This window comes from Uloborus diversus, chromosome 3 (assembly GCF_026930045.1).
Source record: "Uloborus diversus isolate 005 chromosome 3, Udiv.v.3.1, whole genome shotgun sequence".
Lineage (NCBI taxonomy): Eukaryota > Metazoa > Arthropoda > Arachnida > Araneae > Uloboridae > Uloborus > Uloborus diversus.
This window is the reverse complement of record NC_072733.1, coordinates 180,068,878-180,140,966: the sequence shown is the minus strand read 5'-3', so window position 1 is coordinate 180,140,966 and position 72,089 is coordinate 180,068,878. Positions and strand designations below refer to the sequence as shown.

The 72,089-nt window shown below is 32.4% G+C and overlaps 1 protein-coding gene across 1 annotated transcript; it reads right to left on the bottom strand.

The window, feature by feature from the left end:
• Positions 1-32,813: 32,813 nt before the first annotated feature.
• LOC129219316 (intracellular coagulation inhibitor 1-like) lies at positions 32,814-60,173 on the bottom strand. Its single transcript, XM_054853664.1, has 2 exons — positions 60,120-60,173; positions 32,814-34,543 (listed from the first exon to the last, which is right to left on the bottom strand). Exon 2 carries the CDS (start codon positions 34,535-34,537, stop codon positions 33,323-33,325), a length of 1,215 nt encoding a protein of 404 aa, XP_054709639.1. The 5' UTR covers positions 34,538-34,543; positions 60,120-60,173; the 3' UTR covers positions 32,814-33,322.
• Between the last annotated feature and the right edge of the window lie 11,916 nt (positions 60,174-72,089).

The following is a 72,089-nucleotide window of genomic DNA, read 5'->3' as shown; positions in this document are numbered from 1 at the left end:
ATATTTTAAACACCAAACCTTTGCTAACAAAAATATAGCAAAAGGCAACATTTTTACAGAGAATAATTATGTAGAAGCCAAATTCTTTTTCTTTAAAAGGAGAAAGCGAAGTTAATGATGTGAAGGTAATTTTAAAGTGAACAATACTGTAAAGAAGTGTATTTAGACGTATGTCCATAAAAAAAACTGTCAAAAAGTTTCAACTTTTCTTAATCTCAGCGAAATCGGCAAAATTTTATTTTAAAATTATTTTACAAAACACAAAATTCTCTTCACAAAAAGGAGGACGTAAAAACCAATGATGTGAAAGTAACTTTGAATTTAAATGCATAATTCGACCGCTTATTTAACTTGGTTACAAATGTGCCCATCAAATTTTAAGAACTTTGAAAACTTTGAGCTATTTCGGATTTCGAATTGCGCAAAGTTTCATAAAGAATGACGACACAAAACTCGAGTTGTGACACACTAACATTGCAGATTCATACATAGACATTCGCGTTTTGCCTTTTATGTGCCACTTGAGAGCCCATAAATGATAAAAGGGAATATTTTTGGTTAAAAAGCTTTTTAGCACGCGCAGATTTGGCTTAAGTGGAGAAAATGATTGCCGGAAAGATTATGCTTAGTTTGCGTTCCAAGAATTTCTTTTTCAAGATTAAAGGATCGTCTGCTCTGAAATTATACTCAGAGGAAATAATGGTATACCATTGCGTTGCCAAGAATTTCCTGACGTCTGTTTAAAAGTCTACTTTTGTACCCGATACTCTTAAATGTACAAAATAATGCTGGTATAAATGGTTAAAATGAAGTGTCCATTAATTACAAGTTTTGTAAGGTACTGAATTTGAAGGATCATTTATTTTGATGTAATTTACATATTGTTTTTTTTATACAAATTAATGCTGGTATAAATGGTTAAAATGAAGTGTCCACTAATTATAAGGTTTGTAAGGTGCTAAATTTAAAATATAATTTATTTTAATGTAATTTACATATTTTTTTTATTTAAAATATTTGAAATTTAGCACCAGTGTTTAACTGTAAGCACGTGCAAATTGCGTGGTCTTGAGTGATCGATAAAGAGCTCAAGGCGAATAGTCGCCTTGAGCTCTTTAAGAATAGGCGAATGATTCAGTGTCAGTCAGGTGCTCGAATAGGCAATTAATTCAGTTTGAATGAGATTCAGTACGAGATAGAACAGTCTGCCTGAACTTGAGGTTTGTGGATATGATAACAAAAGTTGCTACGTTTTCGAATATTGTAAGTAAATGATAGGAGTTTGGTCAAATAGAGGCTCATACAGAATGAACTTCATTTCCCCTGTATCTGTTGTTTTTATTGTTCACTGTTGATCTTTTTTTTTTTTTTTTTGCTTAGAGAATCTAAGATTCTGTGAGGCTTATTGATAGAATTAAGGAACAATTCACGAAAAAAGTTCCTTCATAGAATTGTAAAGAAAGGAAATTTTACAGGCGGAGTAAATATTGCTGATGAATAACTACTAATACAAGTACAGAAAATATTTGATAAATTTGAAAATCATACATACAGAACTCACGCATAAAAAGTTCGGTCTAGCGCCCCTGGCGAACTTAAGAAATTGCGCTCCCCCCCCCCTCTAGGGTTGCCCACATGGGAAGTCACCGGAGGTCATTGTGACCTCCCCATTTTTTATTTATTTATTTTTATTTTTATTTTTTGGGGGGGGGGGAGGAGACGTTTTGATCAATTGATTCGACAAACAGGAGACAACATTGTACATTTTTTTCTTATTTTCATTTTTAGAATTGTTTTTAATGATGCCCAAAGTTACTTCTCAGTAGATGTTATGTATGTATAATTGTGCATGCTCGAATTTTATCATTCGGTAAAATGGGGATTTCATTCTGCAAATTTAGAATTTTCCCCTTCCCATAAATTTTAGTTCTCCCCACACCATTTCACATAAATTCAATAAAACCAATAACATTTGCAATTTGTTAATAAATATAAATATATAGAGATGCACCGAGAGAGAGAGAGAGAGAGAACATTCGTTTGGTGTTTGGTATACTCTATATTAGGCAGGAGAACCTAATATTTGGTTCAGTCGAATACGTTAATATTCGGCAACCGAATAATAAACTTATTCGCATATTTGATAATTAGTAAACAAACGCATTTTTTTTTCAATGAATGAAAGTTGTAGTGTAGTACCATAGTACAAAATGAATTCAAATTGTTACTTACTAATATTGTCACATTCAAAGTACTAATTTTAATTTTAAAGAGAACAATTGGATGTTAAATCATCAGTTACTATTGTTCAGTTACTAAGGGAATAAAATAGCAGAAAATCACTTGAATAAATTGTCAAGCCATTTTAAGTACATAGGGTTTTCATAAATACAATATGTTTTATTTATAACATACCATGTTATCATGATTATATCATAAATTATCAAATCATAGGTCGAGAAAGAAAGAAATTAAAGTTGTGTAGAATTGCTGATAAACTAACCAAATAAGTCGTGTATTATAACAATTTGCTTTTGCATTAGAAATGATATATATGTATATATATATATATATATATATATATATATATATATATATATATATATATATATATATATACAGTTGGCTCTCTGTTTAACGACGCTCTATTTAACGACGGCGTTTTACGGTCCCAGATGGTCCACTGTAGTGTTAAAAGCATTCTATTTAAGGACGATTTTTCGTGGTCCCTTGAAAGTCGTTAAACAGAGAGCCAACTGTGTATATATATATATATATATATATATATATATATATATATATATATATATATATATAGATAGATAGATATCTTCTCTGGGGTTTTTTTTAACTTTTTAAGCATTTTTCAAATTCTAAGGCTAAAAACAAAACAAAAAAAAAAGAAAAAACTGTTAAAACTTTTTTTAATTAGTCGAAATGCCGCCATTCTGGCTGCTGCGCTCCTAGCGAGAGCCACTCCTGCCAACCTGTAGTTAGGCTACTGTATAAATATGGATCATTCTTCAAAAAGTGTAACTTTTCTGTCAAAGGCTTTTTTTAATAAAAATTGTAAGGAACGATTCATTTAACAATGATTTTTAATTTCATCAAAAGTATATCTATTTAAACCTGCCAACAATTTTTTAATAATTTTTATTTTAGTATATTTTTGGTTCACAACAAGTGAATTCTCACCTCCGTGGCATGTCACATACCTTGTGTGACTGTTTATGTTGCTTAATAACTTGTTTAATTAAAAGTATATACTTGTTTATTCATTATTCCTTTCACAAGTGTCTCAAATACTAATTGTTTAAGTATATTTAATTTTTAATGTTGTATTTTAGTTCATTTTAGAAGGACAAGGAGTCATGTCACACAATAAATTCTCACCTATGTTACCTAAACGCAAAATGCCATTCCTCATTGACACGTGGCTGTAATGACATCAAATTTTATTTTCCATGATACAAGAGAACCCCCTTGTTTATTTTCAGCCATAGTTGAAGCTGTGAGATCTTTGTCGAAAAACAAGAAGATAGATTTTACTTCAAAAACTGACTTCTCACCTCCGTGAACTGGAATTTTAGGGATATAAATTAATGTAAAAAAAGAAGTAAACATGTTTTCATATGCTTAACGTGTGCAGCTGTAGCGACGAAGAAAAAAAATTTCCCTGAAAAATGTATCTATTAAGCCTATATCAATGGAAAGATCCTCACATCCGTGAATCTCATCTCCGTGACAAACCTTATCAATGTCATTATTTCTAAGGTGAAAATAAATGATGGAGAGGAACATTTTGAAACTACTAAGTAAGCCGTACTTTAATTAAGAGATAAATATTATGTTCCCACTAATAATTAAAATAGCTGATTGTTTGCACAATTAACAAGATTACTACTTTAAAAATTGGCCTCGATTTTTAAATATTAAAAGTTATTTTCTTTTTTTTTTATTTCCGTGAACAAGGCATTTTTTTACTTTATTCATGAATAAAATAATTGGAACTTAGCTGGGCTATTGTTTATGGTAACTTCTAGTTGGTAACACTTTTATGTGCGAATAAAAAAAAATAAAAGCAAAAAATTTCGAAATTGAAAAATATTTGCGTTCAAAAATTACATTTTTTAGAGAACGACCCATATATATTCAATGCATGCAGGTTAAAAATGTACCGCTAAGTAGAAATGAAATTGTCTATAAACTTTATATATAAGATGATATTCAGATGTAGATGAAGAATGTTCACATCCAAAAAAATGTTACTTTTGCCGAATGAGATCATGCATTTATCTATTACTACTTTTCCTGCTAATCTTGGTGTATTAGTGTGTGAATGAAAAACTTTCATGTTAATGCCTTTCAACTTCATACACTAATGCTGAGGAATAAGAGGTTGGGATGAAAAATTACTATTTCTCTTTTTACTGTTTTTTTGTTTCATGTATTTTTTGGTGATTATATTATTTTTAATAACTGCATTGAAAATATCCTTTTGGTGAGGGGGAGGAGGAATAGGGAGAGGAACTGATCCTAACATTATTCAGATATCAGTGCGGTTGAGAAGCCCATTTTCTTATATTATTTAAGTATTAGATAACATATCTGTTTGAATAAATTTATAGAGAATTTAATAATATCCGTGCCTGTAACGTTTTATTACTAATGTGTTTAAGATGATGATTGTCGCTTACTCGATGCTTAATTTTTCATGAAAAATTAAAATTCAGATCCGAAAGAGAAATAAAATGTTACTCAAAAAGTATCTTTACGTTAGTTTTGAACTTCAACTGGGTTTTTAATTCGGTATTAAGAAGAAGAACTGAACAGAAGTAGCATTGTTACTTCAAAATTGTAAGATTCTTCATCGTAAATTTTTCTTTATTTTCTATATTTCATTCAAAACAATCATCTTAAGTAAATTTTTGCAGTTGACAAGTTAAATTTGGAAAAGCATGCCACTCAATGTAGTGCTTTTTCTTTCTAAAATCTTTAAGAAAGTTTGATTTCCTTCTCTCGTTTCCCTTTTTTTCCCCATACATCTGGAATTCATTCATTTCATCGAAATATGATTTCATTAACATAAAATGCTAACAAAGAGAAATAAAAAGCATAAGTTATAAATTTCCTTCGAGCAGCATTTTTTAAGTTTTTAAAATTTAATTTTAAGTTTACTTTATTTAAAGATGCGTTGTCTATTCATTGTTGCAACTGATAAGTTTCTGGGTGGAAGAAAGTAAAATTTAAAAATAAGATTTCAAAAGCCGGCTTCCATTTATTAAAAAAAAAATGTAGTAAAATTGAAAAAAAAATATTTCAAAGGTGATTATCAGCGGTTACCTCATAAGTCTTCTCCTCGATATGCCTAAACTGAAGAATATTTTAGTAGTACTTGATGCAATTCTCAGCCAACTTTTCTCTAGCAAAACAAACGCATGATTTACAAAACAGCTAAAATAAACATATTTTTGTGTGAATACTGACGATGTGTTGTGAACAAATTTTATCGAATACTTAGATCAAAGTTCTCCCGCTTTGTCAAAAAAAGTAAAGGATTCGACTCTCTTTTTGAAATTATTTTTGCAGTAATTCGAGTAACTTCAACATAAATATTTTGTATTCAAATTCTGTCATGAATAAAAAATATTCATTTTGTCATCACAGAATTCAGGATTTGTAAATTTTGATTCGATTAAAAATTCTGAATATTAGAAAGCACCGAACTTCAGTAGTCGTAAATTATTCATGGTCCATGGCAAAGTTGCTTAGTGGAAAAACGCATCATGGGAAAACCCTATTTTTATCTCCATTTTAAGAATGATAACGTAACAATCACATTGTGGCGCCATCTATTGTTGACTTTTGATTGTTTATTAAAACCGCATCGAAAAGTGTTTAATAGTTGATGTTTTTATAATTGCAAGTAGCTGCAAGAAAGAAATTTACTAACATTTAAATGACATAAACTTGTTTTTCATTTTAGCAAAAATTTCAATCAAGTATTTGCTACGCATTTGATATTTGAGCTTTGAGCTAATACAGCAGATGCATGAGTTTAGTAATATTAATTATCTAACGGTTACGAAATCTAATGGTAAAATACTTTTTGCTAAGGATTAACTACAATTACAATTTGCAAAGGATATTTTCCCAAGGATGATTTTAAGAAACAAAAGGGACGTCTTTCAATGTTTTTTTTTTAGGAGGAAGGGGTGAATTTTTTATCTTTTAATATTTTTTTTTATTTTAAAGCATTGGATAATAATTTATTATAATATTTTCTAATGTTACACTTCAACTTGACAACTGTGCAGGAACAGAATTTTTGAAAAGGCAGTTGAATAAAAGTTAAAATAAAATTTAAAAATTGAAGAAAGAAAGCAAAATATACGTACGCCCCATGTTGTGTTTTTGTATGCCTTTTCATTCGTTGCGTGTTCTATGTTTCGTCTTGCTTTTATTAGACTATCGTTAAAAGTGTTTTTGAACACATTCATGAGTTGTTTTTTTAATGTGCATATATTTGTTCATATATGTATATGCATGTATTCTAGTTTCTTTCATTTCTCTCTGTGCGTTCTTGATTTATGTAACGCATACTATGTAAAAAAACAAGCACCCTATGTATTTCATTTTGAATAAAATACCGTCAGCACCAAATTTATTCCGAGTTGGGAGATTAATTACTGTTACAAAAGTTTGAAATAAATTATTATCACTTTATCACCAAATTCGTTCAGAGTTAAAATAATAGTTTCAAATTACTGATACTGATACAAAAGTTGAAAATAACTTTTTTTTAAATCACATATAATAAAACGAATTTATTACAAACTGTTTTAAATACCGAAAATCTGGATTTCTTTTTTTTTTTTTTAATTCCCTGCCTCTTCTCTTAAATTTATTTGTTTGATCAGGCCCTGACAGTGCTGGCTTAAGCCCGTCAAGGACGCAAGGATCCCTCCCTTGAAGCTAAAAATTTAAACTTCTATAATGAAAATTAAAATTACTTTTTACTGTTTTTGCTGCTTAAAAGATGTTTTTCATTGTATAATCAATTTTGTACTGCTATGACTGTCTAGTGTCTATGAAAAATTGATATAAAAGTGCTTCTATTTGCAATCTCAAGCAATGTATGTTGTTTTTCTCAGCCTGGACGCCCCCCCCCCCCCATGAGAAATTTATTGCTTCTCCCCTGGGTTTTGAGCTCAAACTCCTGACACAAGTCCTGATACACTCCCCTTCCCATTCCCCAGACAATTAACTACTCTTTAGAGTTAGTAGACAAATGTTATTATTATTATATTCGAATAGAAAACAGTTGGCTGTTCGAAAAAAAATATATTTTAATAAACTTCATATTTCATTGAATTGAGAAATGTTTGCAAAAGTGCCTCAATTTCTCTAAACTATTTAAAAACTTTATATCATAGCCACAGACTACCAATTCAACTCCTAGAAATGTAGCAAATTTAAAGGAGATTGTTCTATGGCCGTTATGTTCAAGAAATTAACATAATCTTTTGACTCGATTTAAAAATATTTAATCAGCGAAAAATCACACTCTAATGCAACACCGCCACGCGTCAAAAATTGTCGATTTTGTGTTTTTTACATATCCTGGTGCATTTTTATTAGTACTATTAAAATGCAAGCCACACAAACGAAAAAAAAAATTAACCAAATTTTTGAGATGTGTCAGTGTGTTAGTATAAAAATTTAAGCTAAGGCACATTACAATGAAATTGATTTTTCTCGAAAAGTAGTTTTTGCAGATGTGGCAGTGTTGTACAAGATATGCACAAAATAACGTTCAATATATAGTCATATCCATCTTTCTGACAACGAAAAAAGAAAAAAAAAGATGGGTTAAACGTCGCTAGCATATTTATTTTTGGATATCGTATTTCCGGTGGACGCGGTATGAACTGCGAAGCATGTTGATATCATAGGAGTTTCGATTATCTTCATATTAAACTCTCACTGCGATTACAGTTTATGTTAAGAAAATTATTTTTTGATCAAGGAAAATAAAAAAAACATGTTTAAATATGTTTTCAGAGGATATCTTTTATTAAACACAAGAAAAGGAACGTGTAATAATAGCAGCAATAACAACAGTGATATAAATAACTAATATTTGAAAATATATATAAACGGAAAATGTTCAGAAATCTTGCTTTTTATCATGAACGGTTCATTCATGACTGATTTTTGACTCCCTGACACTTCATCAGTTTTTGTTCCATTAGTTGCTGCTCAGTAACCCTTTTTACTACCATGTTTTGCGGAACTTTCCTATGTTTTCCAGGATAATTTCGGATAACATCAAAAATCCGAGGGTCAAAACTCCGAACTCTTAAGTATCCGAACGCACTCCCATGAACTTAAAGTTTTAATAACCTCGAAAGATTTTTTACAATTCTCTCAGCGAAAAATCAATGACTTTTTTAATGAGTTTAAGTCAGTTTTTCCTTACAGAAATTAGTTCAAATTTCTTTGTGTGAAGTCTGTGTATTTCTCACGAGTTCTGTAAATATTTTTCACTTTTCCTTTATGTTCAGTAAACAATGAGATTTAACTTTTGTTGAAAAATGTAATAACGCATTGTAGGATGGTGTAGTATATTGTATATTTTAACCTCGTTTATCCGGACTAACTGGGATCAAAGGCGATCCGGATGATCAAAAAATCGGATAATCCAGGGAGTACGAAATAAGCAAAGCAAGTCCTTAAATCAGCAGACCTACAGTTCATTACGACAAAAAAAAGCATATTTTGTCACAAAATTGCATCGAATCGTTTACAAAACATTAAAAAATATCAAACCTATTTTTCACATAATTTGTTAATGTTAACAAAGAATTGGTGTACTATCTTCTGGCTCTAACACGTGTGCTGTTTGAATGAAGCACGATCATTCAAGCGCTTTAATAGTTCAGCTGCAGTGGTGTTTGTTAGACTTTTATAATTTATTGTACGATTTATATGGGAGCTAAACATTTAATCAAAAAATATTAAATTAATTTTCGTCTATTGTGAATCAAAATTATCTATGAGAGTATAAAAAATTTTAAAGCTATAAATTTGATCCGGATAATTCGGAGATGCGAATGAACGAAGGTCGGATAAACGAGGTACTACTGTATTGTACTCGTATAACAATTTCATTTGATTAAATGGCATACTATTTTACTACTATATTAAACTGTATTTTCTAGGGGTTTATTTTTTCTTGAAAATCCGAATAATTTGAAAACCCGAACTGCCTATGTTTCCAATTAGTTCGGATTTTTAACGTTTTCTGTATTGAGATTTTCCAACACCTCATTATATGTGATGTTCTATGTTACTCAGACACGAGATAATGCACTGTAGTTTGTACGCGCTGTAGTTGTAGTCTTTTAGTGTTTCTTCCATCGTTATCGCAACACTTGCTCCTTTGTCTAATAACTTATTTATTTGTTTGTTTATTTATTGCAATTTGTTGCATATCTAGCTTAAACATCTAGTTCAATCATGTAGAATTGTACGAGGAAAAAGAACTGTAGACCAAGTGTTCAACGACGCCTATTTTATCGTACAAATGCACTGAAATGCATTAGAAATAATCGAGGGGAGCTGATTATTTAATTATATTCAGCCTTAAAACAATGCAATGTTTTATTCAAAAAGTTCATTAACACTTCATTTTCAATGGTGAAAATAAGCGCAAATAAACGCTTCTTTTGCTCCAAAGCCTAAGACTTTCTCCAAGTATAAAAGGATTTCTTATGAACCCCAAAATCCATCTCCACAATTTTTTTGGTTTTTTTTTTTTTTTTGCATTTATTAAGTTCATTTTCTGATTTATTATTCCTGGACTCCGACCCGGAGATAACATTTTACTTATTTTGTTTTTAATTCAAAAATGAACGAATAATCTAAGGGGGAAATTATACAGAAAAATAAAGCAACAAATTAAACGGAACGCACTTTTTTCTCGCTGCTACTAAAATGTTCAGCTTTTTGTGACAAAAAGAAAATAAGAAGTAGTCTTATTTATATAGCTCGTGTTGTTTACTTAAAACATTCTCATATTTCTCCGCGATGAAAAGAGATTTGTAAATCCTGCGCGCAAGTGAATGTTGCAATTCTGAGTGCGGATAATAAGCTTTTGAACTTTTTATCGTACGGAAAAGAAAAAGTATGCAGTGATTTATTGCAGCAAATGCCTTATCTTAATGAAAGAAAAATAAATTGTTTGCGAGAATAGCATAAAGGAACCGCAAAACTATTTTGCTACTTTTATTTAATTTTAACATGTTGTAAGAGTTTTTTTTTTTTTTTCTTTCTTTCTTTTTCTTTTTTTTTCTGTGCACTTATTTATGTTGCTATGATATTTTGGTAAGAGATAAACGGATGGACATAACCTTTTATTGAATTTTTTACAGTATCAAAAATTCAATATATATGAGAAAAATAGAATGAAACTACTTAGTTCAGTATGTTAAATAACCGAAGGAACAAGCACGCATAACAGTATCAAACTTACACGTAGTGAAGAAACTTCAGCAAATAAAATATACATAGGATTTGCTATAAAAAGTGACATGTTTTAGAGGGAGAAATGCAGTGGCTGGTCCAATTTTAAACTTACGAAAGTAAATCTGCTAAATACGAACTAAACTCAACACTCGACCAGCAAAGGGGTAGGGGGAGGGAGTTTTAATCCCTCCCATGTAGAAATAAAAATTATAATAGCACAATGCTATTCAAAAACTTTTTTCACAGAAACGCAATTTCTGTGTGTGTCTTCCGATCTACCTGAACATTTATTTATCAGTGTATCTGTGTCAAGCTATACCACTCTCTATATCTATCTATCTATCTCTATCTATCTATATCTATATCTATCTATATATCTCTATCTATATCTACGTATATACACCTATCTATCTCTATCTATCCATCTATCTCTACACCTATTTATCCTTATTTTAATCTACTATACATTTATCAATTTATATTTATCTGTTTCTACATCTCTCAGTGTATCAGTCTATATGTTTACGTATGTATCAATCTCTGTCTATCTATGTATCTATCTCTATTGCACAGTACTACTTTGTCTATGCTAATACAGCAATCCTCATATATATAATAGCGAATGATCGAGTAACGCTCCTGACGTCATCAACAATGAAACTCGCGCCACGGCATGATAATTTGATAATATTTTTTGGTAATGTTTGACATGCAGGGAAATGCTTCATTTTGACAAGGCTGAACTGGATCCGGTAACTTAACTGTTTTACTGGTAAGACTCATTTTAGGAGAATGAAGAAACCAAAAAAAGGTCAATAATAAACCTCCCTTCCAGAGCTTAGGGTTAATCCACTGGAGTTAAGGTTAAAATTTCAACCATAAAAAATATTACCAAACAGGCAAATGCTTCGTTTCAAATGTAGAAGTAATTTTTACCCGTCATATCTTGACGGGCGATTTTCTAGTTAAAAATATGCATTTTTTATACAGAAAAACGCAGTCAAAGAAAACGCGTACTCGCTCGTTTTAATGGATGTCCCTCGCTTTTTATACCAAATACATTTATACCAAAACAAGTAAAAGTAAATGAATAAATTATTGAACAAGTAACCTTTGTCATCATCATCTACAAATCGACTTGAAGCTTTTTCTAGGGCTAAAAACTGTGCACATTGTGCTAAAACATACAGTAAAATATCATCTAGCAGCAAACTGAAATACAATGTTACAAAGCTGATTGAATGAAAGCAGGTCTGGGAACAAACTCGTAAAGGTAGGAAGGAAAAAATCTGAAACAAAAAGTTTTTACTCGATGCTCTTGAAAAGGAAATGCAATGCACGATTTTAGAAAACTTTATGTTCTGTTTGTTTTCTGTACACTAACAGGTAAGATTAGTACAATTTTGATGTTAGGACGCTGCTCGTATATAAAGGTGCGTACTTTACATTTTGATATTCATATAGTTCTCTAAATTCTGGAAATTCTGAAAAACTACAACTATAGGTGGGGTATTTTAAAATTACTTTATTTTTGAAAACACATTAATAAACAAGTTATTCTTTTCTCATTAAATTTCAAATCCTTTCATCAGTTTATGTGAAGTACATCAAGAATGGTTCTTTTTTTTTCCATTACTAACCAATGCTAGAGGTGAATTCCAGGAAAAAGGCGATATGACACTTGAATTTTAAAACTTAATATTCTGTCACTTGCCACATACCATTCTCTTCAGAAATAGCATAACTTCAGAACTTCTTGAATCTTAAACTTTTTTTCCCAAATAGTTTGATGACTTCTAGAAAACTAAGGGCAAAATCAAGTTTTCTCTTTGTATTTTTACAGTGCAAAAAATCTCTTTTTTGTTACACACAGTAATTTCAATAAACTTGTTATCAGCACATAATAATTATGTTAACTTTTATCTTTCGACTGTCTAGTTAAACTTTTTGGTAAGTAATTTATTTTGTTTTTTTCAATTATGAAATAGGTCCATTTCTAAAGAGACAATTTGACGTCCTTCCGTTACCAAAATACTACATCTCATTTAGTTCACCAAGTTCACCAAAAACCTATTGGGTATAGAAACGAATGTTTTTTTTTTTTTTATGCAAAGCAGAATTATGCCCCTCGTCAAAGAGGCATAGTTGTAATTTTTATGGATATGAAATGTATATGGTTTTTAATGGTAACGGAATTGCAAAAAACTAAGGTAACAGAAGGACATTTAACTATAAGCTGATACAGGGTAAAAATTTTTAATGCTAGTATATAACAAGCCATTGTTTAAAGTTAGTAGTCACATTTAAAACACATATAAGCAATATTTGTACAAAAATTATGTGTGCTTTATTTATTTATTTATTTATTTTTTTTTTTTTTTTAATGTTTCGTGTTTTAATTTCTTCTATTGTATGTGATGAAAATCAGGAAAAATACACTTAAAAACTCCTAAGCATATGAAAATCATTTTGGTATGAAATGTTTGTGATATGACAAGAAAATTTAAGCAGAAACATAAGCTTAAAAACCTGAAATTTATATTGGAACAATACAATATTGAAACTGCTTTCAGATTTGTTGCCACAAGTCACAGGAAAGGACTGTTGAGAGCATTGATTTAACCGTTAAACGTAATGCGAAGAGATCAGTCAATTCATAAATCAACTTTCAAAAAGATGGAGAAAAAAGAATCCAAAAAGATCCATTCTTAACCTGACACACAAAATATGCGCTACTTGAATCCTGTAACAAGTTATTTTATTGAATATAGAAAGTACTACCGAAGTCAACAGACTCTCAGTTATAAATAATTTTAAAAATGAAGATACTGCTGAATCAAAAACACCAAATTATAAGAATATGCCTAAGGATTCATTAACGTTTGGACAAGTTTTGTTAGCTGGATGGAAGGGAAAGAAATTAACAAAGAGCAATGTTGGACAAGTACTTCATATAGAAGATGAAGGAATAGAAATAACTTGTTTAAGAATGCATAATAATGTGGATATGATCTTCGTGTTTGCTGAGAAAGAAGATACATGCATGTTCTATGGATTATGATAAAAATATTGAATATTTAAAGAATTCAGAATTGTAACAGATGGCTCAGGCATTAGATATCATTGTTTCAGACTGCTGTATTAGTTAAATAAATGTTTGTAAGCTGAAAATTTCCAAGTTTAATTGTTTTGGACTTGTCCTTCCGTTACCCTTAACAAATACATAGTTTATATGCTTAAAATAATTATTTTTTAAAACTAGTGACGGAATTGTAATGACTGAACACTCCCGTATGTGCTCTAATTTTTATAGAATTTTCACTTTTATAGTTTAGCTGAACTTTTGGGGAGAACATGATAGCGTGAAAATCATGTCGCAAAAATGTCCTTCCGTTACCGTTTTTTAGATTTGAGTTTTTAAAAAAAAGTTACGAACAAAAATTCTCGGCTTTGGATTTTTTAGCAACTTACTACGATGTGTATAAAAGTTTACGCATCAGTTTTTGAAAAAATATGCATTTTGATATGCTCACACACAGAAATGCATTGATTTTTTTTTTTTGTAAAACTGTCCTTCCGTTACTGGAATTCACCTAGAGATTTTTTTCAAGAAAACTTAGTCGGTTTTAACTATCGTGAAACCAACCAAAAGAGTAAACCAAACAGATTCAAATATTAATTTAACAACATACATTAAAATAAAACTGAAAAGGGAATACTCCCGTCTATTAATGAAACTATCGTTAATTTATCTTGATTAAATCAATACATTATGAATAGTTCTTCTTTAGAACTGCTTAACTTTCATCCAAGAATTTAATTAATTATCTGCACATCGTAGAATGTTGATAAAACAGTATATAAACTTTTATTATTTTCTGTAATATTTTTATTTTACAAAGCGCTATTTATGTATCATTCTAAAAACGTTTTCAATGTGGATCTTTTATTAATTGCTTTATTTATTCATGAATTGTAATTACACAATAGTTTGGGTTAGAAATTTTTACGTCTACTTCTTCAAAAAAAAAAAATATGTTCTTACATAAATAAATGAAATTCGTAAATACGCAATGAAGATATGTTTTATCATCAAAACAAACGTACCATATTACTTTTAATAACATTCATTCAGTTAAAATGCTCATCACATTTGTCGATTTGCGAAAAAGTATTGAATGTAAGAGATAAACTATTTTGAGGGATAACTATTTAAAAAATAAACTTCTTGGTGAACTTCTTGTTTCAACTTTTGTTTATAAATTGATTTTTTTTTTTAAGATTTTAACTGCTGCACTTAAAACGTCACATTTTGAGCAGTTAATATGAAATTTCTACTTATATATTTGAATTAATATTTTTATTTTAGCTGCTACTCAATGAAAATTTTGATTCATGTAACGTTTCAAAAAGTACGTATCTTGTAGAAATATAATTTTGATGCGTCAATAGTGAATTTATCTCGTTTACTTCACTTCAAAATTCAAACGACCTTAGTTTGATAAACCGAATAGTACTCATTTGCAAAATTTAGTGCCATTACATTATTTTGACTCGTACTTTACGACCTGTGCTTCACTGGTTATGATGATTTGTATTTCACGATCTCTGTACCACTGGATTAAGTTAGAGTGCTTTTCACGATCTCTGTCTCAGTGGATAATGTATGGTTTGTTCATCACTTGGTTAGGTTGGTTTGAACATCACAGTAACTTTCTCTCTCACCAATTCATAAAGTACCATTTAATTCTTTCTCTACAGAGAGGATTTATTTTAAACTATTTTAGTTGGGTTACATACCCAAATATGAGGTACCCTTGACTCTTGATTTTAAATATCCATGAAACCTTTTGAATTTTTCTTTATGCTACGTTTTAAACATGCTATGCATAAACCAATATATATTTACTATTGTCGATGGTAAGTTTCAGCAACTAAAGCTTCACATAAATAGTTCCAAATTGTAATGCAGAACTGAGCGTTGACCATTAGTGTTTTACAAAAATAAACAAATAATTCAAGTGAAATAAAGCAAATTAAAATAGTTTAAATTATTTATAAAATATCTTCAGAAAGAGCCACCTTGCACCAGTTTATAAACCCCTTATAAATATTTTCTACAATGCATGTCAAAATGTAAAAACGTTATTTTAAATATGCATTAATGAATGAAATATAAAACGGTTTTTTCTCTATATTAATGTTTTTTCTTTCGTTAATTGTTATAAAATATTTCTTAAATTTCTAACCAGTCATGAGTTCGCATGCTGTCACTCAATATGCTCTTTTAAGGTGTCCATTGAATTACGTACAATTACGTAAAATACTTCATCTACATCTTCTTCTACTACATCATTCTTTCATTTAGTTTCCCTTTTAATGAAGACAATTAAATTCACTAACTAACCACTTAATTGTTTGTCACATGCGCCGTGCATGTGTCGCAAATAAGGAAAATTTTCGATTCGCTCTTAATCCGTTCGGGCAATTTATTTTCTTACACCGATCCACTAATTTTTAAGACTTTTTATTAGAAATTACAGTATTTCTAATAGGTGTCTATAATATGTAGTAACTAACAAAAATGCCTATTTTTGGTCACAATGTGGCAAGAAAATAAAACAGTTAAGTGGTTACTCATTTCTGCCTGTTTTCATTTATGCTTTCTGTGCACTTCAAACTGAACTTTATGCATGATTAAAAATAAATTTTATTTCATAATTTCAACTGTAATTGTAGCATCTACCGCTGATACGTTTTGGACGGAATTAGTTGTTAATCCCATCAACAGCGAACTTTGGATTAATACTACCAGTAAGAATTCTTGCTTCTATATTTTACTTTTTTTAGGTATTGAAAAATTTGCTCCTAACGAGATAGTTGCTGACTTGTTTTTGCTTTACGATAATGTATTCTCCAGGGAATAAAAGAAGAAAAGAAATGAAACACTCTCTCTCATTTAAATATACATAAAGGAAAAATGTTTATTTGTAAGGAATAATGTGCAGAGATAAGTTATCTGAAAGATTAATATGAGTTTCAACCTTAAAATTTCAGATAGCAGCCTCCTTTCTTTTGTCAGAAATTTAAAATGATCAATAAAATGTAACCTTGTGTGCCAATTTTAATACCTTTTGATTCTTCGTAGCTTTAAAAACTAAGTTGAGAAAAATCCACCTCTCACGACGAAAAAAGTTTCATGTTTTTACTAATGATAACTAAAACACTGGTTCTGGTAGTTTTATTATTATTTTTTCTAGTTTTGGAAAACAATGAACTAACCCAAAAATGAAAGTTTTAAGTCGTTGAAAATTTTAACTTAATAGGTACTATGAACTATGTTATTTTTTTAAACACCTTAATATATCTTTTCCCTGTTCTATGAGCATCCATTTGTAAACTAGCATGTCAACAATAAAACTTTTGTCACTTTTGTATTCTGTTCTGTTGATCAGAATGCAATCAAGTGGGGTATTTAGACTAATTTGATTTCTTTGCATTCATTATCTTGCGAAAAATTGAGCATTCCCTTCAGAATTTAAAAGTTAGTGTGTGATTTAATATGAGTAAGGCCACTTATCAAAATTTTGCTTTAAAAATTTAAAAGGATTAAATATGTGTCTATTGCTATCTTACTTAATTTCCTCGTACCTATAATGGTTGTGTTATTAGGAGCATTCCCCACCCCTTTTTTTTTACCAGGAATGTACCTAATTCAATGGACACTCGCTATACCATGTACAAAAATTGAGTTATCCCAATTTTCTACATGTGATTGGAGGAGATTTACATGGAATCTTATTATTTCTTCCCTGTAGTAGTAATGCTTTGTTTATGTTGCAGCATGCAAGCGGAAAGAAGACCAGCAACAGACCAAACAGCCGAACACGCCCAAAAAACCTCGACTCGTCTTCACTGACCTCCAGAGGCGGACCTTACAGGCAATCTTCAAAGAGACAAAGCGTCCGTCTAAAGAAATGCAAATCACTATCTCCCAGCAGTTGGGACTAGAGCTCAGTACGGTGGGCAATTTTTTCATGAACGCCCGACGACGATCTCAGGACAAATGGCAAGAAGAAGTCGACAAGTGTGGTAACACGACGGGGACGGCAGCTGCGACAAAGAATAGCTCAACTACCAATAACGGCAGCGATGCCAACAGCTCTGACCTCGTCAGTACACCGACGACGACCATACTAACCACCATTGTGACCACGTCGTAACCTTGAGCGACGTGCCATCTCATTTCTCTGGGCTTTGTCAGGTTACAGGATGGACAAGATGGCAAATAGAGTTACAGTTTTATAAGTGAAATCGAAGGTAAATGTAAAATGATATAGAGGTGTCACAAAAATAGTAATTGACTCCAAAGACCTGAGCGTTTATTTAAATATACTATTTCTCGACTGGGAATCGATCCAAGAAAGGGCGCGAAAAGGGCTCCAAAGCTCATTTCAGAAAGAAAGAGTAGTATTTTTTTTTATACAATGTCGGGTTTTTTTCTTTAAAAAAAATACAGTAACAATTTTTTTCATTGAAATCCATTAAAAAAAATCTTTATAATTTACAATAGAAAAAAAGCAAGAATATATCTGCACCTTGGAACAACAACAACCAATGTCAGATTTTGAACTAATTATATTTTCGACAGAAATCTATCCAATGAGCAGCAAATGTTTTTGTACAACAAAAACGTGATGCAAAGCCCTAGAGTTTTAATAATCACATTTACCTAAGTCTTTTAATACTTAATTTTTCAACTTTTTTTTTTTTTTTTTGAGCAAAAACAACCAATATCCCTTGTTATTCAAGTACAATTTAAATAATTCAAAGTTAGCCGTGCAATTATAATATAGCATGAGACAATAATCTCTTGAAGTTTTCCAAATTTCGCTGGACTCGATTGTGAAAGTCAGATAGAGCTAGAAAATAATTAAGAAACTTTACGATTACTATTGTAAAAGTGATATTTTTGACATTGGGTGTTTGTTATACCTAAGTACAGATATGTGTACAATGCATTAGCTTACCTTTCTTAAATTTGGTAATAATTATTTTTATTGATATAATTACAGTATTTACGTAATGTATATTAACAAAAGACATTGCTAATTTCAAAGAAGTTTTATGTTGGTCTTGATTTATTTTTCAGCCATAAAAGATTATAAATTTTGAGAAAGTAAGGGCATAAGCATCGTTACTAAATGTAATTTTTTTTCTTATTCATAAGTTCATCAGTTACCTTGTATTATCGGTGGTTTCACAAAATTCTTACATTCGGAGCTTTATGGAGCACTTTTCCGCACTGAACGTTGAGATTTAAACGCAAAAAGTGTCTCATGTTAAATTACGAGGCTTTGAAGTTATTTGTCGAGTCGAAGAACTCATACTCACACCTGTCCAAGCACAAGATAGACTCTAATAGGGTCTCCGTAGAATTATTCATATATGTATATGTGGCTAAGTTCACTTTGTTGCTAAGCCTGTATTTATCATTGCTCATCTCTGTCTATCAAAGTGAACAAGGTCTTACTTTTAAGCACCATACAACTGAATTGTGATTAAACTACCTTAAGAACTGTACTTAATACCTTGTTTGAGAGGAAAAATATATTTTTGAGCTCATTGTGTAAACCTCCAAACATATGCGATGCTTTGAACCAATCTTCCTAAAAACCTCAGTTTAATATTATCATGGAAGATGTTGTGATGACCTACTTCAACACATGCTCCTTCAATTAATATACAAAAAATTACATAACTGAATCGGAAATTCAAAATACATTGCTTCATATTTATATATATATAGTTCAACGATTCTCAAGTTCCCTGTAACAAAGTAAAATAACGTTATATTCATCATAAATCTGAAAATTAATGCATTTGTAAATCCAGGCACAATTTATTCATTTCAACATTCCTCTTAATACCAAAATGTCTTCTAGGATTATAGGCCTCGGACCATCCAGGGTGTTTAGGACTAACGTTCTGGATTCTTCAGGGCAAAATCTATTTCAAAGGAAAAGATGTGCCCTGAAAATAACTGGTCAGACGAAAACGTTAGCCAGAAACATCAGGGATGGGATTCAGCCTGTGAGCCCAGTAAATGATTCTGTTATTGATGTCGGCTTTGAAAGCCTTAGGTCGTGCATTCCTCTTAAAGTCAAATGCAAAGAAAATGACCAATTGAAAGGAATAGATCTGTACATTCCTGTCGGGAAACTTTAAATTGCTTTTAATTGCATTGATATAAGCATTCATTTATTTATTAGAAACCAAAATCAATAAACTGTTGGAGTTAATGAGGAAATTAATTTAAATTTCTTTACTGGTATGCATTCCTTTATTGATTTGACTGCTTTCCGTAATACTAGATTCAATTAACAAGATACTTTATATACTGGAAAGATGAATAACTAAAATAGTACTTAATACCAGTGTGATTTCTTCTATATATTTCAGCTCTCCCTCCAATGTCAGATGCCTAGGAGAAATTGCCATATATTCAAAGTAGAAAGATTTTATAACTCCTACATATGCATATATTTTCTGCCGCCGTTTCATTTTTACCTCCTAATACTAAATGATAATAAAAATTGTCAACTATTCAAAGTAAAAAGAAAAATTAATGACATTTCACACTCCAGTGTATTTACTTCTACTGATTTACAGTGCTCCCCTAAACTTTGAATGCTTAATTAAAATTGCTAAATATTCAAAACTAATGAGAAATAATGACGCACGTATATATCAAAGAATATTTCCCTGCATTGACATTAATTCGCGCAAGGGGCTATATTAAAAACCTTGTTCACTTTAACCACCATAAAAATAGAAAAAATGCTCCCAGAGCGGATATATTTATGCAAAGTCTTTGTATTTACTTGAGGAGGCGCTAGAGGTAAGTAAATACATTATAACTGACAAATAAAACTGAATAAAAAAATATTTCAGCGCCTTCAACTGTGTGATAGGTATTTTAGACAGTGTAGACGTCCTAATATGGGCCTAAAATACATCGCTGTGCTGTTCCATAGGTCGGTGGAGATCTGTGTCTAATAGAAGCAGCCTACAATACTCAAACTAGATACAATAGAAAATTAATATTACAGTTTTTCCTTAAGTTTTCACAATTGTATTTGAAGTTAAAATGGACTAATTTTGCTATATTTATTTATAAAATTCTCGAAAGATTTTGCAATATCTTCATCGGCTAAAAATGAAAAATAGTTTTTTTTTTTTTAGTTTTATTTAAGGCTTTATTGTTAGAATCATATTCTCAAAACTTACAGATTTTTATTGGACGTCTTTAAGTCACGTGTACTGTTAAAAATTAGTTTTGTTTTAACACTATAAAATATTTATTTTAGTTTCAGATTCTGAATTTTCACGAAAAAATAATTATTTTGTTTTATAAAGAAAGAATAGTTTCGTTGTTGCAAAATGAATTCAGCGTGAAACATTCGTCCAAACTTTAATTCATTTAGAGAGCTTAATTATAGTATTTTTTTCCAATGCTTCCAAGATACAGAGTATGCTATTAAAAACAGATCATTAAACAAGTATTTCGACTTAAAATGAAAATATATCATCTCATGAGAATAAGTAGAATAGATAGAAAATATTTCATCCCTTCATGAGGATCTTTCATTTCAAAGAAAAGTTCAGGATTGATAACAAAGGAAATTTTCTAAAGCAATCTCAAATTTTCGAGCTCTTTGTTAAAGAAAAATAACACTAAATCAAAATGAATAATTTACAAACGAATAAATAAATGCCTAAACAAAAACAGAAATTTCTGGTTATTTTCGCGAAAAATATTAATGCATAAAAAGATATTATTCACATTAATTTTTATTAAAGTACTATAACCGTTAATGTTAGATTAAAATACAAAAATAATTTTCTCCGAAAAAGGATATTTTAGTTTGCAAGAAATAAAGTAGTGCCTGAAATGTACCTGTAAGAGATTAGGAACATTTCTATACTTTTCTAACAAAATAAGATATTAAATATCAATGCAATCAGTTAGTTATTGAGTACATCAAAGTAATCTTCATGACATAAAACATTACCCTTGTTGTACTTTAGAGAAAAGATGCCGTTTAAATTTAAGAACTGCATGATCATCAGACGTTAACTCAGACCTGAATACATTTTGCAACATTTACAACAAATATTGTATTTAATTTTTTTTAATGCCCTACAAAGCAATCCTTATTGATACACCCCCAATACATAAAAAACATAGACATTACAATATTTAAAGCTATTTGTGACTGTGTTCTAAACACACTTCCTTTTCTAGCACTTTAACGTGTCAAGTGTTTTATTATATTACACTCTGTAAATCTGAAAAGGGGGTGGGTAAGTCTGATATTTTTATATGTCTCTAACGCGTCTTGTAAATTTATCGAAACCCTTTTTATCGGTCCCATCTGAAAATAATAATTTGAAGCTCCATTTGGCAGTGTAATCTTTTACTCATAGCTTTCTCATCAAATGTTTTTCAAAATGATATTCCTTCGTTGATGCTAATTGTTGAAATTATTATTCCTTCATATTTTGAATGATGTAATAACTCTTGCACTCTGGAATACTCCAGAATCCGAAGTTATTCAAGTCAAACATTCAAGTGATTTAGTTTTAACGAATCCTGCATGATGAAGCATAAAACAATTTCTTTTAATTCTTTGTCATGTCAAAAACAGTGAAACAGACTGGATTCATTATTTCTTCTCCAGGAATTAAACTACGTTTTGTGAGTTGAGGGAAGCATGAGTAAAAGATTAAGCTTTTCTGTATATCTTCTGATTGTCTTAAAAATACTACAGCTGAAAAAATGAGCACTTTGGCAACTGATACCAACTCACTCAAGAGCAATATCTTTGTATAGTTGGGAGTCAAATAAGATTTAGCGCATCCCCGAAGTACACTTTCAATGTCAAATTAGATGTGAAATTTGTGCACATTGCGCTAAAGGCTTTGTCTATATCATGCTAGAGTTTTTTTATGCTTCTAGTTTTTACAGAAATAAATGCATAATGTAAATATTTGTGTTCATACATATGTACATGTGAAAAAGTTTCGTTTTTCTAGTTTTCTTCACGACAGGCCTTTGACAATCTACTTACTTTTGTAAACACTAAATTTTAATTTTTTGTTACAACTATGAAATAGTAAATAAAGGTGTGTTGAGAGATCATATGAAACAGTATTGAAAGGTGTTGCATGCCGAACTCATGTCTCCCTATTATTATTTATGTGTTTATAATTCGCTAAACTAGCGGGGCTTTTATTATTTTAACGAGTTTTTGCAAGATATCATTCATTGAATGTGTCCAGACTTGATATTTTTTGAGATAAAAACCAAATCCCAGTGAAAAGTGAGCATTGTTTCATACATTCTCTCTCTGTTTTCTGTGATAGCCGGATTCATTCTAACATAGCAAAGCAAGTGTTCGATTCGATTTGAAATATAAGTCCAGTAATAATTATGCTTTTTGACTGGTTTATGTAATATGTAGTTATTGATACTGAAATAGTTTTATCTTTTGGGTATATTGCCTACGCTATCCTTACACCGTTTTTCAAACAATTTGTCTTTGGTATGTCAAAAATTTCTCTTAGTTTGAGCATGGTATTCAAAATGCTGCACTCGACTTTTAGTCTCCATCTTACCGTTTTTTTATTAATCAAAAGAGCTGCGGAGTATTGATGTATCAAAAGAGAAGGAGCTGTCCTTATTCGAAACATAAATAGACCTCATCTCGAATCTATTGAATTGCTAGAAAGAATGTAACCTAACTCTTAGCACTAAGTTTTGTAACCTTCAACTGCTACTGAGACTTTTTGCACGAAGTGCAATGAAGTAAAGCTTCATTCATAACTTCTGTCATAACAAAACTCAGTTAATTTTCACTTGAAAAGAAGCACAACACATTTAAGTTTCAAAAACTAAATATTTCTCTGAAATTTTCAAGCCTGGGTAACGACGCAAGCAGAGTAATGATAGTTGATACTCAGTTTCTTCTGCATGAACCGAGACATTTGTTCTGCCAATGAATCACTTACTATTTTAATTTAAGTACAAAAATATATTTATTTTTCAGTAACTACATTTAAACTCACAGTTAAACCATTTGCTGGCAAGGAGCTGTACATAATTTTACGATGGTGTTGCTTTCGGAAGCATTGTTTAGTTAAGTTAAATGTCACTTTCATTAAACTATTTGAAATCAATTTCATAAAATCATTTCATACTACGTACTTGCAAAACTCGTAAAATGGAATTTTAGAAATTACTTGCATTTGTGACTTCAGTGCAATGACATTAAGTTTGAAAAAAATACTAGCATCTGCACTTCGGATAAGGAAAGCTCAATGTAAAGAAATTCACGGAGTTTCTTTCCATGTGATTTTAGAAGTAAAACTATTCAGCAGCTTGGGTACTAGCGAGTGCTGCTTCTGAGTACTAATTCAGATAAAGCCCACTAGGCAAAAATCTCCAGACATAAAATATATTTTCAAAAATTCTTCTGGATTATTGTCTATTAAATGGCTTTATGATCTGTCTATCACGCGTGTGATCTTTGTTGAAAATACACGGCCTGTCCAACAATAAGGCTGAGATATGCTTGTGAGGGATTGCTGGTCGCAGCATTTCGAATGAAGCTTGATGCTAGAATTTCAGTTTCATAGAGAACTTTTGGGTTTTCACGTTCTACTCATATTGAATCCGAATCATTTTCGTGGAGTACGAGTATTTTGTAGAATTTCGCTCAACTGTATGAAGAGAGGGTCACATTTTTACTTATTTTTTGTATGTAAATAACGTCAATGTGTCTGTTCTGACCAAACAGTCGGTCAGCCAAATTGTGGTAAACATGAATTTACTATACCGTCAGTACAAGACAAAAATTATGTATCTCAGATCCACGTGATTTTATTCAAATTATTTTCTTCAAAAACGTTCCGTTTTCTAAAAAAGGAACTAATTAACATTCATGACCAGGTGGTCCTATTTATTATCTATTTATTGCATATTTGTTCTAAAAACCTAGACCATGTTTTGAAGGAAACCAAAGATTTTTGCGTTTATATACTGTGTTTCAAATGCATATTATATTTTAATGTCTTAAATTACTTTGCAGATTTGTTAGGTGTTTATCTCTATCTGAAAGTGTTAGATATTTCCATCAAACGTCCCATTTGTTTAGTTCGATAATAAATTATATTACGTACTCTTAAGTTGTTATATGACTCAAAAAAAAAAAAAAAACTCTAAAAGATTTAAGTTAGCAAAACTAAAGAGTAAGTGCAGTTATTCGTCATAACTCCAAGAGCGAAAATAAGCCTTAAACTGTTTTTCGGACATTAAATGAAAAAATCTTTAATACAAGTTTAAAACTTGATTATGTGTTTAATTACTTTTTCAGCTAGGTTCAGTATTAAAAATTTGTATTAAGTATTCAAATAAACAAAAATTAGTAAATTGAACTATTTTGTAATTTTTTGAAATGTTTCAATTTAGAGAGAGGGCATGCCTCTTTTACAGATTTTACAATTTTATCTACTGTGTAGAACGGGAAACGTACAGAGGTATGCCTTTTTTTTCCTTCTCTAAAATTTTAGTGATTCTTTTTTGAGATACTGGATATTATCCCATATGATAGAAATCATACGATTACAAAAAAATAAAAAAGAGATATCCCCAAAATTCATGACACAGTATTCAATTAATTAATACACCATTGGTTTTGAAATCCCTAGTGTCAAAAGTGATGGCCTTTGTTTTAAACAGTTGAAGAAACTTCCGTGATTACTGGAAGTTGCACATAAATATTGTACAGTAAAGTTTTGAAGTAAGACTTTTTATGAATCATATGTACTTTTACTTATCCCGATTATCATCGATTACAAAAATCGAAACACCCAAACAAGTATTGCAGGTACTGCTTAATTTTTTGTTTAATAATTTCATTGCATATTCCATCAGAAGTGGTTTTAGGTTTAGCTAGTTATTTTGTTATATTATATTTTTATTGAAATTTCATTACTTATGAGCTTGAAACTTCAAAATATGGTTTAAGTAATGTATAGTTCATTCCAGAAAACTAGTCATTTGTATAAATTTATTTACTTTTGGTACAATGCAGTGTATATTTTAGATATTTATTCTCGTTGAATACATCTGTGTTTTAACTTATTTTTGTGAATGTCTTATTTATTATACAACCGTTTTGAGTATTTATTGTGATTATTTTGTAAATAATGTACAATGAGTTCTAGTCATTTTTACTCTGCAATCAAGAGCTGTTTACTTGTATAGTTTTACAAATATTTCCTATTTATTTCCATTTTTTGTTTGTTAGTAAGGAAAAAGGCTCTACGTTTACCTTTCAAGCAAATCCGAACCAAGAATTCTTGATTAAAGAGAACATTGTTAATGTAGTGTTCTGTTTTTCTTCTAAACTTTGAACCACCTGCTAACATATCAGTTCCATTTTTGGACCAAAAGGCAATAATATATTATGTGGTCTTTGATAACAAATTTAACTGTGCTCTTACTATGCAAGGTACGGTATTATGTATGTGATAACTTTGTGTTGACCATTCAAAAGGAAATTTAATACATGCAAAGCATTTCTCTATTTCATTCTCACACAATATTTCAATGTGCATCTTTCAGTGATGGCTCAAGCGTAGAAAACTCTCATTTTGGTATTATAAAAGAGGTTTGTAGGTACACTCTAGATAGTTAATTGCTGTTTTTTTTTCTTGTATAAAGAAACCAAATATGATTTCCACCAGATAGCACTTCTCTCTTGTAATGTCTGTTACACTGTAAAAAATTCATGTTTTCTAAAAGAGTTCACTATTTTATACATTTTCATTGTGCCACTAAAATATAAACGTGTTCTGTACACTTCGATAAACAATGACGCTTATACATCACTTGAATGGCACATTGGTATACTTGTTCACAATGTCTAAGTATTTTATTATGTCCAAATCTCATGCAATATTTCAGTTTTCTTTCCCCAAGCTGCGTGATTAAGAGTATGCTGGCTCGGCTTGCACGCCAATGGATATTTTTGTAATTTTCGTTCATTTCAAATAATTCCTGTCAAGCCGAAAAGGAAAAAATTACGCTGTTATGCAAGAGCCTTGTAACTCAAGCAGTCACTGTTTTACTTAAATGTCGAAACCGTAATAAAATTTAGGAGAATAACAACTATTCTTGTTTCTTATTTTGCTTTCTATAACAGTCACCGCAAATGTCACGAAAAAGGTGAGGCTAAGTCACACAAAACTCAAAACACTAAGAGAAGGCCATCACCAACTGGAAGAACGTGCAAGTAAGACTTTTGTTTAGCATTTAATGATGTTCCTCTGGCACTGTATCCCTATGAAGGTAAGAAATGTCTCTTTTGAATTCCAATAAGTTTAATCTAAAGTTCACACATATATTTTAGCTGTTATAATTACAGGAGCTTTTATCAAATATTCAGAAACTCTTTTCAGAAATTCAGAAAGACTAATTATGTTTCACATAAAGGGTCTCAGTACTTTTACTGCATTGACGAGCATGCGAAAACAGATCTGTTTTCAAAAATATTTATCTGTTTAAGGAAACATTTTGGCAAGTTGATTTTTTATGACTACAAATACACATGTGAATGTGTAATGTAGTACCTGCAAATTTGATTTTTAATTCAAAATATTTAAGACTGTGATGCAATACGTATTATAATTTTCCGCGATAATTTGTTTAAATATGATGCAAGTAATCAGAAGTTTTACGTTTTGAGAAAAAAGCGTTTAAAGTTAAAACTCCCGAAGGTCCCAAATGTGAACAGTCACTACTATTTTATTAATAACTTCTTAAGCATTTTGATGATCATTAAAAGTATGGTACCAAGCTGTTCAGAAAATTAGGAACAATAACACATATTTTTTTCAAAACATCGGATTTTTCGAGGTTAGAAAGTCCCGAGACTCCATAAATTGGACTTTACATAATTTTTCAATACTTCTAACAACAGTATCAGTACTATCAAGTTTACATTCTTTATATATTTCAAGATTGAAATACTGATGTAAAATAAAAATTTGGTTAAGCAGAGAAACGCACAATCTCCAACTTACAAACACTTAAATTCTTTACACTCATAACTAAAATCGTAATGATTAAGCCTTGAAAGTGTTCAAAATTTCTCACTTATTGTTTCCAGAATGAATTTACCCTGAATTACACCTATTTAGAAAAACTCTGCTCCCTTTCTTTCGCAGTACTTGTACTAATACAGCTATGTGGTTGATATGATTGCCAAACAGATCCATAGTCAAGAGCAATTTAGCAGTGAAATATAGAGAATCCTGTAACGACCTTCAAATAGTTTTGTTCAGCGAAGTACTGTTCTGGAATACCAATACAATGAATCATTATGACTGTGTGCTTTTAAAAATATCTTTTCTTTTTTTAAACTCGGAGCTAAATTCGGTCCAAATCAATTCATTAAGAATGAAGCTAATGCTATTTATTATTCAGTTTTTCATTTATTTATGAAGATCTTATTTTTAACCTGATTTTTCTCATATCACAAAAAAAAATCGACCGTGTATCAACTTTCTTGGACTTCGAAATATGCACTTGGTTTTTCGAACAAAAAGTTAGCATTAGGATCTAAAACTATGATTATAATGAAATATTAGTTATACAGATAGGATATACAATGAAGGATAGACAATTTATCCCTCGAGTTCCGTAATCTTTTCAGAACAAAATCCTTTAGTAAAGTAAATAAATCTAACTAATTTAACTATCTCAAATTGTAAAAATATCAGTATTCTGCAATTTACAAGACGATCTTAAAGTGTATTTGAGTATTTTTCTGCTTTAGAAAACATTGAAAAAGTCTACCAATACATAAAAGTAACATATCTTGATATAAATACTGTTTTAACGACAGTTTCATCAAAAAATGTAAATTAATTTACCTAGAGTATTCTATTGGTCTCTAAACTGAGCCATTGAAATGCGACAAGAGTGTAAGATCCGTATATTATTTTAACCATCAATATTTATGCTTGTTTATAAATTTTCCTATATCCTCTTAGTAAATAATTTGTACTGCAGAAATTCAATGGTATCGTGAGTTCTAGATACTGTTTTAACTAAAAATACTTCTCTAAACACTCTATTAATTGATAATGTGCATGAAGTATTTTTAGGAATGTTTCAGGGAATCATCTTACGTGCTAAAGCATGCCTTTAGGACGAGACCTTACATAAAGACTGGAAATACAATTTTAATTAACTCTTTAAAACGATTGTTGCTAACTTTCGTAGAACGTTCTCACTTTCTAAACTGCGCAGTTAGAAGGAAATCATAGCTGTGTCTTCAGATGTTTTAACTGGTCCCATATAAGAAAGGTTCATAAATGGTTACCACAAAATTAACTTAATTTCTAAACTCTATGAAAGAGACGATAACTCGAGACACAATTATGATGTTAACAGACACTACATATGAATTGTAGTTGTTTGCTGTTATTCCTCAAAGCTGACTGTTGATTTTCAGCTTGGAGAACACAATTATTTGGACTAACTTTATTACAGAATTGTTTACAAGTGCTTCACAGTAAATTATCTGCGAAGTCTATGGAACCGGCAGCATAAATCTCAGTTCGGGAGCCATTTTATAGTCCTAAGACCTTATCCTTTGCGAAATATTAAGTCTGTGTGTGACAATTTTGTCTTTTTATGGTAACTGTGTAAAAACCTGTTTGTTGAAACTGCCACAAACTTTTAACTTTCAGTAAACGAAAAGCAGCAATATCTTATGTCTCCTTTTCTACCTCAATGTAAACTTATTTTACCTCACTTACGTATTGGCAAACTATGCTTACTTAATCGTTCTCCAAAATTTCAGAGACAACTCTTTATACTGTACTTATTGAGATTTTTCTATGCTAGCAAGAAACTAACAAAACAAAGTATTAAGCAACTGACTCAAATTGTTGTCAGTACTATACTTAAAGAGAAGCTATATTATTTGAGACTAAATCCATTTTAGTGTTTGTTGCTTTTATGTTTCAGCGGGTGAAAATTTCCATTTTCCCTGAAGTATTTCAACAAAATAATGATGTTTTTTTTTTTAATTGTAACTATGTCATCAAATGTTCAGAACAGATAAAATGAAGAATATGCCAAAATGGCAGCACAATTCTTTTTTTTAAGATACATATGGAAAGATAAGAATTTATTGTAATGCTTGTTTGATGTTTGATTCAAATATTAATACCTACTAGGAGGCCCATCTCGTGCTCGCTTCGTTCGCCAACTCCAGATTTTAGTGCTTCTTTCTGATAAAGTTGGTTGTATTACATTCAGTTTTAAAGTGATAAGAGTAGATGGCAAGATAGCAAAAAAATGTATATTCATACATCCAGAGATACATTTAAGGTCTCCACAAGCGTGTTTCACGATTAAAAAAAAAATCGGAAATAGGCATCACAAATCTAGTCAAACGTATTTCCACACTTTTTATTTTAAATAAAAAATTTAGCAGCGCAGAAAATAGGATGGAGGAAGCAAATGAAATTTTCAAAGCAATTGATTTTTTTTTTTTTTTTTTAAGTACAAAATGCTGCCAAATATTCTAAATGTTCAAAATCAAAATAAAGCATAAATCTCTAATTTCGCTGTCATCTTCCATTTCATCCTTAGAAAGTTAGTAGCTTCGTATGGAATTGATGAAGATTATGGTCCTCACGGTTTTTGTGACTTTCACTCTTCCAGAAAGAATTTCACTCCTCTAAAAATGTCGAGTATTTTTACACCTTGGAAAAAACGCTAGCTATAATTCTGTATACATGTATATCATGAAAAAATCTGTGCTTTTAAACGATTTGTGTCTATTTTTCTGTTTCTTACTCTAGTTTCTGAGGTTATTTTACATGATTTAAAATTTTAGATTTTTACCTTCATTTATTTCTGAGTTTTATGCGATAGCTTCAGTTCTTTAACTAAACTAGTTCTCTAGACATATAGATTTATTGACGTCATCGCTAATCACAATTTTGCATATTTTAGCATTTTTGTGCTGTACAAAAAACGCTAAAACAGATATCACAAGTATCTGATATGCAAGAGTTTACATCATTTATGCTATTCCTTTTCATTTAATTATTAGGAATATCATCATCCTTTATACTACTATTTTGCATTAAAAACAATTTCAGCTAATTTTTGCAAAGTTTCTTGCATTTACAGTCGTTTCTCCATACAATGTTCTGAACATTGCACACCTATCCAGCTTCAATACCTTTTTTGATTGTACAACGTTCAACGCATATTCGTTTTCTAAAAGTAAGTTATAGTGCATTAAAAAACTTACCAATTTGGAAAATCATTCTTTTCTATAATATAATTTTATTCTTCTATCTTTTATCTATTAACATTTAAAACTTGTGAGAAAATACTAAAATGCGCTGTAAGTATTTAATGGAATATATTTCTCTTAAAATAATTTCTTATTGGACAGATTATGTATACTGTCGTGGGCAGGAAAATGGCAGTACCTGCAGAAATGAGTTTTCGAGATATTTGAAGAAATGTGTGTTGGATTCAATACTAACCATAGGGAAATGTTGGAATTAGACTTTTTTTTTTTTCTTTTTTGCGCCGTTTTTTCAGCGGAAACCAACTAAGCGAGCTTATACAATAAAACTAACGTACAACAGATGACAAAGATGCAAAACAAATGAAAAATGAAAAATTTGCAGTTACTGCCGTTTACCAGCCCACGGCAGTATACTAGAGTACAATAAATAAGGTAGTACATTTTAATGTAAAATTAACATTTTTTAACGTTCAAGGCTCATGTGGCATGAAGTCTAGTCAAATGACGACACGTATTTCCATTCTGGGGTGAGATCCTTTTTGGGGATTACTTGTCTATATTCTTCAGTTTTAGTCATCAAATAGATTAATTGGTTTAGTTTATTTGGAAAAATTCGTATGAAACACGAATTTGAAAATAAACTTTAAGCTAACCATTATTTGTCGTGGTTAGAATGAAAGTGGCTTGAGTAATCCTTACATAGTTTCAAGGAAATGAAATTTTTGTAAAACAAAACATTCGGTCTTTTGGTTAGTGGTTGGTTGGTTTGATATTTATGGCGCAAGAGCCCTTGAGGGCTATACTGCGCCTTTGGTTAGTGGACAATTTTTGTGTGCTCATAGTACGCAATGGGTTTTTTAATATTTTTCCAATTGTTAATTTAATCGAGAAAATAAAAGAGCAGCCCAAATCCATGCTTAACGCAATTTGTAAAATCTTTAATTTTGCTACTATCATTCTAATCCGCCCATTTATCAAGAAAACTTGTTCCAAGTGAAAGAAAAGATACGGACTTTGAAGCCCCCAAATTTTGCATTTAACTCAGTCAAAAGCACACTTAATTCAAAAACAGTGACTAAATTATGAAATTCTTAAAATGTACAGTTTTATTGATGATGTTACTTCGGTGCATTTTTTAATGATGTTGCTTCATAATTTTAATTAATTTGATCAATTTATCATCAAAATCCATCAAAAAACATTCGGCATTACTTTTGGTTAATAGACAATTTTCGTGTGCTTCTAGTGAGCAACTATGTTTTTTTTTTTTTTTTTTTTTTTTTGCAATTGTTACATTTAATAGAGAAAATAAAAGAGCAGCTTAAATCCATGCTTAACACAGTTTGTAAAACCGTTGACTTATATGCTACTATCATTCTAACCCGCCCATTTATCAAGAAAGCCTGTTCTAAGTGAAAGAAAAGGTAAGGATTTTGAAGACCCTAAGTTTTTGCACTTTAATTCAATCAAAAGTATTCCTTATTATTCAAAAACAGTGACTAAATTAGGAAATATACATTTTTATAGATGATGCTACTTAAGATTTTTTTGATGAAAATATTTCATGATTTTCAATTAATTTTATCCCTTTCAAACACACACACAAATACAAAAGCTTATTATTTTTTAAATCAATTTGCGGTGTAAAATGTATTTTTAAAAACATCACTGATATCAATACTTGTTTTTAACATGTTTGAAACATTCACAAACTTAGTAGAGAGGCACATTTTCTTTCATGCAGTATAATTTAATAGTTAACTTCAGACTTTTAATGCAGTGTAAATTCAAGTACACTATACAGCACTGACTGGCAACTTATGATCAATAGTACAGTGAACTTTATCACGTAGCAGAGTAGAACAAACCAAGAAAGAAGAATTTTATTTTTATTTGTTGCAATAAAGTATTTATTTTTTTATAAGAGAAAATGATATTTACTAGCTATGCTTTTTGCATTCATTTTTACCTAAAATTCAAGAAGCTTTGACTTAAGACTGTTTATACTCATTTTTTTTTTTTTTATGCTTGATTGCAGTTGGTTTACTGAGCTCACGCAGTCTGTGGATTCATTCTTTCATTCCAAATAACGTCCAAATAAATAGTTTCAAGGCATGTTTTCCGATTTTCATTTGAAGTAATTAAATCAATGTTTAGAGTTCAATATTTGTTAAACAGTTCTCAAAATAGTTCATCACTTTGAAAAATGTCCACATTTTAAAATCTTTTCTTTTTTATTTGGTTCACTCTTAGTCGTTCGCAGAGTTTTGAAAAAAAAAATTGATTCAATAATGGAGTATCAGTAAAATCAGTTAACATCAATACTTATCACTGTAGTGAATAGACGAATAAATAGGAAGTTCAGAAATGCATCATATTAATCATAAATTTCTTACTCTTCCGAGAAATAAAATCAAATCGAGTGAAGTGTTTCGTATAAAAAAGAGAAACGGATGATCGGCCGTGAAAAGAGGTACTAAAGGACCACCAGTTCGAACTCCGGCCGAAACACCTGTAATTACTGTGGCCTCACTGCCTTCTTCATTTACTTCAACAGCACATTTATGAAGAACTTTAGTAACATAGATGCCTTGATCTGGACTGATTCTAGTCAAATCAGCCGACTGTTCATCAAATAAAGAACTTATTCCCATCCGTTTCAGCAACGGAATAAGATCATGCTCTTCCATAAAACTGAACCTTGGTAATGTAACTTGAACGTTAGTTTCTCTCAGATTGTTGCTGACATTCCTCAAGATATCTTCCGTCAGTGCCAGTTCCATGTTTAATAAACCATCTCTTTTTTCTGGCAAAAGAATTAGCATTTTAACTTTGTCGCCCACATACGGCAATTCTAATACATGAGCCTGCAAATGAGAGTAGAAACCATAATTGAATTTTCGTTTTTGTCGCATCATTGGAACAGTTTTAGGGATATGTCCGTTATTGTAGAACGTATCTGGCATAGTTAACCTTTGATCAAACTTCGTTGACCATGTTCCCTTGAAATAAACGGCATTCATGAGGAATAACTTAGTTAATGGGTCTAGAGGCTCTTCGAGAACTTTAGGAATTTTATTGTGAGTTTTCCAAGCAACCCATCCATTTACAGCTTCGACAGCAACATCAGGATGCAGTGAGAAGCTTACGCTATCAGCTGCAGCGTCAAAATACTTCCTGCTTAGTTCTTTGTAAGATGGAAGAACCGAGAAAGATTCATCAACTAACATTGCATTTGCTATTTCTAGCGTATATCCCACGTTTGAAGATTTGATACTTTCCTGAGGTTTCATTACATCTAAAATGTTCTTGAAAGCAGGATGAATCATTGATGGAAATTGCATCGCTTGGGCGATTTCTTTAGCAGTGTTACCATAAGCTCCAGAATAAATAAGCCCAATTATCATAGATATACTGATTGGTGAAATAAAAGCATTGTTAGAGCTAGAAAAGACGCGAAGAATCTCTAAACCTAAACTGTTGGAAGAATCCACTACTGTTGAAATATCACTCCATGGACTTCTAGAAATACGGTCATTACCAGCGCGTATACCATTAAGAAAAGTCAAAACTAAGATGGCAAAGCAGGCCTTCATGTTCTCCTGAAAAGAGAAAAAAAATTATAGTAAAACAAGATGAATTTTTTAATATGCTTATTTGACAAACTACGAGAAATTAACTGATTTAATGAACTTCTTTGCATAATTTTGTATGCAAAAAACTAAATGTGAGGAAGCGAAGCCAATATGAAAAGAATGTACTAAAACTCTTATACGCTACCAATAAAGAAAACTGAGTTTTTATTTTTATAAATAATGGAGTTAGTTATAATGTTTTGCCTACTTAACGCGCAAATCTACGAGGAAGGAAAATTATGCACTTATTAAAAAGACACACGGGAAATGTTATATTAATGGATTTAAAAAATTCAAGGTAGTAATTTACCTGTAACTCAAAAAATTGTTTGAATCGTAAGTTTTTTTTGTGTATTTATTTAGTTATTTATTTTGACATAATATAAAAGTAATAAATTAGATACCAATAATTTAAGTTTACAGAAATAATCCTACGAGAGCTCGAAACATCATACTTATAGCTAGCTAGAGCTTCTTTTTTATCCTTTAGGTATGTATCTTATTTATAAATCCTGACCAAACACATTAGTTTCAAAATATGCTTCCTGCCATTTCGTATTGCCATATATTTTGGCATAAAAGCAAATTTTAGAAAGTTGTGTTGAAATACAATCTTAATTTAATTTTTTTATAGCTATAAGACTTAATTTGCATAGGAGCTCACGGCAGTTGAACTGATACACTTCTTTTCAATTTTATGCAAATGTTAACATTTTAGACAGAATTCAGATTATTTATGCATTGAAATAAGTTGTGGGGACTACAAAGCTCCTGCAATTCTTTTGTTAGAAATTTAGCCGTGGTTGTAACTCAATCAAGAGTCAATGTCATGGTATGAAATTAACCAAAATGTAATTCAATTAAATCCAAGCATCCGCATAAATAATAAATATTGCATATGAAAGTTTCCAGAGTCTCTCGATAATTTTTTTTAAGAATGTAAAAGAAACAAAAAAAATAGAGATCATTTAAGAAATGCTGCTTGAGAAAGAAGATTTATAAGAAAGTGAAACAAATGGACTAAAAGTAATTCATTATTTTCTTCTCCTTTCTGCCCTGCTGGATGATGATGAAAATTCTGTTGTCTAAAAATACGATTGTGTATAATCTAAATTTTATCCTGGTGAGATATACATACCAAATGCTTTCGAAAAATTCAAGTTTCAAAATCTATTGCTACTTATGAAGCATGAGAAGAAATCAATATGAAAAGTTTAAAAAAAAACTCCCAGTGAAGTTAGTTTCACACAATATTCATCTGTATAGTTTTTTAAAATATAGCTATACAGAGGATTCGCTACCAGTGTGACAAAGTTGCAGGAAGTGTAGGAGAAGTAAAGAAAATTCGAGAAGGGTCGGAAATACCTTCTTCATGCGGCACGTATGCTGCAGGAGTTTGGCAGCATTAAAACTTTCCATTTGGGTACTGAATTCATAAAAGAAGTTCGTTTTTTTTATTTGCAGTCTGTAAATAATTAACGGAAAGAAAACTACTTTAATGCATTTAGCGCCCTAAAGGCAGGGCTGCGGAGTAGGAGGGAAAATGGTCGACTCCAGATTCGACTCTGAAAATTTTAGAGCTTTCGACTCCGACTCCATAACACCAAAATCAGTCCGACTCCGATTTCACTACTCGAACTCTGACTCCGCTGCCTTGACAATGTCGCAGAGTCGGAGGGAAAAAGACCGACTCCGACTCTTTTAAAACCTTTTACTTCCGACTCAGACTCCTTAACCCCAAAATCAGCCACGCTCCTACTCCGCAGTGTTAGAACATTTTTTTTTTTTGTATAAAAGATTTAATTCAACTCGATTTTCATTTTACAGTTCGCCAGATGTCGCTTTAGGCGCTTAAAATGCTTTTCATACAATCTAAATCATAACCCAAACTAATGCGACTTCTTTCTCTAGTCATCATGCTATCAACTTGCTGCGTACCAAAGGTAGGCAGACATATCTGTAAAATTTGATAATTATTCAATCCATTTGCATGGGTGTGACAGTTTTACGCATATATTTTTTACTTATTCCCGGAATTTTAAACTTTAGCTTTGATTTTTACATATTCGAATATGAAGAAGTAATATGTATCATAATATGAAGTATCAACTTCCTAAAACGTCTTCTTGTACGTATTTAAAAACCTTCATGTATTAAAAAAAAAATAATTACTTCTTCATATTGTGGGCGTGACCGTACAGTCACTCCCGTGACACGTACAAAATCATTATTTTCCAAACACAATTTTTTTTCTTAGAAAGTTTAGACTTTATAGATACATAATGGCTCCTTATATTCGAATAAATAAAAATTGAAAACCAAAACTCAAAATTCCGCGGAGAAAAAAGTGGAAATACATGCGTTTAAATGTCTCATTTGTGAAAATTGCATGAGCATAACGTATCCATATCATTTGTAAATATTTTCATTGAAAATCATCATGATCATAAATACCATAGCTTATAGTAAAATATATCGAACTTACGCCTGTCTGTTGTCTAAGCAGTTTTAAAAAACATACACCATCAGACAACCCGCAGCCCTATTGAAAGGAAAGCTTTTGCGCTATTGAGATCACGAAGACATTTCCGACTTTAAATGCTGTATGGTTCCAAATCGTCCTTATGATCCCTTTACCTTCTACAAGTTTGTCGCAGTTAATAAACCTCCGCGTGTATAGTTGAAAATTTTATACTATTTAGAAAAAATGATTATGGCTTTCTGCAACTAAAGTTAATTTCAGTCACCTTTCAAGGTCAAATTTCCAAATAGACAAAAGTCAGGCAAGGAATTATAAATTTTGGGCGCACCTTCAAGAAATCAGCAGAGCCTATGACTCCCCCCCCCCCCCCCGAAAAATAAATTTTTAAAAGGATGATTGTTGTTTGTTATATTTGGAATTCATTTTTTTAACTTGCCTGTTTAAACGCTTCTGAGGGTTTATTTCCTACATAACTTCTGAAAACTCATTTCATTTATAAGTTGTGTAAGTAAGGAATCATGTCTCCAATGACTTTACATTGTTCCCCACCCACAAGATTCAAACAATTTTGCAATTTCAATCCAAGTTTTTAAAAAAATTCCAATTTTGTCGGCTTTTAGCATGTCATTTCTATTAGTTAAGACTCGTTGCTTTTCTCACATATATCAGGCCCGTGTCCAGGATTTCATAAAGGGAGGGGTTGAAACTTTTTACCTATGTAACTTACGTTGTCAAAGGAAAACTAACTACGCGTGTTGAATGGTTTAGTTCGATAACTAGGCTTTTTTTTTATACGTTTTGCGTTTTTTTTTTTAATGAAATCTTATTTGTACAGTTGAACATTTTGTAAAAGCACACATATTTCTTTTATGCCACCTAATTCTAGTTTTTTTTTTTCTTTTGTTTTTCCATCAAATAACATTGAACAGGAATTTAATGAAAATAAAAATTGTATTAAAAAAAATGCTGTTCCGCATAGAAACATTTTTCTAATGTGTGAAACGACTAATTCATCCAACACTAAAGGCGTACCATAAAAAAACAGTAAGCAAAGTACCCATTTTCCATGCCACTAAGTTTTTTTTTTTTTTTTGGGGGGGGGGGGGGGTACGTCATTGTCTAATATTCGTTTAGATAATTTTGCCTTGCATGCTTATAGCATTGCCGGACTTTCCAGCCATTCCATTTTTTCAAGCACTTAGAAGCGAAGGGGCTCGGGAATCCTACATTTGAGGAAAATGGTAATTGTTAAACATGGGTAAATATTAAAGAGGGTGAATACTGTATCAGAGTTTAACTTTAAAATTAATTAAAACTTAAAATACGTTTTGGAAAATCGTTTAATGATTCATTGATTTTTTTTTTTTTCAATGGGAGGGGTTTAACCCCTAAAACCCTCCCCTTGGACACGGCTCTGACATATATAACATGTGTTAAGTTTCTATTTCTTCTCAAATTATTACTAAAACGTTACAAAAATATTTTCAACTTTTAAAATTTAAGTTTAAGTTCATTTTAATTATTACTTTTTTTTGGTTTCTTGAGCCATGAGCCCCTCAGTGCGTGCTGTGAGCCACCCCGCACTGGGTGCGTAGATCCGGATCTGACAGGGTGGCAGTTGCCTTGGAGGATAAGTCTATCTTCTCTGTAGGCATATTTTTCTTCTTTTCAAAAAGTATTTACTTATATTCATCTCAAGAAAATGAAATACTTCCAAATAGTTTCAACCAATCACATTAATAATTTACCCTAGACTATTATTTGCTCAACTATCACAAGAATTAAAAACAAAATATTAAGAAAAAAATTATAAAAAGTCAGCCATTTTGCGTTAGGTTGATTTTCTAACTTTAAGAACCTTTCCTTCGAGGCTTCAGTTAAGTTTTTGGAGTCTAGGTGAGTTTTATTTTCATTTGATTGGAAAGGTGGCAACATATTTCAGTTCAGGACACTGGCGATATGGATCTAAATTTGGCCCTGTTTATCATCTAAACAGTTAGTACAATATTAAAATGGTAAGTTTGGACGTTGTTAAAAGTAAATCAATTGAATTTCAGTTATTCAAGTTGGAATTCAAAATAAACTAACTTTTTTCCGTGCACAACTGTTTAAGTATTTTTATTGGACTTAATAATTTTGTATTTATAAATATACACGCACAATAAAATAATTGGCTCAAAGTTGTAGTTGCTTTTATTTCCAATATTTTAAAGTATTTTCTAATAAAATACATAAAACACTAAAATTGCTTGAGAAACTTGCATTTTTTGTAAAAGTATATTTTTAGAGGTACATTTTACTGTTTTAGGCACTAAATCGAAAGTGTTTAAGTTCTTAATAATAATAACTATTTTTTGAAATCGTTTCTATTCTGTCGTTTCCAACCACATTTACATACATTTGAAGTGGTGGTTCTGTTTTCTTTTCTTTATTTTTCAAAAATACACCTTGATGTACGTCAAACAGAAAGAATGTTTTAAAAATCAACAGAACTTAAGTGACATCAGTTCCGGGTGATTTTTTTTAATAACTCAGAAACTGAAAATTACAAAACACCGCTTTGATAGACAACAATGTGACTTATTTTTTTTTCGATAAAATAATGTGATATGTGTAAGATGATAAAGAGCATATGATTATAAGACGTTATGATTTAGTGACCTTAAAATGTCATTTTTATTCATTGTGTGGTTTTTCAGCATTAAAATAAATACCTTTTTTAAGATCGCGTAATACATTTATTGCAGTTAGGAGTAAATCAATCCGTTAAATCAGGAGTGCCTATACAACGGCACACTCCCTCCCCCAAATGTTATGGAGCACCCTCTCCCCAAGCAAGAGTCCCCTCAAAATGAGGCCAAAAACTCTCTAAAAATAGGTACTATTTTTTAAAAACATTATAACTAACTTAGATGAAGAATTAAAATGTAACTTTTCCAGTAATCGTTTTGAAATCAACCGTGTTTAAGCTGTTTTTTTTTTTTTTTTTTTTTTTTTTTTGTATTTATTTGTTGCTAAGTTAGTCATTATGTCTAATAACTTATGCAATTCATATTTTTAAGCACCTTATGATAAAACAGTGAATAAAAGCGTCTTTGAAATTATCTGAAAACTGTGACCAATACTTACCTTTGCAAAGTTTGAGACACGAATGTTGATGCAAAAATAATTGCGAAACAGAACATAAGTTGTAAAACACAAGTATTATGGTTCGTGGCTGTCCATAAAGGACACAGTTGTTCCCCTCTTTTGACCTCCTCTCTCCTTACTCACACACTAGGGGGAGAGGGACGTGTAATTTCATAGTCTACCCCCCGAAAAACACAACTTCTGAAAAAGTTCCTCTCCCAAATCACAGTCTATATTATTACTGATCAAGCGGCACAAACAAAAAGATTATCCGTTCATTATTCCCTCTTCACTTATCAAAACAACGTTTGCGAGTGTTGAAATAATTTGAAGTTAAAAATATTTGTTTGTTTTATTATTTCTTTATGCAAGTATTTGATGGTAAGACCGCATGGATTCGGATTTCAGGTCCCTATAAGTCCGAAATAGGTAATCCCGTAATTTATGGCTAAAAATCTGGGGATCGGTTCTGAAGAGAGTCAGGGCTTGCAAAGGACTGTTATGCCAAATATGACGATGAACCAAGTTATTTATTGCATGACCTAAAATACATCACAAATCCTATTGTAAGAATACATTCGGTAATGCTTACAATTCAATGTTACAAAGTAGTTGTAATCAAAATGGTGATTTTTTTTTTTAATAATATTATCATTAGTCTATCTAATGTAGTGCTGCTCAACTGTTTTCTACCCGAGGGCCGCACCTCATATTAAAATAATTCTTGCGGGACAGAACACATAAGATTTCAAAATATTTTTAAAATTTCTATGGGAAAACATGAAAAAAGATAGAAAATTAATATTTAATAATAGTCATTAGAAAATAAAAATTTAATATTAGTCGTTGTTAAATCTTATTACTTAATGAAACTTCTTTTACTAAATGTACCTGTTTTTCAGAAATATTTCGGAAATTTTGGGTCTAAATTTGTAACGTTGTCATTAATCGTACTTATCGATTCGTATAATTACACTAAACAACGGGCCAAGATCAGCTTTGCATGCTGGATGTGGATGTGATCCGCGAGCCGATGGCTGGGCACTAATATCAACCTACTGTAATGATCTAAATAAAAACAAGAGTCGTCGAACTACTTAAAGATCTAATTAAAAACAATTCAAACCTGAGCTATTTCTACTCTCTTTGCTAAAAGACTTCATAATCTCTAAAATCAAGGTCATATTGCGTAAGCGAAGACCAAACCTGTCATTTAGAGACGTCAGGAGGGGGCAATTAGCCCCCCCCCCCCGGCTTTGAGAAATAAATGCATTCACATATAAGTGAGTGTTTTGCTTCTTTTTGCTTTCAGTTATAATTTGCATTGAGTATATTTGCATTGAGTATATATATACCCTTTGTCCTCCTTGAAAAATTCGAAACGACGGGCCTTAAGATTAATTTCCAGCTTTCGTTTTTTTTTTTTTTTTTTGCCATTCTTTTCTGCAGCGAAAGCAACGCACAATGCTTAGTACCCAAGAATTGGATTAAAATATAGCTCAAAGCTCTATGTCATGGCACAAAATGCAAAAACAGGATCAATTACATTCCCATCTTCTGCCTCCAGCAGATAGTTAATTATACCTTTTAACTGCAATTCATTTTCCGTTCTCAATTGACCACTGACTAACAAGCTCGCCAGAGGCTATGAGTTTTGCATAATAATAGGTATTTAATCGGCGATGATCATTTAAGCCAAAGGAAAATAGAGCTTTTGAAATGTCTACCAAAAGGGTGTGCTGCAATAATCGATTTTGTCTGCAGCAAAGGAAGAATTTTGAAGGTCAAAAATATTTTTATTGTCTTCTGAAGATAACCTTGATTGAGGCTAATTCACATGGGCTCCAGCAGGGTTTGGGCACAAAAGGAGGGGTCGCCCCCCACTAAATAACTATTCGTCCTGTTTCTTCAAGCTGAAAATTTATTATAATGACAGAAAAACGAAAAGTTATGAAACAGTCGAATAAAAAATAATCCTAATAGGCTAGTATTAATCATTGAACAACTCAGTAGATTAAAATTCTTTCTTTACAAAAGCATTTATTGGGTATAAGACACCTATTTTTTAATTCTTATTCTACTCCGTAAAGAATTTTGATCTTGTTGTTTTAAGTTTCATGTATTCATTTCAACTATATGATTGAGAGCAAAGGGTTTTCTTTTTTTTTTTTTTTTTTTTGTATTAGTTTTTGTGCTATCGGAGACTAAGAGACATTTGCATATGATCAAAATTTCAGTTAATTAAAAAAAAGAGAAATAGAAATAGTATTGGCTCCACAAAATAATTTATAGATCAGGGCAAACTTTAAAAAAGTATGTTTTAAATTTAGTTTTAAAATATCATTTGAATTAAGATAGCTATTATTATTCTTTACCTTTTAATTTCCTTTAACGCACTTTCGTAACTTTACTGTTTTGACAAAATAAGTAGCAGAATTTCTATTTTCGAGGAATTCCACTTTCTACCCCCATCTTCATCGATGCTTTTGTCCATTAAACTAAATTAACATAACATGTAAGACGTGAGAAAAGGATAGCGTTTACATAATACATTGTCATAATACATAATATCACCTGACAAGTAACGACCAATTTCTATATCGCTAATGAAGTTAAAATGTAATCAATTTCATGTGCGACGAATTTTTATCACGGTGGATTACGTGAGATTATTGTAAACTGGCAAAATATGCAAACATACTTCTGAATGAACTGCTTACTGAAACATATGAAAGAGTTTTAAGAGTTGTTCTTTAAATATTGAAATTCGGCAAAAATCACCTTGCAGTTCAGAATGAGATAACCTGGTAAATTTAGCCTATAACTCTTTAACGGCTTAAACATTACTAGAGAACTTCTTATCATCATTTTACTTCTACGAAAGGATGATGTTCTGGATAATTGTTCTAGTATAAAAACTGGTAGAGATCCCTCTAATATAATATTATATATACTGGTTAATAAAAGATCATAAAAGTTAAGCACGAAAAACCTACACAAAATTGTTGTGCTTATTGTAAACATACACTATACGACCAAAAGTATTGGGACACTTCCAAAAACTCACGTTTTTAAGGATTTCTCGAGAAATAAGAGACAGATTGTTTTGTAAATTTTGTCACATAAAAGGCATGCTCCAGCTGTCATTTTCCAATGAAAGTTATATCACCTTGCGTTTCAGGGATCAGAAAAAAATTGAGGAAAACAAAAATGTTTTTGGATCATCATTCATCGTAAATATAGCTGAGAATAAGCTGTACCTTTCAGAAATTAGTTAGCTTACTATAGACAATTATTTTGCATACTTTTGAGAAAGTATCACTGATATTCGCGAAGGGGGGGGGGATATAAGCATTTCTTTCAAAACTGCGACTTTTATTTGAAGGTTTTTGGCTCATAACGCACAAAGTTTTCCATCAAACAGTGGCGTAGTTACACTTTCTGCCGCCCGGGGCGGTTCCTCAATTTGCCGCCCTTTTGATCGGAAATAGTAAATACATTATGTCGGTTCTCTCGCGACTTTCTAAATGTGTTGATGAGTTTTTTGCGCTGACAAAGAGGCTCTATTGTAACCTTGAAAAATCTATATCCTGTATGTATTTTTTTTCAGAGTTTGTGTTTATTTTACATTGGTTTTGCGCTTTAATCATAGTACATTAAAGAGTCAAAAGTATTTTAGTAAGATTTTATAAAAAAGAAATATTTTTATTTTCTTCTTATTTTTCTCCCAGAAGGGGGGGAAGAAAAAGAAAAGAAAATCAGAGCCCCATCGAAAAATTCCAAAAGTAAAGTCAAAATTGTCAATTTTAAGCAATTTTAAGTAACGCTTATAAAAAAAAAAAAAAAAAAAAAGGTTGGAGCTCCCTCCAAATTTTTCTTTTTTCAAAATTAAAGTTAGTGTTATGTTTCTTTGGTGACGTTAGAGGGTCGGAACTTTTCCGGGAAATTTTCTGAAATTGAAGTGTTAATTTAAGTTTTAAACACCCAACTTTAAGCTACTTTTGGAGACATAGGATGAGATGGGGATTTTAAAGTTCGAAGTTGATGTCCTAATTGCACATTTTAGACTATCTTTAAATCACGTTATAGAAAGGGCCGCCGCTTGACCGCTCTCAGGAATTTGTTGGCATTGAATTTTTAAAAACTCAATATAAGGCTAAAAGGGAGTGGACGTTATCACTTGGAAATGTTTCGAGATTCAAGGCCTAAAACGGCACTTTTCGGCTGTTTGGTAACGTTAATGAATAGGAAGATTCAGTTGCTCTTCCCGAAAATTGATTGTTGAACCCTCAATAAATCCTCAATTTATTGAAGGTTTATCAATGCAGTTTTAAGCTATCTTCGGTGGGTCAAAATTCTCCGACGCCAAAATACATTTTAAAGCTAGCTTTGACAATGTTAGACAGCGAAAAGGAGGGGTGAGGGGGGGGGGCGGAGTGAAAATGGAGTCCCTCAAAACGTTGTTTCAGGCTTTGTTTAGCCAGGTTAAAAGAGGAAGGGATGGTAAGTGACTCTCCTCCATAAATTTTTCAAAATTAAAGTCCTGAAAATGCATTTTAAGCTTTGTGACAGTAAGGCGCGTAAAGATAGGGGAAATTTTTCTAATTTAAGGTATTAGAAACGCAAATTTAGGTCAGTTATGTTTCTCAAAGGGAGTTATAACTCCCTTTTAGATCCGTGCTTGTGTGAATCACTTAGTGTTGACAAACTCAGAAGTTGCCACCCAGTATAAGAGCAAGACTCATCCCCTTCCCTTCCCTAGATCCGATACTGCTCTATTATCAAATTTGAATTATTCTCTTTTTCACTGATAGAAGACGAAAAGATAAAGAGGACCTTTACATATGATCAATCATACTGTGATTCATGAGGTGAAAAAGTTGTGCATCAAAAATCATTATTTTTGATGCAAATAAGAAAAGCTTTTCTTAGAGATCACTTTACTGATTAAAAAACTTTCCTTAAAATGAATGACTAAATATGAAAATCATACTTTAAAGGAATTTGTTGATATAAAATAGTAACACAAGTAATTATTATTACAGTTGTGAATAAGTGTTTCTATAAAATTAACATAAAATTCATTCTGTCTGAGTGAAAATCTTGCAATCAATGACCAGTCAAAGCAATTGCTGAAACAGATAATGCTATCCTGAAAATGAGAAGTCGCCCGCCATTTGAGGCCTTTCTTCTCTCCTTGTTGTCATTTTCCTTTAAAAAAAAATGTTTTTTTTCCCCCAATAAGGTGGTTTCCAAGGAACTTCCTTAAAATCAAGTGGTAGCTTCATCATATAACAAAAGATTATGAAATGTATTGTTTCCTCCGCAATAGTTAACTTAACAGCAAAAAAAAAGATGGTCCCTTGACTTCACAATACCACTTCCATCATTCTGTAGCTTCAGACGATTGAAGAGAAAAAACAAACAATAGTGCTGAGATGCCTTCAAGAAAAATACATGTTTTGTGTTAGAGTAATTTTGGTATTATAATAGTACCAAAACCTTGTAATTCGAACACCTTTTTCTCTTTTTTTTTTTTTTTTGCCTCCAGTAATACATCAAAGGCATTATTTCCTTATTGGGAAAACGTGTTAAATTTTTTCGAGTCAAAAGTGCGAAATTGCCGCCCCCCAAAAAAGTGCCGCCCGGGGCGGACCGCTCCCTCCGCCCCTCCCTAGCTACGCCACTGCCATCAAAGCACACTAAACTTTCAGAAACCTTGACAGCATACAAAAGAAGCATAATACTAAAATTCGAAATTAAAATGTTTAAAATTTGATAAAATATGAACATTTAAAGCAATTAATTTTTCACTGCGCATGCACGAAGGATAGAAATTTAAAACTTTCATAATCTGAAACCCAACTAACTTCAACTCAGAAAAAAAATCCCTGTTCAATATCTTAAAAATTCAGAAAGTTATCAGCGATCTAATGAGCCGAATTGCAATAATTCTTGGGTATAGGCAACGAACCGTGAGGGGTCGTTCACAAATTTGCATGCAAACATTCAATGTCATTCATAATAAAAACAGATTATTTGCGATACACCTTTTATTAGGAAATGACAGCTGGAGCATACCTTTTGTGTGACAAAAGTTACAAAGCAAATGGTCTCTCATTTCTTGAGAAATCCTTAAAAATGTGAATTTTTGAAAGTGTCTCAATACTTTTAGTCATATAGTATACAACATACAGAACATGAAACTCGGTTTGAGAATTTTACTCATTTTTCTAAACAATGCAACAAGTGTTTTCGGCTCCCTTCAAATGGTCATTATATTCTAAATGAAATTGGTTTGTTCAATTTGCTCTACAATTACATTATGGAGCTGAGAACAAAGTTTTTTCATCCTCATTTAGATATGGTTTGTCTTTTCATATCGGCTATTAATGGTTGGCAATCTGTGGTTAGTATTCCTTGGAAAAAATTGCTTCCCAAAATACCTAAAAAACTAATGGCTTAGACATAGCTGAGACAAATTAGTTGAAATTCTCTCTTAAGACTCAAAAGGTATTATTTTATAATAGGGTACACTTTGTTGGGGAAGAAACACTTTTTGTCTGCTCAACGAAAGAAAACAAATTGTTCTAAGCATTTCTTCATAGATTTTTTTTAATTAAATTGCCTCTCTACTATGGTTGAAATAAGCTCTGGAAATCCCTTTGTCAGAAATGATTAAAACTTTAAACTAGTAAACAACTTCCTTCTCACATTCTTTATCCTTGCCATCAAAAAAAAAAAGCTAGAATTAATTATATTCAGTCATAGTTCTCGCTGATGTCCTAGTTGTTTTTTAAATTTTTTATGACTATTTTATTTTAAATTATTGCGCATGTAAAGGGCATGAAAATATCAAGTGACGGAGTAAGAAGTTACTCAATTCACTGCCCACACTGCCCTGACTTTCAACTGTCTCCTCAGCATATCTTCGACTACCCAGAAATTCAGGCCAGGCTTTTCAAGATCGGCCTGGATGACCCGAATGACTTGATTTTTTCGGAAAAGGTTGTAGAGGTCGCCAAGGCTGTCTTCGACAGCTTCCGAGTAATCTAGTGCTTTTCTTTGCACATCATGGACAAGACAACAACAACAACAAATTATTGCACGAGAATTCGTTTTGGTATGTCTTCAGCAGCAGAATGTTTCACACTATGGTTATCCCTCTTTTGAGCATTCCTTTTAAAGAATAACTCTGCCGACTTCAGAACATGTTTTTTTTTACGCCATTTCAGCTCAAATGACTTTAGTACTGGCAAATGGTTTTTTGTTGACACCTTTAAAGAGGAATTTAGGGCAAATATAACAAAAAGCAGTCTTGAACAAAATGTCAAATCTTCTTTACTCAATTTTTAATAGCTTGCGAGCTAATTTTTATATGCAGAACACATTTTTTCTGCTAAAAAAATTTCTAGTAAATAAATTTAATAGAAAGCTAAGGCAGATGATACAAGGAAATTTTGGTTAAATGAATAGAAAATGCAATAGAAAAAATATTTTTGGAGACTGTGCTCCAATATTTTATATTTTTCAGCTTCCCAACCCAAAACAGTTCCTTCGCTTTAATCATAATCGAGTTTTCTGAAGGAAGCGACACTGATGGTGACGTACTTATTCCCCTCGTAACACCATCGCACTGTCACTTATACCCGTCAATCGCTCTCTCAAATGTTAAACTGAAAAAAAAAAGGACTTTTAAGAAGCACAGAAATTTTTGCATAAAGCTGAAAGATTCAAATAGGACACCAGACATTATTCAAAGCTTTTTTTCATCTGTAACTACTCGGAATTCCGATTCTGAATTGAAGTCTGAATATGATTTGTAGAAAATCTTTAATAGTCTTAAAGTTTTAATCTTGAATGCGAAGGCAATTTTCCTTTTAAAAAATGTTCTTTTTTGCGAATAAAATTTTGCTACACTATTTTACAAAGTTGAAGACGTACTTTTTTCCTTGAGAAGATTCCTCCAGAATTCAACTGCGTTTCATAATCGAAACTGGTATCAATATGCTCAACGTTTGGTTTTATATTCGCGCATCCTTAAAAAGGACAATGGACATGGATCCTAGGAATTTGAAATGCTTGTATATACGTTAGTTAGTGTGATAAATACTGAATTACATAGCTTCTCTTGAAAAACAAAAACCAAATAGTTCAAAACAGCAATGCAAATCATAAACAACTTGTGACAAATAAAATACTGTCATTACATTCACTTGTTTGATTGTGGTGTGCAGTGAACTCTATATCCTTAATCCAAGATTGCATTGTGCCAGGTGGAGAGGTAATAGATGTGATAAGTGTAGAGAATAATGAATGATAATCCTTCATAGACGTTCATGAGACAGAAAATTGGGAGGTGTAAAATAGTTTTCGATAAAAAAAAATGTTAATGCCCTGATTTGATATCATTATGCAGATAGTACAAGATATAAAGGAATGTTACACACAATATAAAGAAAGAAATAACATCCTGTGCAAGAGGGGAGAACTTATTTATGTTATTTATTTACTTATTTAGTTTTTTTGTATCTACACAACTTTTTAAAAATTTCAAGGAAGTGCGTTTTTGATTTCGTATCCAAAGAACTATACAAAATTTAGTGGAAAATATTATATGTTATCAATAAAATATTTTATAAATGTGCTTTTTTATGAATACATCTAAAAGCCAATAATTTGATACAAAATCCTAAAAACCCATGATCTCTATTGAAAACCTAAGATCTTGGAGGAAAACAAATGCCCTAGCACTAATGCATTACTTGACAAGAAGGAAAATTGTAAGAGAAAAATAGACTTGAGCGAATTGCGCATAGTGTTTCCAGAGCTGTCTTCAGTTTTGGTGCAAAAGATGATGCTAGTAGTCCTGGTAGGTGCAGATATACAGCAAGAATTAGAAAAATTTTCAAAATGAAAGGTTACCTAATGTTAAACTATGCACGCGTTCTACTCAAAAGTTTAAAAAGTTCACATGCAACCCTTTACTTCTCAGTACCTTTTTTCTTTCTTTTTCTTGCATAAAAGCTTCTTTTCTTCAATTCCCAATTAAAAGCCATGAACATGTCATGAGTGGGTGCAATTTATCCAGGGGTGCCCCGAACTTAAACTTTTAGGAAGGTGGAAATTGCCAATTTGCCGAATTTAACTCAAATTGTGCCGGTCGATGATAATTTTTCCGAAAGAAAGTCCAAACTTTGCCAAATGATGATAATTTTGCCGAATCGTCAGACAAAATTTGCCGAAAAGGACATTTTTGGAAGGTCATAGTGACCTCCCATGACCTCGCATTGGAGCGTCTCTCAAGCGCGGATCCAATGGGGGGGGGGGGGGTCATGGGGGTCATGACCCCCCCCCCTTAGCCAGATCAAACATTACACAACAGGGCCTTTTTAATCTTCCTATTACTGAATTTTTCGAAGGAGAAATTGAGGACCACCCAGTTTGTGAACAAATTTAAATTATATCCAAGCACAAAATTATGGGGGGGGGGGAAAGTGTGGGTCAAGGGAGAGGTCATGGGGTCAGGACCCCCCCCTCCCCCAGCTAGACCAAACATAACCCAACAGAGCCTTTATAATCTTCCAGTTACAGATTTTTTCGAAAGACAAATTGAGGATCACCCACTTTATGAACAAATTTAAATTATATCGAAGTGCAAAATTAAGGGGGGGAGGGACAGGTGTGGATCAAAGGGGGGGGGTCATGGGGATCATGAGCCTACTCCCCTTAACCAGACCAAACATTACCCATCAGATCCTTTTTATTCTTCCAGTTACAGATTTTTTCGAAGAAGATATTGAGGATCACCCAGTTTGTGTACAAATTTAAATTATATCTAAGTGCAAAAATACGGGGTGGGGGAAGCGTTTTTGTATTTAAATTAGAAAGATTTTCGTGCTGAGAGCTCTGGCTTTAAGCAGTTTGAAGCAGCATATTGCAGTTATATATAGACTGCAATGCATATCTCAACACAAAATACCTGGTACCTCTAAGAAACGAGACAATGTAGAGGGTTTGCTTAAAAAAAAAAAAGTAAATAAAGAGGGGGGTGGGGCAGGGGTTAAAGTAATTTTTGTTGGATATTTGTAAACAAATTCTGGCAAATAGGTTTTTCTTTAAAAACCTGGAATTCTTTAATTTTTTTTTTTAAAGAGGAATATATTGTTTGAACACATCATTGCTAAACCTCTATTGCAGTTACAGCTGTATTTGCACATAAACAATTCATATTCGCAAAAGAGTTGTTTTTCGGAAAATAAATTTCTTTAAGTGTGCGCAAAACAGTGAAACCTCGCTTAACGTACACCCCTCATTTCGAACAGTTTTTTCCCCCTCCATTTTCTAGGATTAAAACATTAAATTTCCCTTTATTAAAGTGAAGACTCTCAAACTCGGTCACGGATACAACTTTTCTTGTAAAAAAGATTTTTACTCTCATTAAAACGGACACTCTTCGACAATTTTGGCGAAATGTGGTTAGTTTTCAATCTTAAAGCATTTTTGCCGTAAACTCTGCTAGCAGGTACTATTAACGAAGTTTTGCACAAAGTGGGGGATTTTTATAAAGGACTTTTTCCAGTTAATACATCATCGCTGCAAGTTGAATATCAACTGTGGGTCGCGAAGTGGACACGGGAAAAGAATCAAAATCCAGTTAAAGATTTCCCTCATGTATCATAAAACTTATCGAAGAATGTGACAAGGACATGTATCCTGGAATAAATTGCCTTCTTCGACTCATAGCTACATTGCCAGTTAGTATTGCCACAAGTGAGCGAACCTTCTCGACATTGCGGCGTTTAAAAACCTGGTTAAGAGCCTCAATGTGTGAGGAACGCTTTGTGGGACTTTCTCTCTTAAATATCCACAGAGACGTTGATGTAAACATTGACCACATAATCACTAGATTCGCAAAGAAGTCAAAAAGGAAGTTAAACTTTGTCTTGTGAGAAAATGTGTGGAAGAAAACCGTTCAGAAATACTAAAATAATGTTTGGAGGGGACCCCGGAAATTGAAAAGCGCTCACCTTCATCAATGTTATTTTTCGTAAAAAAGTTTTCATGAATTTATTTTCAAATGTTTTTTAGAATCCCTTAAGGTTAATTTAACTACTTTTTAATGCATAAAAATAACTATGTAGTAAGATGTGTCATGTGTAGTCTATTCCAGTCAAGAAAAAATTACCTCCGAAAATCTAATCGTATGATAATACAAGCAATTTTTAAAAAATGATACTCAAATTGTAATATTTTGTTGTAACTCAAAAATTATTTTGATATTATCGAATGATGAATTGGGACCTTCCAATATTTCGGTGCAGTACTTATTTAGTTAATATTTAGTTTACTTGTGTTTTTAATATTTCTCACAATTAGTCAAAGTCACTCATTCAATCATCTAATAAATCACCCACGTTTTATTTACTTAGTAATTTGATCAAAAATATTTTTCACAATCTAATAGAACATATTTCATTCAAAAAATATTTCAATTTTCTCTTTGCCCCATGAGAAAAAAAAAGTGAACATTTTCCTGTTTTTTATTTGAAGAAACAATTTTACTGCCAAAAATCAAAAATAAGGTTTCAATGCAAATTTTGTTATAAAATACAGTGCCCGCTGCTTATTAAAATTACATTCGTTCTGAGGACATTTGATTTTATAAAGCGGCTGATTTTATAAACTGGCACTCATGCACTGAAAAAAAATAAAAGGTTTTTAAGTATAAATACTCTAAAAAAGAAATAAATTACGATTAGTTGTATTTTATTTTTAGTCTAGTTGTATTATTTTAGTTCAGTTGCAAAATACAGTTGACATTTTAATTTACATAAGGTACATTTTTAAATTTCACAAGGGTCTTAAAATATTGACTTATTGTTGTTTTAATAAGATAATTTGAAAGTAAAGACTGAGAAATCCCTAATTTAATTGCAGCATCACACTAACTACATTTAGGAAGCGTGTCATACTTATTCAAAATTTCGAATTAATCTTTCACACTCAAGTCGTCACGACTTGCTAGCTAACAATTTTAACTCAATTGTAGAAATGAACTGTCAACCCCTGTAGATAGCTGAATGAGCACGAACTGATTGACTCAGTGGTCAGTGAGCAGGGCTGCATATCGAAACAGTTCTGCGAAGTGGAAACAGGCAGCACCAACTAAATATATGGCTCTGAAACAATTCTCTTGTGACTGCTTCATTCTTCTTTTTTTTCATTCAACTCCCCCCCCCCCCAAAAAAAAAAACGTACAACCTTCATCTTTTGTTTGTTTATATGGAATTTGTTATTTTATTAGTGCTGAAATGTTTTAAATTCTTGAAAGAAAAAATAAAATCCTGGTTCTATTCAGAGAAGAATTAACATATGCTCTCCAAAAGTTTGATTTTATAAAACGTCGAGGATGATTTTATTAAAGGATAAACCTAATATGTTTTGACATAGAAATGCTTCTGTTCTTCCAGATTTGATTCTATAAAGCGGCTGATTTTATAATCCAGTGATTTTATTAGTGGCGGACACTGTACAGTGTTTTTTCTTTATGTACTGTAATTTTCAAAACAAATTTCCAATTTGTTCATTTTGAAAAAGCTCAGTCATGTTAACTATTTCACTTTGCCCCACATTCCCCTATTAAAAACCCTGTATAATTTCACCGAGATGCTATAAAATAAGCGGTTTCAATTAGAAACATTGTCTTAATGATTATAACATGAGGGTAAGGTTTTTAATTATACCCATACTTCATTTGAGTTTTTATAAATTAATTTATGTGTTAACTATAAAATATTATGTAACTAAGAAAATCATACCTTCATAACGTGTAAGTTTTATTGTATTTAGTTTATAGTATATTTACATTAGTAGTATTGTATTATATTTTATTTTATGTAGAAATTATTTCTTTCAAAGTAGTTGTCGATTTGTTCTTGATGCCCTGATGCAGATGACATACCATTTTGATACTAAATGCCGTTTCTATTAATATTATATGGCTTAGCCAAGAAACTACCATGCGATTTTTTTCATTCTACGTTTTTTATAAGCTAAAAAATAAATCTATTGTTTCCAAAATAGCTTCTTGGATAGAAATGACTCTTCTAGGCTACACATTATTTTAAAATGTTAATAGTTGATTCCCTCAAAGAGGAATTAACAGATGAAACGCGGTATTAGGTTCTTCGATGAATTAAATGTATTCTGCCTCTCTGGCCTCTGACTCCTGAAGTACAGTTGACTCTTTTACCTGAACACCCAGACATTCTGAACACATTTTGATGGTCCCGGGAATCACGTATGCATTACTTTCGTCTCCCCCTATACTGAACATCCTCTTAAACTGAAGACTTTCGTTCGGTCCAATGAGTGTTCAGAATAGAGAGAGTCTACACTGTTAAAACTACAGGTTGCGTTTGGCACCTTTCAAGGGTGAAACGCTTGTTCACCAGCGACACCCAATACGGAGCCGGAATGGCACCTCTTACTAGGGCGAAAAATGGGCACTTTTTGAAAGAGAGGCAGCACGGGGGAAAAGAAGGAACCTTCGGAGAGAAAAATGGCACCCTCACTGATTTCTACAGTAGATCCTCTTCCCCCTCCCCCTATTGTGTGCGTTTTTGAATATTATTGTGTTCTAATTATTGTTTGGGTTTATGATAAAGTCTTGGTACTTTTTTCACATTGAATTCATTTTGGATTAAAACTTGTCATTTAAGGCATTTGATCACATTTCAGACTTTCCAACATAATATAGAAGTGTTTATGACTTTAATTCGTCTATCTGAGATCTAACTCTCATAAAAACCCTTGGATTGCTCGGTAGTTTTTAATGATATTGACATTTACTATAGTATGATACTAAAAAATAAGAGTGTAGGCATTTATGGATAATTTACAAGAACAGCCAAAAATATTCAGTTATATTACAATCACGGAAAAATCAAATCGTTTCATAAAATGCAGGCGTTTCATAGATGTTCAAAATATTTTAATCAAGAGTAACATATTGATACGTATTATATAGTTCGACATTTGAATATCCTGTTTAAACATAAGCAGTCTAAAAAACCACTTTTTTTTTTCTTTGTTAAATAGAAACTTTTTTGACATTAAAAATCAAAACAAATTTTTAGCATCCTACATAATGAAAAGCATTGGAAACAGAAATCAGAGAGAGAGAAAAAAAAATAAACGTGTCTACACCCTGCATTCGGTTTTTGAAATAACACCAACGAAATATTTTCACGGAATGAGTCATGGCATGTAACACACAGAGAGATTTCTTTTCAAAGCTTTTTTTTTCTTTGCTACGTCTACGCAGATATTTTATTGAGAAGATAAAGACATTTAATGTATCTGCTGTGGCAGTTTGTTACATCATTGAATTTTCATCCCGGTTAATTAGTAATTATTTCGTATTGCTAACAATAAACAATTTTGGGGAAAATCCGTGAGACCGCAGACGTGACAAGCAATGAACACCATGTATTAGTTATAGATTATACAGATAAAAAAAGCCATACATCACTATGTTAAAACGGTTAACTATAAACAATAAGCAGTACTCAGTTTACTTTGTTGAAACACAACTCTGAAAACACTAAAAGCCTGTTGGAAAGCCTTAATGTTATACCATGATTAAATGCCTGTACTTACGCAAGGTTTTGAAGGTTTGTCCCAGAAATGTGGAATTTTAATCCAGTATAATTGTCTATTCAATGTGAAAATCTAATGTACCAACAACTACGTTGCAGCATCGTCGTCCGCCATTAAAGTGGCTGAATTGAACTTATGCCGGAGCGCACAGCGCATGTGCGAGCGAGGCACCTTTTCGGAGGAAAAGAGTCGCTATTGGCTACTGCGTGAGCTGATGGTCCTTCATTGCCTTCTTTCATCCACTGAGGGGCTAAAAGATATCGGAACAATATTTCCTAGCCTCTGTGGCACCCTGTGGCTCCGTCTTTGCACCCTACGGCGGAAAATCGCACCCAGCTGGCACCTCTGGTTATAACAGTGTATTGCACTTCCTTAGCAAAAAAAATACTTTTATTCAAATATGCTTTGTGTGTTTTGTGTTCTTTTTCATGACTGAAAGCTTTTTATTTATGTAAAAGAGAAGTCAATTAAAAAATTAAATAAAATAGTTACATTCATTTATTCCTTTGGGAGGGGCCTGAACCCCCTGGACTTCCCCTAAAATCTGCTACTGACTATTCAGTATGGTATTTGTACAATTTGAAATTCTTGTTCGATTTTTTCATTTTCATTTTAGTATAATCTAGTGCGTTGACCAACATAAATGACTGCTGCTACTCCTAGTTCAAATTAGAAAAATCAGGCCTCCACAAAGTTTAAAAATTGTAACGTTTAGAATACACATAGTTTTCTTACAAGCATACTGTATTTTTTGTTTTATATATGCTAATAATGCAACAACGATTTGTTGGTAAGTAAGAAACAAGCACGAGATTTCAATACCAACGTTTTCAGATTCTTCATACAAAACGAAATATGGTAAAACTACGATTTAGATCGAAGAAACCCCCTTTTTTGACGAGCATGTTGTTACCCCCCCCCCCACACCAAGATACCGTTGTTTGTGTGTACACGTTTGGTGACTCCTCCCTTAACCGGAGCCTGGATCCGCCCTTGGCGTCTCTGAATTTATCACATATCATATTTACTAATTATCCAACGTGTATGCCTAACACAAATTACGTCCATTCTGGTTTATGTAGATTTCTGGGTATGATATGGATATACATGACTGCTATGTGTCAGAGATCACTATTGTGGGAATCGCTGTACTGATCGTCCACTCAATTGACTATGCCTGCGTTCTCAACTACGTAGAACGAGATAACTCAGTAAATGAACTAACTATACGTGCGTAAAAGCTTTAATCAGTATTGGAAAATAAATTTGAAAATTAAAAATCAGCAAACATCCTGTAAATGAATCATTGATTGAACCATGTGGTTAGCATATTTAACTTCAAATGACAGAGCATATTGTGCAGGATATCATTAAGCATGCATTACCATGCACATCATTTGAAAAACACAAAGGATTATGGGGTCATGGCAAAACTCGAGAACTTCCGATGTTCTTGACCTTATGGAAAACATGTTTGAAGTATCTTAAACTAAAAATGAGTATCGCTAGAATAACCACTAGTATTTTGTTCGAGAAAAATGTTTCAGATTGGCCAATTGAAAGTAAGGGACAATATTTGCAAGTATCTTTTTTTTTTTTTAAGAAGCATTTATCTTTTATCAAAATATTTATTTACTAAACTCATGTGATAACAGTTTCAAAATTTCCCAAGTTCTTTCCTAATTAACTTGCAAATGGTGCAATCACGTTCATTCCCATAAATATGTTTCTTTACAGAATTGGCAAAATGTTTTGAAAGTATGAGGATGAACTTACGGGCACTAACGATAGTATCTAACAAAAGGCTCATCTGAATTTAAAAAATTTTGAAAGCCCCCCGCCTCCCCAAAACACACACACACCCTACCTCTCTTTCGCTACAACTATCATATTTTCCATTTTGATGAAGGATTTTTTTTTTCTGTTCCAGTAAAATTTCGCGAAAACTAAGCTGTAATGAGACAGTAATAGTGTACAGCTGAGAAAATAGCCCTTCACACTATAATCCTGACAATTTACACCTATCATGACGTATTTTTGTAATTAAATGGGGAAAAAAAACCAGTTTTAATGAAACGGTTCTCTACTTTTTAGTATTCGCGACTTAGTATTCAACAAATTTTCAACGCACGCCCCTTTGACCTCCCCATAAAATAACGGAATAAATTATAATATACTTTGAGTATTTTGATCTTAAAACAACACTGCAACATTAACTAAAAACCTGCGCTTTTACTACAGAAATTTGTTTTTGAGGAATCACGATTGCTTATTGTTCTCACTTGACTGTTTTTGGCGTTCCTTTGATTTTTCCCACCGCCACCCTCCGCACCATCACCGTTGACGGGCTCCTCGCGGTGCTGCTCCTATAGCGAAAACCGTCTCCAGGTTTCATCCATGTCCTACACACACGCGCATACATACACAACTACACACACACACACAAACACATACATACACAAACACATACACACATACAAACACATACACACACGCATACATACAGACACCCACACATACACACACAAAAACATACGCACACACAACTACCCACACATTCATGCCTGCACACAGACACAAACACATATGCCCCCCTACACACACATACACATAACCCTACACACAAACACATACCCCCACACACAAACACACACGCCTACATACACACACTCGTGATTGCGAAAAACATAATTTGAATTCAAGATGACAAAATTCAAATTATTTTTTTTTAATTCTAAATAATATACTCTAACTGCTTTCATTAAATGATATTTTAATTATAAGAATTTTAGTAATTTTCACTCGTGAATATTTATTTCTTTGAAATACTTAGCGTGCCCAGTAAAAAACTTATATAGGGAAATCCCGTAACAACGAAATTTAAGGGACTAAAAGTTTTGTTCGTTGTACCGAGAATTTCATTGTAATGGAGTTTAAGCAATCTAATGTAAATAAAATTGAGACTGAAAATGTATTTCGTTGAAACGGATAGTTCGCTGTGTTTTGGTATTCGTTGTAATGGGATTTCACTGTGTCAAATGATTGGACTAAGTTGGAATTTTGCAGTGGTACCTTAGGTTATTTTTTCCACCCATAAACACACTATTTTGTTTTTAAATATTTGCCTCCTTAATATTTTCATAAAGTTTTGGTTTCTTTTCTTTACTACGTTCAAACATTTAAAAACTACGGGTGTGATTTTTCATCGTTTTAAATCTCTCTTTCTCTCTCTCTCTCTTTGCTGTCTCATTCTTTCTCTCTCTATAAGCTATTACGTTTATTTTTGTACTTTTTTTTAAACTGAGCCTTACCATTGGCTTCTTTAATGTGCTAAAGAGTTAGGTCATCTTAATAATACAAATTACTGGATGTACCAGAAAAATAATAAAAAATAAATTAATAAATGTGCATTTTCTTTCTAACTGTTACAAAAAAAAAATATTTTTATTAATTTGCTCACTTGTTTCTTTCTATTTTTAAACACTGCGAAGATCCTCGTTTTTTTTTTGTTTTTTTTTTAAGAAATTTGCTGCACCCCCTAGCCCCTTTGCAATTGCCGATAATTCCCCATCTCTTAAAATGGTTTCCAAGTTGAAACTATAAAAAAACAGCATAGCATTTTGATGGGGAAAAGACTCTTCTAAATATGTAACGTGAGATCGTTTAGTTCCAATGATTCAAACAAGGAGCTCCAACAAAAGAGAGAGATCAACTATCCCCAGTCTCCCCTGCACAAAATATTCAAGGGATGTTCCAAAAGCAAGTTTCGTCATGTTTTTTTTTTTTTTTTTTTTTAAACAATGAGGTTTAATTACCAACAAAAACATTCAGTGGAGGAACAAAACAATGTATAAAAGTTTTTGTTAATTTTCCTATCTAGTCACTAGTGACAGTGATACTTTTGTTGCACTATAAAATCAGTGTTAAGAAATCAACCTCGTAAAAGTCAGTGCCCAGTCCTGAAATTGCTGAGCAACGATTTTTACCAAAATTATTTCTTGACTCTACAATTGTATCGATGTCAGTTGAATGTCACTGGTATTAGACTACTTTAAAGGAAATACAAGGTCCCGTGTTGGAGCCCTGTTTTCAACCCCATTTTTCACTTTCAAAATTAATTCCCAAAAAAAAAAGAAGAAGGTAGACCGACCAGTGAATAAACACCACCCAGTAAATGAACATCTAGAGTTCCTTGTGAAAAAAATAAGGTTCTAAAACATTTTTCTTGGATGAGTTGGCAGTAGTAACTTTTTCTACTCATTTTCAGAAAGAAAACGACTAGAAAATGCTGCGTTTGTCTTTTGGTTGGGGTGTTCATTCACAAGGTCGGGGAACTTTTTTTCGTTTCAATCTCTCAAAACTCCTAGATGCGGGAGCCTAAAATTATAATATATTTCTTAAAGTAACTGCATACATCATTTAATGCGTTTTTACTGTCACGTGGAAGATACTACAATTTTTAACGACGGTATGAATTTTTGAAAATGAAAATTCGATGGTATGAATTTTTGAAAATGAAAAATGACCCTATCAACAACTATGATACGATACAATGTGTTACATTATTTAATGCGAGAACACACAGCATAATTTAATAATAGATAATTATTATTTATATGGAAATAGATAGTTTCTACCTTTAAAATTTGCTCTAAAGGTCCCTATTTGTAACACTGCACAGAAAATTAACGAATTATTTAGTTAAATTAGCTATGTAAAAGCAGAGAGGTAATATATCTTCAATAAAAAAATATTTATGATGCGGGTTTTTTTTTTTTTTTTTTTTTTTTTTTTTTTCATGTTTTACTTTTAGGGTTCATAATCCGATTATCTTATTTAACAATCATCAGCAGAACAAAATTAAAGCAATTCAAGAGCAAAAGAAATTCTGAAATGCTCATGAATAATTTTTCCAATACAATATTGTTTTTCCGTGATGGCACAAAATTACAAAACGGTCAATATATGCATTTTTCCAGTACAAAAGAAAAAAAAAATTAACTAAGTTGCGTGGGAGACACAACTGTTGAAATCAGCACCACGTGTTGCAAATCATTTCTCCATCATTGCTTGAACTATGAAAAATTTGAGCGAATTCAACTTTAAATTTAGGTTTTACAGTTTGAACATTAAAGACAGTTATCGCAACAACCATTAGAAACACGTGCAGTTCAAAGTATCTTTTGCTGATCTCAAAACGTAGGTACAAACAGATCGTCGGAACATCGCAATGTTGTATTGAAAAATGAAAGCAAAACGAAGACTTACCCTCAGACGTAACCTTCTTCAGTGGAAGAAAAAGTCGCACTGTTTTGATCCAGCCTCCTGCGAAGAGAAAAGGGCACACCGAGGAAGTTAATGTTTTTGAAACCGGTTCGTTTTCATTACCGCCAATTCCTTTTCCTTATTTCTTAAGTGGACATACTTAAATGGACATTTTTTAAGTACACCTTTTACGTCAGGGTTGCTAGAATAATGGTAACAGCTTCTTCTTTCGCACGGCTTAAGCCAGGGGCCCTTACTTTTGTTTATTTATTTATTCTTTACTTTTGATTTATTTATTTATTCGTTATTTATTTATTTATTTAAGAAATATATGCTGAAATGAGAAACACACGATAACCCGATAAACGTCTACGCGCATTAAACCGAATTTGATAGACTTGATATTTTCATCAGGGAGAAAACTGAACAGTAGTGAGTGCACAGATGACCATCGTTTTTGAATGGCCTTAAGCTTACTGAAAGATTCCCATGTTTTGAGAAACTCGATTAACGCAACTGAAGACAATAACTCAACTAATGATATAGAGCGCATGCAATGGCATCTTCACTCCTTTCATCTGAATCCAGGGACGGGCACGGAGACAGCTTCTGGAGGGGGTACTGGAAAGTAAAATGAGATTCCTCCTCTCCTCATACAATTTTTCATCTCAAAGTTCCATTATTGTTTTTTTTTTTTTTTTTTTTTTTTTTTTTTTTTTTTTTTCAGGATTTCTGAAAGCTAATTAATCCATTTTATAGTACATAAATAGTGTGAACTATTTTACACAGAATGCGGATTTTAAATTTTTTTTTAATATTTTTTTTTTCTTTTTTGTGGTGAAGATTGAACTTTTTTTCTATTGCAATAGAAAACTTAATTTAAAATACTTTGAGACTTCAGTTGTAACATTTTTCAGAAAAGTCCTAAATACATTTTGGGTATCACTCTCTAAAAGATTGCCCCTCTACACAATCCCCCCCCCCCCGTAGCGATGCTACTGCGTTTGATAGATTATTTACAATTTAAAATATACTATTATTTCAGTATTAATATTTTTCAGAAACTCTTACATGCATTTTGAGCGTCACCTCCCAGCAGGATTTCAGCCGGCGCAAATGCCCTGCTCCAGTAGTGATGCTACTCTGTTTGATAGATTAAATGTAATTTAAAATGTTGGGGGGAAATTTCAGAACTGGAGCATCAATGTTTTTTATAAAATCTTAAATCCAATTTGTTATCATCTAGTTTTGAATATTTTTAGGTTTCGGAATTCTTTTTCCTCAAGTGAAGCAAATGAAATCACTCGTTTAAAAAAAATATATAGATGTATAGAATTTTTAATGTATTAAAAGGCTTTTTCTATATAGAAAAAAAAATTACAGAGAATTCTGACACTTATTAGTTAATAATTGCATTTACATTTCAATTTCGTATCTTTCCTTCAGAGGTGTACAGAATTGTTCGATTGGGTAGGGTAATTCTGCACGATGCAGGTTTTCAGTTTTTATCTTCTAAATTTGTTTTAGAAAACGTAACTACTCAGATGATGTGTGTAACGAAATTTAGATGCCTTATGTTTCGCATGGAGAAAAATTTAGATTGGTCGTGGTTGTATATCAATGGCGTAGCTACAGTTTCTGTCGCCCAGAACGGTTCCTCTATTTGATGCTGTTTCAGTGAGACATATAAAAAACATTAAGCAATTGCAAATAATTGATACATTAAAATTGAAAACTTCATTTAAAAAGGAAAGGGAACTAATTTAATCTGTATTCTTTCTACAAAAAAAAAAGAGAGAGAGAAGGGGGTGTAAGTCGCAAATCCCGGAGAAATATTCTAAATTTGCAACAAAAATGGCAGTTAAAAGTTATTTGTTGGTAAGGGAGGGGGGGGGGGGGTTCTCCCGAATCTTCGTCAAAGCTGAAGTCAGTTTTAACCTTTGATGACGTTAGTAAGTCGGGGTCTTTTTTAGAATCTCTCCCGAAATTGAAGTTTTGAAAAGACAATTTAAGTCCATTTTAGAGGACGTTAAGGGGACTGAGAAAGATTCAGTTGCGCTCTACGGAATAATTTTCACCTTTGAACTCTCAAAAGCTCAGTTGTAGTCATACCAGAACTTCATATTTCGAAGGATTTTTTTTTTTTAAAGCCCTGACACACAAAGGAAAGGGGGGGGGGGGATTTAACTAGAGAGCGAATTGACTATGGTTTTTCTTTTCTTCAACGTCTCTAAAGTCTGAAGACCATAATTTTGGACCACATGTTGTTCTTTAAAGTTAAAACTCTAGCCATATCATCCTTTGAATTTCAAAGTAAGAATAAGTGTATCTAACGACTCAACAAAACAGAAAATATGCATTTAAAAAACCAAATCCTTCTAAACATATAAAATCAGTCAATGAAAAAGTTTTCAAATTAAACAATGCAAAAAATGGGAAAATGACTATTATTTATAACATAGCAATTTACTTTTTTTTGTTTTTTTAAGTCGAATTTAATCGTTTGACATAAGTTTTTTTTCTTTTTCTTTTGAAGAAAATAGTACTTCTAATAACGAGATCAACTGTTTAGTTTTTTTTCCAGTCACAAAATGTATTTATGTGGAGAGAACCAGAAATTTAGAATTTCATACATTAGAATTTTCATATTTAAATCATAGTTTTTATAATTTTTTATTAATTTTGAAAAAAATAAAGTAACTAACAATCACAAATGGCAATATTGCTTCATATTAGAGCAACAAATGGGTTCATTGATAAAGAAAAGCATTATTTTTTGTGACAAAAAAAAAGAACGTCATTTTTACCAATTTTATGATTTTTAATCTTAATTAGGGGAGACCGGGGTTAGTAGTGACATTTTTGTCATTTTTGATATTACGGTAGGATTTGAACTAATGTGAAACATTTAGTGCATCATATATCATTAGAGTAAATATTGAGCTACATATTTATAAAACAGTTATCAACATTGTAAACGTTTTTTCATGACATAAAATGGAATTAGCGTAGCATCTTAGTTTGTCTCAACTTGTCCCGTAGCGGGGCTAGTAGTTACATGCTTGAGGCACAGTGTCAGTGGCGGCGCGAGAGCCAAATTAGACGTCTGCGATGCAGTTTTGCGAGGCCCTTTTAAACATAAAATATTCTCAGACAAATAATTGAATTCATAGAATTAATTTTTGTACTAACTATTGACACTTAAAATTACCAATTCATTTCGTAATTGTTATAGCAAAAACATTTCGTGACTAGTAGCGCAATCAAAAAGAAGTTATTTGGTGGTAAGGGGCGCCATTTCGAAGGGGGGGGGGATGACCCTATAGAAAGTGGGTTCCAGGGGCTCTACCCCGGGAAAATTTTGAAATTTGTAGTTTAAAAACGCCATTTTAGGCTTTCTTTACTGATATAGGGGGAAAAAGTTCAGGGGCATCAGTGGAAATTTCTAGAAATCGGAGCCTTAAAAACACAATTATAGGCCATATTTATTAACTCTAGGGTCAGAGACTGTCCCCGATCGATTCTTTTTTTTTTTTTTTTTTTTTTTGAATAGGTTGAAATAAATTCCTTCCCCCCCCCCCCTGCTAATTTTCAAAATTGAAGTTTCAAAACAGAATTTCAGTCAAACTTTGAAGATTTTACGGAAAGGAAGTTCTGGGAGCCCTGGAAAAATTTTGAAAACTATGGTCCTAAAAACTTAAGCAATATTTATAGTCAGGAGCTATTCCACTTAAACCTTCTGTTAGTGTAGATTAAAAAACCTAATTGCTTATGATATAAAAGAAAGGCGATATGAGGACCCTTGCCCGAATATTTTCGGAAATTCAAGCCTTCAAAATGCGATTTTAAGGCCATATTTTGTAATATTAGGCTCAGTTATTTTTGAAATTAAAGCTCCAAAAACGCAATTTTAAGCGATTTTTGATGTTGTTGAGTATTTGGGAACTTTCAGATGGAAATATCGCGAAATTGAAGATTTGGAAACGAAATTTCAGATGCTTTATAATGCTTTCAGTGTGTATGTGAGGAGGGGGGAGGGGAGTTCGAAGGAACAGTATTTTGACTATTTTCTCATTTTTGGACGAACTAGGAAAAAAGAGAAAGGAGAAAGAATTAGGACGGGGGTGGAGGAAATAGAGTGAGTTGATCAATAAGCTGTAACTATTGAATATTTTTAATTCAAAGATTTCTTCTTACAAGAAATTTCCCTCATTAATTTCTTTCAAAAGAATAAAATAAATAAAATGTAATGTAGAAACTTGAAGGAAAACGGATAATTGCAACAATTTCAAGTCTTTTCCTGTGTCGAAAAAATCGACAATTAGGCACTGTTCAAATTTGTAATCATTTTGTATAAGGCCCAGATAGAATTCTCCAACCGGGCCCTGCATTTTCTAAGGCTGGCTCAGTGCAGTCTCCCCTTCTCACACTATTTTGAAAACTTGATTTGTGTCAGTTGCATTTAATAAAAAGCTTCAATTGAAAACATTTCAACAAAAATTTCTTATAACTTCTGAGAATTTTGCGAGGCCCTTTCTGCGCGAGGCCGTCGGCAATCGCCAACGTCGCCGACGCCTAGCGCCGCACAGTGGTTCAAAACGACAAAAAAGCGGAAAAAATTCAATAACTTTGAATATTCTCAAAAAATTCTTCGGAAAATTGTTAAAATTGTTGCATGTTAATATTTATCTTCATGCTTGCTGATCGTATTCACTGCGAAACCCCGATTTTACGTCCCACGAATTTACGTTTTCCCCATATTTTACGTTTTTTATCATCAGGTCCCAGTTTTTCCGTACACTAATAATATTAATTTAACCCGGATGGAAAGTTTGTTATTTATGAATTTCCCGCATTTTACGTTTTCCCTTGGCAGTTAAAAAGAAAGAAAAATGGTTTAAAATTAAGAAAAGTGTTTTCCTCTGTGCATTTTTAAACATAATCCACTCTGTTGAAAGTTAATCCATGAAAACAGAAACGCTTCTGCTCCATCCATCGCTGACCTTATGGACTTTTCGGCCGCCAATGAAGATGAACAAGAAGAAGAGGATCTTCTTTCAATACTGCATTTAAGAGCTTAATAATAGTGAAATACTATTTTCTTTATCATAAAGACCAGAGAAAAACTTTGCAAAGTGTTCCAACCCTGGAAGATGCTGTATTAACTTTGGATTCAATAACTCATTATTGCTGACTATTTTCAACCTAAACGCCGGCATTCGTTACTTACTGTGTTACAATGATCTAAACTGGTGTTCACAATAATGTTCTTTTCGTAAAATATCGCATTTTTACATTTTATAAGCGTCATCGTAGCAACCTTTATTACTATTTTTTTCCTTATCTGATTTTTGCTTTTTATACATTTCTCGTATTTTACGTTTTCCCATATTTTATGTTTTTGGATTTGAATTGACTTTTCCCATATTTTATGTATTTTATGTCTCATTCAGGCCTCTGAGGAACGTGAAATCGTGGTTTCTCTGTAGTTCAAATTCATTTCTGTTTTTTGTGAAAAATATAAATTAAATCAGTCGTATGCCACACGCAAAGTTTATTTATTGCAATTGATACCCTTGAACAATATTTTCTGGCAATGTTGACAAACTGAGAACAGCTTTATACTAGAATGATTTCGAAAAGGAAATCAGAAATTTCAAACGTTTAATGATTTTCTAATTTCATTGTTTTATGAACCGAATGGTTATTTAACGTTTTATGTAGAATTCTGTATGAGTTTTAAAAATTTATTTCTGATATGTATGATCTTTAAAGCCAAACGAGCCCGAAAATTGTTATTTTCAGGTTACTACTGCATTGCATGTAGAATAATGCTAGCCATTAAGCCATAACAACATAAATCTGTTTTTAAAAAATCTTCTATATTTATTGATGAATATTTCAAAAGCCCCAACTTTCGGAAACAGTAAATAAACGGTTTTAGGCTCTCCTGCAAAGTAGTGAAACTGTGACACACGTTTGTCTGGAGCATGTCAAATTTAATGACCAATTTCTTTGATAAAAAAGCAATTTACTCCCGTCATACCGTTACGAGTTATTTTCTAACTTACTATATTGTATTTGTTAAATAGCGAAGATCAAACAAAAACATCTGCCACGACTGCAGTCGCAGGTGGTCGCAGCTAAAATGTTGTTGTTTACTTACTGGAAGGATTAAACTATTGATGTATGTAAATTTTAACCCATCGGAAGCCGCCGACAAAAGTATATTACGATAGAATATGCTTCCTATAAGTGTGAAAAACCAATCAGAAATGACTTTTATTAAATTTTAGTCCTCCTTATTTAACGAATGAATTAAAACTGAAGTATAAGGCGTACGTCCGAAAAAAGTAAAAACATAATTGTTGAACAATCTCGGCTTATTTTTGTAAACACGAATTTTCTTTTTTCAAAAAACTCTTATGGAGTAAGTTACTACAACTCAAGGGCTAAGTAATTACGGCATGAAATATTTTTTATCTTAAAACTTAAAAATGGCTATTTTTTTCCGCCCTTGAACCACTGTGTGCCGCCACTGCACAGTGTGACACACAAAAAAAACGAATACAAATACGTTGTAATATGTACAAATTATGTAAGAAATGTAATTAAATGGGATATTTTAAGTTAGAAATGAAAAAAAAATTCAATTATAATGCTCTTTATGCAAAAAGAACACCTTCATGTTTTCAATTGCACTTTAAACGAGATCAAAATGAAATAGTTAAATTATGAACGCTTTTGAACTCCTTTTTACAGACACATTATAAAACTGTGTTGTTAAGGAAAGAAAAACGTAGACCAAAACACTAATTTTTGGCCATCATAATTAATCTTTGACTCGGTCAAAATTTGTATGCCAATATCCTACAGGTCTACCTATTTTTATAATCACTCATTACAGTGGCGTACTTAGCATCGGTGACACATGGGGCGGTAATTTGTGGTGTCACCCCTCCCCCCCCCCCTACAAACGCAAAAGAAAAAAAAAATTGTAAACATGAAATGCATGCAATTTTCAGAAACATTTGTGTTATAACGAAATGTTAAGTGGGCTAATGTACAAAAAGCAAACAAAAGTGGGAGGTCCGGTGGTCCCCCCTCCCCCTCGGGAAGATTTTCAAATTTGTAGTCTAAAAAATGCATTTTAGCTTCATTTTTTCAAGATTTTGCAATTCCACTTCGGGTGTCTCCCCCCTGACGCGTGCACCCGAGGTGGACCCCCCCCCCCCCCCGGAAGCAACTCCACTGCTCATTATCATCGCTTGTTTCAACATCCGATGTGCTATTAATGCAAATAATATAATGTTTTTTTTTTTTTTTTTTTTTTTGATACATTTGACATTAGACCAGTTTTTTTAGTTTCATGCATTGTACCTAGACTTCTACGGGTCTAGAAATTTTGTATTGCTCTAAGTAAACCAGACATAATCAATTTTTATCGTCTTCATAGCTGTTCCAGAATCGTTCTTCTTCAATTTTTTAAGTAACGTTGGTGTGATTTTTTGTGCACTTTTTGACATTTCCGTACAGTTTAAATTTTGCTTTTTCTTCTTCAATTTGTTTTTTGCGTTCTCTCGTTTTTCATTCTGTTCGAATAAAAAGCTCTGCTAGAATGACAGATTTTAAAACATTTACGAACTGAGTGCTTGCACTTTCGATAGCTTTAGGTGACCGTCTATTTACTTCCTTTTACAAAAAATGAAGTATTGTATTCGCAAAAAAATTTTTACTCAAAAATCAGCCTTAATTTCTATTTTGTTCGCCCCCGAAGGAATATTGAGTTTTTTTTCAACCCGACCACACGTGGATATATATGCCTAAGAACTTATAGACACCCGAAGACATTTTGACTATCCCCGAGTTAATTATACAACGAGTTTTCTCGTGACGTCCGTATGCACGTATGTATGTATGTGCGTATGTGCGTATGTATGTCGCATAACTCAAGAGCGGTATGTCCTAGAAAGTTAAAATTTGGTACGTAGACTCCTAGTGGGTTCTAGTTGTGCACCTCCCCTTTTGGTTGCATTCGGATGTTCCAAAGGGGGTCGTTTACACCTTTTTGGGGTAAAATCATTGTTAACTTCAATGCAAATTCAAGTGTTGTTATAATTTTGCAAACACTTGGCGATACATCCATCGCTAAGTTTTGTCGCCAACTTGTCTACAAATTTGGAGGGTTTTTTTTTTTTTTTTTTTTTTTTAAATCTGGTTTTAATTTGGCCATATTTAGAGAGTTAACCATTGAATCACATTAAAACTGCCAATATTGGGAAAATTTATCTGCATAAAACGTTTTCTTTGCTTCGGTTCGCAACAAACTTGGGGTGAATATATTTAAAATGTTTCTTTACTTACTCCGAGGTACTATCATCATTAAATTGGAGTAAAAAGAAGTCATGTGATGCACACATCAGCTCGTTTCTATAAAACGTACCGCTGTTTCAATGCGAATGTCAACAGTCATAGACTCATCTCATTCAATGAGATTTCTCACTTTTGAAGACTGCTCTGCATTCTTACTATCATTGACGAAATTTATTGCTGAAATGCTGTGTTAGATAACAACTTCATATTTATTATTTTCATTATCATTTTGGTCATCAACGCTCTGATCTCTGATGGATAAAAGACCGGGGCAAGTAGTGACACTGTCACAACGTGCCTCCTTGATTTTGTCACAACTAGCCCCGTATTACGCCATTTTGAACGTTATTCAATAGTTTTCGAAATATTAGCACGAACAACAAATGAAATGCATAGAATTACAGCTAGAAACATGTGTATTTAATTAATGTTTGGAAAGTTTTCACACCTCAGTATCCTTATTGGCAATGACAATTTCAACTCAGGTCACAAAATTCGCTTTTGCTGTAGAAAACACGATAAATACTTTTACCATGAAAACAGTCCGGCTATACTTCCAAACCTACACAAGACACTGAGACCATCAACCTACTCACTCACATGATGCGACTGTTGTTGAAACCTATTGGCTCAGTCAGGAGGCTCGGTGGCACAACTTGTCCCCGGCACAACTAACACCGGTCTCCCCTACTTTTAAAAATATATGTGTAAGGAAAAATAACTGATTTTGACGACCGGTTGGTTCATCTACTTGTATGCCTCTGCCTTGAATACTTATAGAACTGCCTTTTATGATTTCGTCATTTATATAACTTTCTGCTATGACAGTTACGGCTCTCAGCGGTTAGTTTGGTTATTTCTTTTAACCGTCTTCAATTATTATCTACATCTGTCATCAAACACTTGGGTTTCTCGGTGGGGTTTGAGTTTAAAGTTAGTAATTATAAATAAAACTAGGTAAGAGCCAAAAGTTCAGGGACAACGGCAGGGGCGGATCCAGGGCTGTGCCGTGCAGTCCAGGCAGCCGCAGAGGGAAGAGGACCCCGCGCTGACTTGTATTTAAAAAAAAAAAAACTCGATTTTTTTTTTTTAGCAATCACGATTGCTTATTGTTCTCTTGACCGTCCTTGGCGTTGTAGTTCCTTTTTCAGCTTGGACCAGGGGCCTCTGCAGCACCACCGCCCATCGACCTCTGCCGGCGCGCCACCTCCGGTTCCTGACCACTGTCTACCGGAATCCGATGGCGTGTATGTCCTACACACACGCGCGCGCCTCTCCACACATACTCTCACGCCTCCGTGCATACACGCAGGTCTACGCACAGTCACAAGCCTAGCCTTACACCCACACAACTATATGCACGTAGCCACCCAGGAGGAAGGGCAATCTTGAGGGAACAGAAGCCGTTTCTAGGAACAATAACTCCAATGAGTAGAGTTCTGCCAAAACTCGTGATTTCGATAGACATAATTTAAATTCAAAATCTCAGAATACAAATCAGTTTTTTTAGGGGGGGGGGGCAATCACGATTGCTAATTGTTTTCATTTGACCGTACTTGATGTTGTGGTTCCTTTTTCAGCTTGGACCAGGGGCCTCTGCAGCACCACCGCCCGCCGTCCTCTGCAGGCGCGGCTGTCCCCCGGTCCTGAGCTATCCGCTTCTCCTGGTCGGAGGCGTCCATGTCCTACACACACGCACAATCACACACGTACAAACACACGACTTCACACACATACACTCACACACGCCTACGTGCATACACAAAGGTCTACTCACACACACAAGCCTACACACACACACAAGCCTACACACACACAAACCTACACACACACAACTATGCACACGTTACCACCCAGGAGGAAGGGCAGGCTTGGGGGGACAGAAGCCGTTTCTAGAAACAATAACTCCAGTGAGTAGGGTCCTGTCGCAGTTCGTGATTGCGAAAAATATAATTTGAATTCAAAATTTCAGAATTCAAATTAATTTTCTTCTCTTTTATTTTATTTCATTTTTTTTTTTTTTTTTTTTTTTACATCTTTATAGAACAAGCTTAACCAAGTTCAAGGCTCTGTAGGGCGAGAGGCTCCATTATAAGTACAAAACCAGGACGAACAGGGCCCGTCGAGAGCTGGCAGGTCCCCTTCACCCATGCACTAATACGGCTCCAATGTGCACCCCCTGACCCCCCCCCCCCCCCGAGGGCTAGGTCTCTAGTTTCTGACTATAAGCTGACACGGTCCATCGTTGACCCTGGTGGAGGGTAATCCCAGATCTTGTTTTCGGGAGGAGGGGGTGAGTATTTTAGTTTTCGCCGTAAGGGGGGAAACTAGTTTAGACTGGTCAAAAAATCCACTTTTTTTATGTCATAAAATGCTAGAGAAACTATTCAAGAATATGTTGCCAAAATTTCAAACGCATTTTTCCCGAAACAACTTTTTTTCAACAGGTGTGCATGCTAGCTCAAAGAGTTTTTGACCAATCGTTCTAAAAATTTGTGTAAATATTTTTTATTCAATTATATTCTATATGAACCTAACTCTTCGATGATATTTTTTATAAAAATGTTTTTTTTATTCCAAAAAGTGTGAAACAAAATGATAGAAAAGCATAGCACTGCAATCAAACACCTCAAAAACGTGCAATTTTCAACTTTTTTGATCACAATTAGGTTCATATTATAGGGAAATATGTTGTTTACGAGAAAGAAAAATTGTAATGATTACAGGCAAAAATTGTGGTTTCGGTAATGCACACCAGCAACAAGCTCGGATGGCGACCGCCCATTGACAGCAGCTTCCAACTCTACTAATTCTGGTGGAAATGACTTCAAAAGATAAATAAAATACCCTCTAAGTTTAAAGAAACTCTGATTATTTCCATCCTGTTAAAAAAAATCACGAAAATCACTCAAATTTCGACCTCCTAAACTGGTTTGCCCCCTTAAGATTTGTCCGATGTCTTTTAAAACAGAGATTCTCAACCTCTGCTACATAGGATGGGCAACGGTTTGCGAAAAATGCGATCGCATCTAGGTTTTTACGTGGCCGCGTTAAAAATATTTCCTCATTAAGTTATATTTATAGTAATATTTGATGTGATGTTTCTACGTTAATTTTGCGATTCATTTTAATAATTTTCTGTTGTTTTATTCAAAGTTTTATTTACTCACGTATTAGTAATTACAATAATTAGGGGAGAGTCGGGAAGATTATTTGGACTGAGGGAGAAGTGTGACAGCTGCATTTATAAGCAGAAATAAAATGTGAAAAAATATTTCTATCTTGGTCAGTAGATGTTGCAGATGCAGAATAGAGTCAAGTGAGAGTCTAAAGCTACCGGGCTAGCTAGAAATTATTTTTTCTGATTTTACTTCGACTTATAAATGCAGCTGTCCCATTCCTCCTAACTCCACACTCCTCTACCGCACTTGCCTCTACATTAACGTATTATTGTTAGCAGAAACCTATAAGATTTTTAAAAAAATGACAATTTAGGAACCCCGCTTTGTTGCGGGCCTCCACCCTCCAACTCCCGGACAACTGTATGATTCGTTCGTAAAACAAATGAAAAGTTCAAAAAAAAAAAAAACTTTCATTTTC

Excerpts from the sequence above, each read along its gene's own strand:
- LOC129219316 (XM_054853664.1), bottom strand. The coding sequence starts at position 34,537 with ATGAAGGCCTGCTTTGCCATCTTAGTTTTGACTTTTCTTAATGGTATA.